The 62,586-nt window shown below is 39.8% G+C and overlaps 4 protein-coding genes across 8 annotated transcripts; 1 reads left to right on the forward strand and 3 right to left on the reverse strand.

The window, feature by feature from the left end:
- Positions 1–14,587: 14,587 nt before the first annotated feature.
- hmx2 (H6 family homeobox 2) lies at positions 14,588–16,875 on the reverse strand. The gene is made up of 2 exons (XM_044214521.1): positions 16,338–16,875; positions 14,588–15,640 (listed from the first exon to the last, which is right to left on the reverse strand). Exons 1-2 carry the CDS (start codon positions 16,609–16,611, stop codon positions 15,093–15,095), a joined length of 822 nt encoding a protein of 273 aa, XP_044070456.1. The 5' UTR covers positions 16,612–16,875; the 3' UTR covers positions 14,588–15,092.
- Positions 16,876–22,715: 5,840 nt separating this feature from the next.
- Positions 22,716–45,400, reverse strand: hmx3a (H6 family homeobox 3a). The gene is made up of 3 exons (XM_044214520.1): positions 45,192–45,400; positions 25,263–25,566; positions 22,716–24,289 (listed from the first exon to the last, which is right to left on the reverse strand). The coding sequence occupies exons 2-3, from the start codon at positions 25,549–25,551 to the stop codon at positions 23,670–23,672; spliced, it is 909 nt and encodes a 302-aa protein (XP_044070455.1). The 5' UTR covers positions 25,552–25,566; positions 45,192–45,400; the 3' UTR covers positions 22,716–23,669.
- A 53-nt stretch (positions 45,401–45,453) lies between these two features.
- ikzf5 (IKAROS family zinc finger 5) lies at positions 45,454–49,649 on the forward strand. Of its 2 annotated transcripts, none has more exons than XM_044214518.1 (4): positions 45,454–45,900; positions 46,073–46,244; positions 46,754–46,927; positions 47,006–49,649. In XM_044214518.1, exons 2-4 carry the CDS (start codon positions 46,112–46,114, stop codon positions 47,968–47,970), a joined length of 1,272 nt encoding a protein of 423 aa, XP_044070453.1. In that variant the 5' UTR covers positions 45,454–45,900; positions 46,073–46,111; the 3' UTR covers positions 47,971–49,649. The 2 variants fall into 2 exon arrangements, with proteins under 2 accessions (XP_044070453.1, XP_044070454.1); XM_044214519.1 differs by having other exon boundaries at positions 47,048–49,649.
- Positions 49,650–49,800: 151 nt separating this feature from the next.
- On the reverse strand, positions 49,801–58,804 carry cuzd1.2 (CUB and zona pellucida-like domains 1, tandem duplicate 2). Of its 4 annotated transcripts, none has more exons than XM_044214513.1 (22): positions 58,703–58,804; positions 58,411–58,467; positions 58,048–58,098; positions 57,358–57,502; positions 57,061–57,257; positions 56,799–56,897; positions 56,050–56,082; positions 55,858–55,956; positions 55,672–55,713; positions 55,446–55,544; positions 55,185–55,220; positions 54,997–55,095; positions 53,808–53,843; positions 53,620–53,718; positions 53,485–53,520; positions 53,258–53,402; positions 52,794–52,999; positions 52,069–52,244; positions 51,687–51,917; positions 51,437–51,597; positions 50,137–50,381; positions 49,801–49,986 (listed from the first exon to the last, which is right to left on the reverse strand). In XM_044214513.1, exons 1-22 carry the CDS (start codon positions 58,752–58,754, stop codon positions 49,940–49,942), a joined length of 2,391 nt encoding a protein of 796 aa, XP_044070448.1. In that variant the 5' UTR covers positions 58,755–58,804; the 3' UTR covers positions 49,801–49,939. The 4 variants fall into 4 exon arrangements, with proteins under 4 accessions (XP_044070448.1, XP_044070449.1, XP_044070452.1 ...); XM_044214514.1 differs by having other exon boundaries at positions 58,048–58,095; positions 58,703–58,799; XM_044214517.1 differs by lacking the exons at positions 53,808–53,843; positions 54,997–55,095.
- Between the last annotated feature and the right edge of the window lie 3,782 nt (positions 58,805–62,586).

A 62,586-nucleotide genomic window follows, 5' to 3' on the forward strand; every position in this document is an offset into this window, starting at 1 on the left:
GACAGTAGGGGCAGATCTGAAAGAGACGCCCTCAACCTCTCCACTCAAACATTTATCTCTCCCTTTTTCCCTTGCTACAGCAGAGATGATTAGCGAAGGGAGCCATTTACTGATCCACAGCGCCTTTCCGTACAGCGTGTTAAAAAATAAAAAGGGAGCACATTCAGCTTGTCTGATTAACACACACCTACACAGTTGCGCACATTCAAACACGTACTCTCAAACAAACATGAAGCATACATGGGCACAGTCTAGCACTCAAATAGACACAAATCTGTATCATTCAAATTGTGTAGCAGCTCTTTCTGTAGTTATGGGTGACACAGTATTTTTTTAAATAAAGCCTCTTTTATTTTGTCAATAATTGATACGAGTGTGAGCCTTTAGTGGAGGATCTGTCAGGTCATTGAGTTTGGATAGATGGGCTCTGTTGTGCCCTCTCACCCCAGCCATGACTCTTGGGACCCATAAACACCTTGCAGACTGGCTCTTCATCCCACCTATTGACCAAGTCAGTTAATTACTTCCCAGTTAAAACAATACCAAATAGCTAATGTAGTCAGTAGAGACAATTTAATGCCTGTGGTTGTGTTGGTTTGTAGCCTGTTCATGTGTGTAACAGCACAGCAGCACTCCAATATGAGTCCACAGGAGCCATCTTAATGTGGTTTCACATTATGGGTTTTGTGAGGATTGTTGCTGTGGATGCGGTTATGGTGATAGCCACTGGTAATGGTGTCGTTAAAGAAGATATAGCTGCCAAATTAGAGGTTCACAGAGCATATTTGCCAGGGCAATAGCTGCCTTCAGGATCCATAACGTTGTTAGTGAGTTTTCATAGACCATGCTGACGGATGCTGTCGGCTTGTTCGGGATTTGCTCTTATCAAGACACATGAGGATATTATTATGTAAGATTACTCATTTTCAAGAGATTTAACTCAGGGTCTGTTCCTTTGCAGCCGCTCCCAACACCCAAACCCCACCCTGCTCCACACCAATCCCTTTACATCGTCCTCACCTCATCTGTCATCCCCACTAGCAGACAGCAGGGGACACTTTTCAAATCACCCAGTGTTTTGCCCACGAGCACTGTTGTGATGCTAATAAGATTTTCATTTATTTGAAAATATATTACTTCATTTTAGCTCCCTGCATGAGTACAGGTATTTTTAATGGTTTCAGATTTTTAGCTTGGTGTTAATGTCAACCATCAGGAAGTTGCCAGAGTTGACAGCAAGGGTGTGTGTGTGTGTGTGTGTGTGTGTGTGTGTGTGTGTGTGGTGTGTGAGGCATTGCTGCTCTCTGGCAGCCATTTGCAAGGTTAATGTTGTAGAAAACAACATCCATCTCTCCGCTCCCCCCTCTCAAAACAGTTTCATTAGTCCTAGCGCTCTGACCCCTCTTCTTATAGTGTTGTCAAATGTGACATGCATCATATTATCGGCGAGTGATGCAATCAATAAAGTTTTTAAGTCCGTGCTGCTGCCAAGTTGCCCGGCCTGGTGTTCACAGCGTGCATATTTTAAAACACAGGGTCAAATTGGCATTGTATATGCCGCCTGACCGTCTCGCATTCATCCCCAGTTGGCTAATAAATAAGACAGGCTGAAGGCACTGACTATCAATAATAATAACAGAGTGAGTTTAGTTTGGGACCCTATGATGAATGAAGCCTGTGTGCTTTTGTACAGCTTTGTTTGGTGCTGAAATAGATTTCTGTTCTGAGCAAGTGAGTCACAGACAAACACTTTGATTCAGGGGATTACATTAGTTAAACAAATATCCAACTGAATCAAGGCTATGGTGCTTTCTCTCTCTTAGACCATCTGCACTGTTCAGTTTGCTCTTTATATTTAAACTATGTTGAAATGAAATGATGTACAGCCAAGTATAGTCATATTCGCCAACCCTTTGTGAAAGAAAAATCTTCTTTGTTTCTCATTATAACTATAAAATGTTACAATGAGGTAATAACATGATGTGACAACATTTTGTTTATTTTGTTATAATAAGAAGCTTTTCTCATTATAACAAGCCATGGTGGTACGTTGTTTTAAAAAAAATGCTTTCAAATATTTGATGTTATAATTAGGAAAAAGATCCATTGAAGTCCAAAGACACTGTAGCCAATAGTTAATTGGTGAAACATTTTAAAATGTATGGGGCTGTACAGTAAAACAGGTAGTATTATTTGTCACTGATCTGTTAGAGGGACACAAAAGGCTACAACCATAGAGTCCTAACCTAGTCCTGGATTAAAGTACACCATCATTGGGTTTCCTACACTGAGGATTATTAGAATAGGGTGATCAGTGATCAGGAAACCCGATGGTTTAAATTCAAACACAAAAATACTCAATCACTGTAATCTGCTTCCCATCACAATTTATTCTCTGATCAGTAAAACCTATTAATAGAAATAAAAAACACCAATAGAAGAACAAATACATATTAGAGAACCCTCCCAAACACACACAAACAGGCTTTGACTGAATGTTTTTCTCATTAAAACTCAACTGTTCCTTGTATTAACAACATACCTTGAAAGTTATTATGTCATTGTACAAGAAAAAAAAAGTTAGATAAAATAAGTATCTTGTTAAAAGAAAATGATATCATTAAAACATAGAATAGAATAGAATAATAATAGAATCTTGTTATCAAAAGAAACCGAGCAAATTGTGTGTAGTGGTAGCGATAACCTGCCGTAAATTCAAGTAGACTATAGTAAGTAAGTAAGTAAGTAGAAATAAATTATTTTTTTAAAAACAATGAGAAGATTTTTAAAAATGCAGAAATATGCACAAAGAAGAGCATAAATGTACTGTAACTAGGGCCTTTATAATAACATCCATCTCTTTAAATATTTAAGTGAGAGCTGACGGGCTACAGTATACTGCCAGCTGGTCATTGTTATTTCCAGCCTAGATGCTGTCAAAATATTGATGCCGCTGTTTTCTGTGTGTGTGTCAAATGTATTTTTAAAATGGACAAAACAATGTAGTGAAGGTCTCATGTTCAAACAAAGTTAGAGTCTGACACATTTATAAAATGGCCTGTGGGTAATCACTAAGTAAAATATGCTTAAGCCTGAGCCAACAGAAATGGACAAAAAAGCACTGATAAATTGCTGTGCTCATTGTGGATTCCATGCTCAATTGTGGCATTTTCCAGGGTAAATGGAATTGTACATTAAAGTCTGAATATGCCTGACTTTGGGGGAGTGATACATTTTATTTTCCCTCTTTCTCCCACAGATGTGGCCTGCGGAAGCCACAGTATTGCGGTGCTTTCAGGAAAAAGGCCATCTTTAGGACCTCTTGATCAATCTGTGACCTTTAAGTACATAGCCATCTCATAAATAGGAGGGTGCGCTTACAGAGACTTCAAAAGCAAGGGGACCCGATAATTTCAAAATGGAGCGGTGTGGAGTGGCGCTGGTGGGGAGTCCATAAAAGCCTGCCTTGTTCTCTACACACCTCCTCTTTGCTCCACAACAGCCAGTTAGGGTTAATAGCTCAAGGGAGAAAGGGGAAGAGAGAGAGAGAGAGAGAGAGAGAGAGAGAGAGAGGAGGAGGAGGGGTGGATGGAGGGAGAGAAAAACAGGTAATTACTGGTAATCATTGGTCGAGGAAGAGCTGATGATCACTACAGTATAACAGATTGTACTCTTCCCTGTTGAAAAACACTGAGGAGACCGGATGTGGCGCTGTCAGCAGGTAACAACTGGGAAATTAGTCGGTAACCTTAAACCCCACTCGCAATCATAGAGAAACTCTCTTCCCTCTTTCTCTCCTTTTCTCTCTTTTTCTCTCATTGAGAGGAGTTATATAAATCTCAATGTTCCACTCAATAAGTACTGTATAAGTAGGGACTATGGGTCCTTTATTATATTACAATCTTTTTTATTTAGATTGGACATCAAGTAGAGGCAAGTAGCTGTGGTTCAACAAGGAGACAGGGTGATACAAACAGAAATTTTAGAGTGAGACACACCAGCACTTGGAGTTGTACCTCAGTCTTGATTTAAATATATTCATGAAATACTTCTGTTGATTTAAACTAAAGTACTAAGTCAAATTCACTAAGCAATAAAAGCCCTGCAGTGAAATGTGATTTTTTTTTTTGTTGTTTACCCATACGGTGCAATAAGATTCTTCAGTAATTCCCCTGCAAATAGCTTCATTTTTCTGAGTCTGGCTGTCCAGTAACATTATCAGTTTTCTGCTAAAACCACGTACGTTAAACACAGACATACAACATTAATTAAGTGTCTCTAACCATTTGGTAGAATGCGCCTCAACCTTTTCCAGAAATTACTGGGCATTGATTGCAACCACTACTACTTTTTTTTTTTTTTTTTTTACCCAAACAGCAAATTTTAGTCTCTTATGATAATAGATGGGAGAATTGCGATGCAGTGTAGATAAGCCAAGCAGCAGACATATTTGTGAAAAAGTGTGACCTTTGTTTAGTCACAAAAAAATAAATGTTTCATGCAAAGGAGTGAAAAATCAAGTAAATATCCTGATCATTTCCACAAGGTCAGAATTAAATTATATTTGGCAGTTAGGTTTCAAATTTCTTGAAAACAATGTATGCAATTAAAATCATCAATGCAGCTGTGTTGTGGCACAGTACTTCAATGATTTCTTACACTGCCTCTCACATTCAAAGTGATGAGCTATTAGAAGTGCAGACTTTAGCAGAGCCAGTGTCACAGGAAGACTTATTGATTTTGAGCAGTGTCTTCCTTGGGCTCTGTGTGACTAGACAGTGGCCTCATCACATTGGGAGTCTTTAGTGGATCAATTGGGACCACTTGCGCTGCTTGTACCTGTTTGTAACTGATAAGACAACACTTCAGAGAACTGATAATGATTAGCTGAGGATAAACACAGCAAATCAACATACCGGGGAGGAGAAAAGAAAAATATGGAAGAGAATTAGCCTGGGACATTGATTGTCCATTGTTTTTACAACATAAAATAAAACTGCGGTGCTATTTTGTCTCACTCACCTATTCACAATTATTAATCCAATTAGACATTGGTGTATTTAACAGACAAAGAATCACAATCATCAACAAGAATCTAAATCCTGGAGCTAAAAATTGCATTGCAATGTTTTCTTGGAACTGTGTGACAAGATCTACTAAGTGGCCATGTTGTGATACTTAAGACTCATGAGATCATTACAGTTTTATCCACATCCCATAATGGTGACACGGTGAGCCCATATCCTGATCCTTCCCCAGTTGAAAAGGGAGTCGTGAGATCATTCAGTCTTGACCTAGATGCTAAAGAACATACCGGAGATGACCCTGCCAGAAACAAAAGTTATATTTAATATGTAGGCACAGAACATTTCAATGAAGACAACCTTTTATTGGTTGTAATTAAAAAAAAGATGTGTGTGAAATGAAAGAAGGGCCCAAAAAATATGACTGAAGTCAAGGACAGAACGATGTTTGAGGGCAGATGTCTCTTGTGTTGACATGTGACAGCGCTAACTGTTGTCTTGGGAAGCCTATCACTTAAAACAGGTCAAATCAAAATGTGCCGCTGGGAGTTATGCCTTCCATCAGTGCTGCCAAACAATGCCACACCAATGGAGGTGTAATTCTCACTCTCAGTTTGTTTTCAAAATTACAGTATCACTAGCACATTACCCACACCCATGCGGTATCCTGTTTTTTGAAGTCCACCTTAGCCAATGCAGAGTTTTTGTCATGGCCATTCAAAAGGAATTACCAATAACACTGCTAATAATAAAAGGCTTGTAACGGATACATAGGGGGTTTGTCATCTCGCTATAGTTTAATCTGGCCTGCAGGTACTCCGGCAGTGGAGGACAAGTAACGTGAGACTCAAAGATTCGCTGCATTAGTTCTGCTTAGCTAACCGTGAATGCTAATTGCAGGAAGAACAAACTACTACTCTCCCCTCCTTTTCCTCTCTCCTCCCCCTTGGCCAACGGTAGAGCCTGCTGAGAAGCACAGAGAGTGTCATACAGCTTTGCTTGGAGTGGGAACAAAGAAGGTTGTTCTGCAAGCGAGATTCAATATGTAGAGGGAAAACACAGTTGAACATACAGCCGTTGATTTCCCCATAGCCATCATTTTGTCCTCTCATGGGCACTATACAAGTGTGCGGGGGTCAGGGTTCACTCAACAGTCTGACATGTACATTAACTCTTACCCAAATCAGTGGAAATCTTCATCTTTCCCCTTCCCCTAAGCTAAGGCATGAGTTTCATCTTTACCATGTCAGGTTAAATACTGTATTTTTATTGGTTTCCTTTTAAGCACCAGCCTTTGAAAGCCATTTTCCCCCAAAGTACTAGTGGTATGCCCTCTCAAAGGAACAGAATATCTACATGTTTAGGATTTCAGGTGTAATTAGACCAAATATCTGCCAAGCATTTGACACCCAGAAATTATTATTGTGGAAATGAGATAGTCAGGAACACAGATTTAAAAGTTATGTTAGCAGAAATTCCAAAACCATCATCCAGCGCTAGCATTGTCTGACCAAACAGCCTCTAATGCAAACATCTCTTTGAAAAAACTAAAGTATTACAGTATGACTAAAGAGATCAGAATTATACTAATCACAATAGCATAGCAGAAGGCTAAAATCTCAATTAAAAGAGGAACCCAACCGTGACACGTTCTTTGTGAGAAAACAAGACAATGTAAGAAAGAAGAATGGAAGAGTTAAATCCAGTACTAATACTGATACTGATACTAATCTGTGGGCAAGGTCAAAGACCCAGTTACACACCGGAGGCTATAAAGGCTCAGAGGTGCTGGTCAGCCTGAGCCGTCAAAGCTGTGATCACTCTCTGAGGTTCTGACCTGGGCAAATGAGAGGCTACTACCCTAGTGGCAACCACTATCTCCCATCAGTCTTCTATCCAGACATCTATAGGCTACCTGCAGGCCCTTGGGCGAGAGCTATCATATAGCCACTGTACCAAGCACTCCTGTCTTTACCTTGCAGTGGAGATTTATTGTAATTAGAAGATTCTTTTACAAAAGCTTGGGATCAGCGTTTCTTCAAGGATATCTGTGCGGTCCCATGGGGGACACCCTTTGATCCTGACCTTCGAACCCTAAGGGTTAAGCCTTCCCTTTGCAAATGAGTTTGACATGATGGACCACTTCCTAATTGGCCAATTGCTCAGTGCCATTTCTGGATCCTGCTGGTTTAACAAGTGTATGTTTTCCTTCCCACTCTCCGATGTCTTACCACATCAGTACTGATGGCTTTGAAGTGAGTCTTTTCCCCCCACAATATAAATTCATACACTTTGCTAAAAAAAGTCTACAGAGTCATCATGCATGGAAAATGTTCATATGGCAGAGCCCTTACAAGTTGGAAAATACAATCTTAAATAAAAACAGAATTAAATTCCAATCACACCACTCCATTAGAACTTTAAAATCTGTTGAAATCAGTGTTGTTGTGTATCCCACATGTTTTCTCTTTCGCTCTACCTCCCACTGTGTGTTAGCCTGATAATGCTGAAGGCTATGGTAGCTCTTAAACCATCAGAGGCATTGGAAGAGAGGACTGGCGGTGTCGAGTCCCGCCCTGCAGCATGTGGTTTGTAAGTTTCTGCCCCTCCCCACCTCCATCTTTTTCCCAATCAGATTAGTTTGCCTAATAGTGAGAGGAAAGGTTGTTGCCAGTAGGCCCTGCAGGCTTGGAAGAACAGGTGGCCAAGCGCTGAAATGGTTTCTCAGCATTGACATCGATCTGCAAAAATTATGTGCCAGTCTGCATCTGTGTTATACTCCTAGATCACAAACATCTGAAAGTTAGTACAGCTATATAAGATCAGCGTATCCACAGCTTTAGAGCAAATCTGTTGTTTTTTAATACTTAAAATTCTTAATTGCAACAGTATAATGTATTTGGTAAACCTCATTCTGCAACAGTATGAATACTTCGTCCTGTTCACTTACATCTTGACTACAGTTAGGTTCAACAATTATTACCTGTACCTGTATTGTGAGACATCTTTCCAATCTACCTACAGACCGTTACTCAGATGGATTACCCAGTAACCTTTACCGATGACCTCTGTAGGGTTTGTTCACCTGCAGGACCATGGGAATCTCCCCTGCCAAAATACCTCCTCCCCAGTACACCGAGAACGTGCCTCACCAGCCGCCTAGCACCAAGATGGATTGTTTAGGGGTGCAGAATTAGTCAGGTCAGGGAATCCTTGGCCTCAGGCCTGGCTAATTACTTTCTAACGTGACGACGATTCTTTTGAAGAGCTGTTTTCTCGCTGACCCAATCCCTTTAAAAGCATCTTGGGGGTCCAAAGGGGGCCGAGAGGGATTGCACTGTGACAGGCCACACCAAGGCCAGAGGGGGGGCTCAGGTTACACTCTGCCTGTCATGATGCATTGTTGGTGGGACGCCTGGGCTCCAGTGCTCCCCCTCCTCCTCCTCCTCAACCACCTCCATCCTCCTCCTCTCAGCACTGTCCCTCCAAGAGAGACTGCTGCAGAGCCTCGCAGAAACTCTGACACCAGTCCAGAGGATGCACTCTGCACATGAAACCTTACACTCAACTAATGGTTACAAATGTGTTTTCAAAGAAATCCCAGGTCTCCTGTATAAACCATAGACTCACACTGCTGGATGGGCATATATGTACACACACACACACACACACACACAGTCATTGCACACGCATGTGGGCACATTGGGACACACAATTGGGGACAATTGGTGTTGCTGAACTGGGAGATTTAAAAAGGACTGCATGAATGTTGAGATATGAGGTTCTTATTTTAGTTCACTCCTGTGGGAGACAAGACAGAAAAACCAAACACTTTATATTTGAACTGGTGTCAAGTCATTTGATTTTTACCACCATAATGATAGCACATTAACAATTTACTACAATGACAACCAAACATATCATATCTTCAAGGAATTGCCTGTAGAAACTGCAGGTGGATTGTGGCTTTGACTGACACATCACACGAATTTCAGCGACCTCTTGCTTTCTTTCTCTCATTCCCTCAAAGAGAATGTATTCCCTTCCAGGGGAGTAATCCCTAATTAGCTGTCAGGTGATAGTGTGCTGCTTTCATTGTACTCCCTGCAGCTATGTGGTCAGCAGTCAGTCTCAGACTGAAGTGACAGATCATCTCTCTATACACCAGACCCCTGCAGCTGAAAGAGACCACTTGGTCCTTACAAAAACATCCCAACTCTCCATATTAAGAAGAACTCAATATCAAATCTCATAACAAACAGATCACTGACCCAGCAAAGACAAGAGGATCACTTGAGAATCTGTCTGTGCTCTCACAAATAAAAACAATAGCCAGTGATATGTTTGTCTCCCACCAATAGACGACTGATGACTGGATTTGGATCTGAATTATTTAGTGGCCCTTTGTGTTTGTCAGTTTGTTCAATGTAGGTGATTTTTATGGAGAAAAAGATACTTCTTATATTATGTTCCAACATTCAGTGAAACTGACAAAAGCTTTTGGAAAATCACAATCACATTTTGCCATATAAGTGTGAAAAATAACTATCCTTTCCTGTATTTCCCAATAAAAGCCATATCTTCTAACTTCACAGGATATGGTAGACAGGTAATTCCTGATAAGAAGATATGATTTCTTCCTGTCTGTCTGTTAGTTTCACTGCAGGTCTCCTCCAGACAGTTCCAGTATCCATCAAGACAGCAGAGGGACCTTGTTTGAAGGTCATGTCAGCACCAGAGCGTAAACGTTAGACCTTTTTGTGGTCAGGGTAAATGTACAAGGCTGCCCTGCGGGAGCACTCCTTCCCTCTCTTTAATCGGCGTATAACAGGCCCTTGTAGAGCCAAACTGTCTGCGACACATCAGCACTTAGAAATAAAAACCCCTTAGCCAACCCTGCGACGGCTGCGGTTGGAGTACGGCAGCTGGATCATTTAAGAGGGACAACACAGACAGTTTCTGCCAGCAAAAGGGAAACAGGAAAGGCAAAATCCATTCTCAGACTGCATTTTAAAATATTCCAATTCAAACTTTAAATCTAAAAATATTTATTTATTATCCCTAAGATAAAAAAAGACTTGAACTGCTCCACTGACTTTGTTGACACAGTAGCAGTGCAGGTGTATTTTATGGCACTATTGGTGTCTGTTAGCTCTACAATAAATCAATCTAATTAGTATGTATGATTCCAGTGTTCAGTTCTTTGCAAATTAATTGTGAGGTTTGTCCCTAAATGACATTAGATTACAGTTTAAGATCTCTGGTTTTAAGCCTTTGTCTTTAAAATGAACCACATAAGATCACAAGAATATATAATTTCATTTTAATTATCTGTATATGTTTTTGTTGCTCTGTGATCTGGGACACATGTCCTCATCATTTCAAAACTATTCCCATAACAAATTTTTCCAACATTCAGCTCCCCTAACATTTGTTGTATACTCTGTAAATAAACAGTCTATAAAGTTAATAAGACAAAACACAGAATATAAAGCCATCTCTCTGTCATTGAAGCCAATAATTTGAAGGAGCCGAGAAAGCAAACTTAACAGTTCTAATGCTCCAGCCGAGAAACTTAATTTACCAATTTGCAGGAAGACAAGATGGCAGGAAACAAGCCAATTTGCCACGTGTGCAGCACACAACAAACCCCAGCCTTGCTCCCCGGCCTCATGAGAGGTAATTATCCCTAAAAAAGAATGCCATGCTGTATTAAGATGTAGCCGCATCAAAACGAGGGAGACAGCCTCATTACAAGTAATTATGAGGGAATTAGAAACATCATTTAACTAAACGAGCAAATAATGTCCAGGATATTGAAGAAGCTGCCTGCACTTCTGCCGACCGCTGCAAGTCCCATTACAAAAATTGTAGGTCTTTAATAGAATAATGACATGCTTTATCTTCCCTGCCTCTCTGTGAGAGGGTCTTAGAGCAGAGGGAAGGGCTGAGGGAGAGAGGGGAGGATGTGAAAACAACTGTTGCAGAGCTCTCTGCCTCAGTGTGGTCTCACTCTTGAGCGTGTAGCATAAGGCCTTAAAGATAATCCCCCTATTATCCTTACAAATACAAAATGGAGAGCAGAGAATTGTATCTCACATCCATTATTGTGTTGAAGGTAATGCTAATGGACTTATCCCTAGAGTACTAGCTGAGTTCTTTACATGTTCTGTAGCCTATAATAGTTTGATGCATTTTGGACAGTGAATGGCACTTCAAAACAGGCAGGTCAAGAAATGGTTGATAATTTAACAATCAAGCATAATACATTTTGCCATTAAAGCCCTAATCCAGATTTTTGGTTAAATATTGTTCATGGAGAGTTTAACTTGGAGATGGAAAGGCTTTCATTGTAGTTCAAATAACAGAGCTGCTTGAATTTGACCTTGAGTTATAAAAATCTCAAAATATTTCGCGTTAATACTGCCAGTCACAGTATCATGAGTTTAAGCAAAGTGATTTTAAGACTGAAAGCCATTCTTTGGTTTCGATTTAATCAAATGACAAAACCTATTTTTATTTAAAGCTTGGTATATCCAAGTGTTTTTATGCCTGTTTAAGTAACCATTTGCATTAGGATTCTGGGTGTCTTTAAAGTCCCCCACATAATTTCCAAAGCTATGACTTTACCATAATTTACTTAATACAGTTTATCCATATGTTGCATTTCCCATTTCCCTTTGCCTGGTACAGTAGCATATTCCTGGCCTGTTAAGGAGAAGGGATGGGGGCTGGGAAGGGGGGACAAACACAATTTCCCTTCAGCTCCTTCATTTCCAGTTGATATAAAACAGAATCATGAAAAATCACTTCTGGTCCAAGCTCTCCTTTTTAACCATTAACCCATAAATACAGAAGCTGGTTAAAGCCAGCGGATGACAGGGCCTGCCTCAAAAACCTTGTTATGCTCCCCTCAAATTCATTTAGGGAGCAAACAGGTCTTGAGAGTTGTCTGGCTTAATGCATTGCGATCGCTTTTAAAACTCTTGTCTTGAGGCAGACCCGAGGCTCTGCATCTGCTCATGGTGTTATACTTCATAACCTTCCACTCTAATATAAAGCCACACATACCCTTTTTAAATCAAATGGCTGTAAATATGTTGGGAGGTAGTTGAAAAAGCCCTCATCCAAATAAATGATGAAGGGATGGAATATGTAAAAAAAAAAAAAAAAAAGGGGGGGTTCTTCAAATATTAGAAGAGAACATTATAAGTAAAAAAGTAATGCTGTTGCAGCGTGTTTAAATTTAATGGGGTCTCTATTAAGTTAGTTTTGATCTACATCGTTTTATCTCAAGACGTAAAAGAGGTGATATCCGGAGGTTTTAGTATAATTCATTATGATCCTGTAAATATGGTCTAAAAACTATCCAGAGAGTCAATTTGCCCAGTGCTCTCTGTCTTTGCCTCTCCCTCTCCACACTGTGTGTAGCCCACAGTTTCCATTACTCCCATCATAAATTATACCACAGAGTGAATTACACTTGCTTTTCACCTTACCAGGCAGGTTTGATGAATCCTAAGGCACAACACATCATCTCAACAAATCTTCATCACCATGCCAGTCGCTGTCTCTTTGCAGTTTAAACCACTTCAAATCATTTTCATTGCCCTGCTATTAAAATTTGTAATTCACACCTGCCATTGCAGTGATACATAGTTACATCGAACCCCCTCCTCTACCCCACCTATTCCTTTCTTTCACTTTCTCTCTCTAGCTCTCTTTCTCTGCTTTGCTCGTCACTGCATCTCCACACATCTCTCTCTCTCTCCCTGTCTTGTAAATCAAACAACCTCAGGTGACAGGTCATGCAGATTCCCCACAAGTCAGTGGGGTACAAACATCCATCCAAAAGAGCGCCGCATTGCCGTCACACCTGATGACATAATGACCACTTGGAAACTAATAAACAGCTTCATTCAACCAAAGCTATTGCTCCTTTTCATAAGCGTTACGGTCCCCCATCACTCTCTCTATCCTTCTTTTCTCTCCCTCTCCTATCTGTCACAAATTCATCCTCCTGCACCTCACCTCTTCGCTGCTGCTGGAGTTACCCATAAATCACTGCTGTTGTCTAACGCTATCCATTTTCCCAGAAACACAGGGCGGCTGTTGCAGAAATTGGGTCAGGCATAATCTGCAGGGCAGCAGAGCCTGGCTAGTCATGATTCTGCTAGGTAATGTAGCCATTAGCACACAGGGAGAGATTGGTGGGATGGGTAGAAGAGGTTGGGTGGGTGGTGGTGGTGGTGGTGGTGGGTGGTGAAGGGTCCCTTGTACATGATGTGACACCCAAGAAAAGCTGGCAAATGACACAGTTTTATTGCTCCCCATCGACCACGGGATATTTTTGTGTGTGTGTGTGTGTGTGTGTGTGCATGTGTTTGGGAGTGAGTAGGTGTGATTCTGTTCAGGCTTGTGTTTAGTATTTGCATGTATTGTATTGTTATGAAATAGTGCATTCAATTTTGACAATGTGAGCTGACTTGAAAATCCAAACTAGCTTCTGAATGAACAAGACATACTGTATATGGTGTCCAGAATTCAAAGTGTAACTGATAGTGACTCATTACGCAGATGGAGAAAAGAGAAGAGCTTTGATTAATAAGAGTCTTGAACTTTGACAATATGCCTCTTTATTATGTTTCCCCTTACTAGGCCTAATGCTAGGAGGCAGACTTCAAATGAGAGAAGATCCGGCCCAGAGGAATGATAAGCTTGTGATAGCGTGCATCTCTTTTCCACCCTGCAATGTGTTATATCTACTTCTTAGTTACCTCTGTATGCATTACCTTTATAAGGCAGCTTGCTCAGTGCTTAGGTCATCCACCTCTTGATTTATAGCAGAGTGCTGCAGTTACTAGCAGTGTTCATAAATTCTAAATTAATCTGAAAGCATGACTTTAAAGTCATTGCCTAATGAAAACATCTGCAGTTCTGCTTGTAGGCTAATGTGCTTAGGAATCAAACATATATGGAAGCTACAGTATGAGCCTTTCAGAAGGATAAATGCATGACAGTTCACAATGCATCCCTACAAATGCTTTGTCCCTCCACAGATACAAGCTGAAATTAAAATGCACCTGTCAAGAAGCTCACAACCCAATATGTGATGTAATAATAGGAGGTGTATGGTAAGATGTGTGAGCCAACAGCAATGTAAACTACAGTATGAACAGTAATGTTATATATGTTAATTAACGCCAGTATCTTCCAGGTTTTTTCGTCGCTTTAGTCGTGGTTAAAGCCCTCCAGGTGAGAATTACTGCAACTCTGCAACACAAATTCACGATTCATTTCTGATGATATGATCAGCCTTTAACATATATAGATTATCACACTGGATCATTACAATTAATGCCTTGTAAAAAAAAAAAGTGCATTGTTTGTATGTTCTTCAGGGCACAAGAAGTGTCAACACAACTAAGTAGAATTTAACATTAGGTTTGTTTGCAATTGCTTTAAGTCTTTGCCTTCTGTGTTAAAAATTAAACTGTCAGTAGTTAAGTTTACAAATATAAGTGAACAAAAACAGCACATAAAATAAAACCAAGCAAGCCCAATTTTCACTGAAATAGAAAATTTATTGAATGAGGTTATTATTGAAGGTCTAAATTACAATAGAAACAATGATATTTTTCCTTAAATGGAATAATTATTCCATTAATTAATTAAGTAAAATGACTGATGCTTTGCAATATATTTGGCAAACAAATTATGAATAAAAACAGTGTAAAAGCATTTCTTGTGGAATCCATTTTTCTTGAATGTGATATGAATGCCAAACTCCATTATTTTTATCACTTAAGGGAGGAGATGGAAAATCAAATAAAAGTAAAGAAATTATTATAATTAATTATACACACGGTGTATTTTTTTACACGCAGGGAAGCTTGATTGCTTTCTTGTGAGACGTACAGTTGCTGCATAATTTCCTCAACAAATAAAGTGATACAATTAATATACAGCGGTTATGTGGCGACACTTATGAGAATGTTGTATTGTTTTGTAATGCGTTTTTTTTTTCTTTTTACGTGGAGAGCAGTGTTGAACATACAGAAGAGTCAATCAGTACTCAATCTTGTTATACAGGTTGTATAAAGGTAAAGCTGGCAGGTTGCTTCCCGGGTAATACAGGGGCGTCGGAAAGGCGATAGACCGGGGAACTGGAACACGCAGTAAGGAATTATCTCTGAAAACCAGCGGCATCCCCACTAGTGTCTGTGCGGAGGCGTGGGCCATGTTGGCCGCCTCCAGTTCAGCTGATAGCTGCCGTTTCCATTTGTTCCTCCTGTTCTGAAACCACGTCTTGACCTGAGTCTCCGTCAGCTGCAGGCTGGAGGCTAAGCAGGCCCGCTCCGAGCTGCTCAGGTACCGCTTCATGTCGAAGGTGGACTCCAGCTGGTACACCTGACTCCGGGAGAAAACCGTGCGCGTCTTCTTCTTGGCTGAGTTGCCCTGCTTGTCCGCACCGTCTGTCTGTCTCTCCTCCGACAGAGGTGACATTTGATGGCACGGTCTCTCCCGCTCCTCCTTATAATCCTGCAGCAGAGGCTGTGGCAGGTGCGGCCGCCGTGCGAGCCCGTCATTTCCAGACAGAAGTCCTTTAGCGGGACCTTAACGCGAGCAGGAGGAGAAGGAGGTGATGAATATCATAACCGACAAACACATCTGTGTTTTTCAACAGGCGAGTGAGAAAAAAATCATTTTACATTTTTTCGACATACTCAGTTTGAGAGTTCGTCAAGTGTGAACTCTGACTTACTAAATCGACTGCTGAAAGCCGGTCACTTTTTAAATAAACAATTCAGCATGAGTATGCTCGGTGTACAGTAAGCTATTAATTAAATCCCGCTCTATTTAACGCTCAGTTGACGACGTGTAGTGAAGCCATTTTAGAAACATGTTTCATCAATTAGCAGGCTCAATTAAATTTGAAATGAGAGGAAAGACAGAGGGCTAATTATTCGACCTTCCACTCCCCCGCTGCTGCTGCGATGATAGTGTGCACATAACAAACAAGTGGAAGTGGATGAGCTGCATGTGAGTGTTACAGTCACAAAAACAAGCTAATGAAATGTGAGCTGAAGTGAAAACAAAAACATAAAACAGGCCTGGTTATTTTTCTTTTTTTTAAAGGACCTAATTAGGCCTGCTTTCGTGCGATTTTATATAGTAGGCTACCTAAATGAAAAATATGAAATAAATATATGTAATAACAGTTTAATTCTTCTTTTGTACCACTTCAACAATTGGTTTCGTTCCCTTTTCTGTAATAGGCTAATAATGATAATAATAATAAATATCCCTCACCTAAACATGAGAAGTTATGGGCTTGGTGCTGGGTGCATGGCTCGCTGTGACCCGTGTCGGAGCAGAAGCAGTCTGCTGAGTCCTCCCCGCCGCTGCACTCCTCCTCGGAGGACACCGACAGTGAGCGCCTCCGCGGCGGAGGCGGCGGCCCCTTGGAGAGCTCTTTGGTCCCGGAGCGCGGCGCATCGGACGGCGTCCCTAAAATTGACTGGATGGTAAAGCTGGAAATCGGGCCCGACGAGCACTTGCTCCCGCTGTCTTCTGCGCTACTCATTCTCGCTTCATAACAGTAGTGAAGTATTGACTGAATCTGTCTGCCCCGTTGTATTCCGTTATTGGTCTCTACACGATTGGTGCGTAAAAATTACGAAAGCGGCTTTTGTCTAGCCTGTTTAATTGTGAAGTTTAAACATTGAAGGAGTTCACGGTGTTTTTTCTAGAGCTCGGGGAACATGAGTGTATTCCTGGTCCTCCTCCTCCCGCTCTGGATCAGAGGCAGCAAGGTTGCGTTGCTTCATTTGCATGTAGGTAAGCTCCTCCTGGGCCAATCGCAGCCTCCAACATAAGCCCGGAAATTTCAAACTCCTGTCAAGGTTTTGAGATGGGATGAGGAGAGCGACAGAGTCGAAGAAGATCAACAGTGCTCATTTCTGCTTTCAGCTGCACTTAGAACACTTAAAGTAATGTTTATACTATGTTTAACTCGGGAGCTGCAACCTCTTTTAGTTTGTTATTAAAACAAATGCAATATGGGTTGTCACGGGCTAATATGATTTTGAGTAAATTCAAACTTGGTTATGAATTTTACAATTTTATATTGCCATGTCATATCTTGAGAAAATATGTCGAGATTAATGAAAAATATAATTTTGAAAATCAAAGTTTTTTCGCAATATCTCGACTTTAGAGTGTGTTATGTGGCTTAGGCCTATGCCTCATTTATAAATACAATTCTATCTTGTGTGATTCATGAAAAATAGGAAATATGTCTATTCTCCTATGCAACCTGTACATCCAGGGAAAGGCTCAGTGAAGTGAGTATGACCTCATGCAAGAACTGTCATGTCCGCTTTTTTTTTTTTCTATTATCCTATGCATGCTAAATTGGCTGGGGTGACGTTAACACGCATACAGTCTTGGAACTAATACAGAGGCCTAACTCATTTTTTCTGAAAATAATAAACTCATTCCGCGTCCATTATCTGCGATTAAGAATTAATTTGATCATTACTGGGCTAATCTGCCTCGTGATGACCGCGCTTGGAGTGGAGGCCGGCTAATTGATTGACTAATTGATTGGAGGCGGTGGGGGCTGAGTGCGCGCCTGCCTGTGTGTGTGCAGTGTGAGAGGGGCGCACTTCCCACCACCGCCCTCCTCCCACCTTCATCACCCATGCTCTATCTGTGTGTGTGTGTGTGTGTGTGTGCGTGTGTGTTCCATGTTCTTATATCCCGGTGGGGACTTTAACCTGATTGCACATTAACCCATGGGGGCTTGTGTCACCGTGGGGACAAAAATTTAGGTCCCCATGGGTAGAGACTGCTTTTTGAGGGTTAAGACTTGGTTTTAGGGTACAGATTACAGTTTCGTTAAGGTTAGGATTAGGGTTAAGGTTAGGCATTTAGCTGTGATGGTTAAGGTTAGGGTAATGGGCTAGTGTGTGTGTGTGTGTGTGTGTGTGTGTGTGTGTGTGTGTGTGTGTGTGTGTGTGTGTGTGTGTGTGTGTGGCTGCGGGACAGCTGCGGGGCTCGAGCTGGCGGTTCGGGCACATTATCCCTCTTTTACTGCTTTGTAAGGGAGCCCCAGACACATTACAAATGGTCAGCTTTAATCATCATGTCAGAGCTCTTCCCGGTAGCCACACAACCGGCATTCGGTGTTAAGACAGGCTGGTAAAGGGAGAAGACGGCTACTATGGACATTGATGATGATGATGATGATGATGATGCTGAAAGCAGCTTCTGTCGTCATCATCATCATCATCATCATAGCAGCCAGACAGAAGCATCTGGATCCGCGCGTAAATATCGTCAACTGGCAGCGGGGCCGGCAGCTGCTTAACGATCTTAACAAAACGCTTACGCAGGGGAGGCTTTACTGAAGGGGGGCAAATATATGAGGGCAGTCAGGGCGGATGCTGGATTTATGGTGGTTACACATAAGGCGTGAAATCTGCAATGACAGTTAAATGGGTTTATTTTATATGCCGCTCTTTTCAAACAAAGACCTTTGTCAGTGTAGCCGCCTTCATCACTTTCAGACGACTTTTGCAAAGTGCGATTACTTCATCATAGAGATAGTGGACATAACAGGCTGCTATTGTGCTGCAGAGAATGAGTTACACACGCTGTTTTTATGTCAGAGGTGGCGTTTATAGGCCTTCGTGCAGGCCGAGCAGTGTAGTTCTCTCTATTAGTATGGAAATGTTCATCCCTTACCCATGTTTCTGCGTTTCACCGAGGTCTGGCGAGGCCCAAACAGCAAGGAGCGGGCCTAAGTTCGTGCTCTATCACAATGATAGGTGGTGGTATGGCCGCCCTACCGCAATAACAGAACAAGATCTTTAGTAGGAGAGAAAGGTCTGAGAAAGACAGATGAAGCTATGAGGCGCTTTGATCTGGGAATCAAGCTTCGATAAATATTAAACAAAGACCCTTTACACGTGTGTATTATGATGTATGGCGTGTCCAACTCTAGAATAAGGAAATTACCAGAGAAAATGATATCAATAAATTTTCTAAGTATAAACGTTGATTATGTTTCGATTTTCATTCAAGAAAGCGGGGCCTGCTCTTTTTTCAGGAGGTGTGTGTGTGTGTGTGTATAAGAGAGAGAGAGAGAGAGAGAGAGAGAGAGAGAGAGAGAGAGAGAGAGAGAGTTGTAAACGCAAGCAGAGCGCCCGAGCCCTGGAGGTGTACAATTTATGTAATCTGAGTGTGGAAATGAACTGGGTAATTTATTGGAAAACACAAAGTCAGGAAGATTGGATCAGTACAGCCTATCCACAGGCTCCTATCCATCAAGTTCCAATTAACAACCTAACCATTGAGTTTTAATGGCTTTCCAATCTACTGCCCTGATAGACTCATCAATTCCTCGGGGAGAAATTAAGAAAATCGACCGCCCCTCGGCGTTTCAGTGTCATTCTTCACAGCAACTATATGTCAAATTAAAAACACAATTAAAATTTAAACTGTTCCAATCAGACGGTGCCCCGCAACCTATGTTTCACTTAATAGAACTTTGATGAAAATCTGATGCTCGCATTCAATCAGCAAAGCAAATGGGATGGGATTAAAAGAAGATTTCCTCTTCAAGAAGTGTCAAAAGAGTTGTTCAAACACAAGAGTTTTGACATGTCACACCAGGGACTGTTTAATTTTGGAAATTCGCCAGTGGTGTGTATCTATAACAGGATGCGTTTTTTGACGCACAGGACCAATGTGAAAGGTGCTTTTTACACGCATTAACTTTTGGCCCATTTTGCCCGAGGAGGATGTTTATTGTTTGATATGATTTGTTAAAGACATGGAAAACTTTATAGGTGAGGATTAAGTTTATATATTCTACATCATTCTCGTACAGCTTCAATTGAAGTATCACTGATTCACATGGATAGGGAACCCTCTGCCAACCCCTCAAGGACCCCAGAGAACCTAATTTCATGAACCACCTGCCAGAAATTATTCTTTAGGCTTCTGCCATTACAGAACCTATTTTGGTTTTCTAAATAAATGCTTTAATCTCTGCATGCCACCTTTAAGTCCCGCTATACACTTTAATAGTACACTACACATGTGTGGTGTACTATTAAAGTACACTATATAGAGGCTAGCGTTAGGCAAGGTGATCGGGCCACTTGTGTGTTTCCAAACTGTAACTAAAACCTATGATAGGGCTTAAAATTACCCATTCAGCTCTCCATTTTAATGTAGCTAATACACTGAGCGCATTTCCCGGTCACGTCCGTTTGCCCCCGTTCCTGCAAATGTACTTTATCTGATTTGGCCCCGCTCCCTTCTCTCCTTTACATAAAGATGTTGCACAAATGGAAATTATCGAGTGGTCATTTTTTCAATTTATGCGCGCAAATCAAGGTCATACGCTGAGTCGAAGCGGCGCGTGAACGTTGCTCTTACTTGACGCAATATGATGCAGACGTTTATGGATCGATATGTGCCAGAGGAATAATGCTATATTAATCTATTAATTTGCAGTAATGGGGCCGTGTTGAGTGTGCATGGTAGGTACGCGTCAATACTTGGGTGATCTGACGATATTTGAATGAACCCTTTGTCTCATGATGAGGTCATCATAGAGTTTATTGCTGACTGATGCATTTCAAATAATTAGCCTACAGATGAAAACAGAAAATTACCTTTGAGGCAAAGGCTGTTCTAACTATATGTGAGTAATTTTTACTCATAGTCCCATCTGTTAAAATTTGAATTTCAGCAATTTCCTTTATGGCTATATGTCCATATATATGTTTGGGCAATCCAAGTGCAGTCATATTGTGCAGTCTGTTCTTAGATGTATTTCTGCAGTATACTGCAGGCAGATGTTCCTAAAACTGCCTCAAACTATGAAGCTATCAAACACTCTGGGAATTAAGTTTTGTTGAGTGTTTTAATTAAAGGGACCACGCAGACGCAGGTTGTTGCCTCTCCTGCAGATGTCAATAAGTGTCCAACTGGACTCTGTCACCTGATTACAGTCTGGAGGTGGATTCTCCTCAGATTCGTAAAGAAATGTTAAAACCTTTATTTAAATAAAAACATTACATCTTGGTGATTATTTATTACTGGTATTTATTAGGCTACTGATTACTGATAATTGCTATTTATTGTCCTTGCGCCCAACTCAACAGAGGCTCCCCTCATAGCCTTCTCCCCTAGGATCTGCATTGCTCCCTTGTAACTTTAGCATAAAACATCCAGTTTTGTGAAAAATAAAAATAATATAAAAATACTATATGCAGTTATATATACAGTATAGCCTATGTAGCCTAACTGTAAATACGAATTTCAGGCTTAGGTTCAGTCTCGGCATGATATCTAACCTGGATCGTGTTAAAAATACCTATATTGAAATGTTATTCTGAAACTTTTTTTTCCTTAAGATTAAAAAGCAATATCACCACCATGGGGTGGGGCAACCTGTGTCGTATTTTTTATTACACTTTTATTCATTTCCATTGATTTTCTCAAATCACGCAATATCTCGAATCAAGTTGGAATTCAAATCTATCCACATTCGCTCCCAAGTTCTGCTTTTCTTATTCAAGAAAAACGTTTATTTGCATGAAATTATCTCGTCATATTTCTTTTAGCTTTTTTATACCTTTAACTGTAGGCCTATTTATTTATTTTGTCTTCGCTGAGATACTCGCATCAAGTGTCTAGTGACACCATAGGGTGGCATGTGTTACAAAATACCTTTTTTTCAAACTTTTTTTTAAAAGATGAAACATTCATTTAGGCTACTATGTGCAATATAGGCTATAACTGTGGAGACATTGTGAGATGTTATTGTACAGATTTAAAAAAAAACAACATAATAGTAAGAATATAATTTTTCTGTTTTTTATAACCTGAAACAAGTGTCCTACCTCACCACTTAAATATAGCCTGAATGGCATCACAAATGTTCCTTGTAAAGAGAGATGTATCCTCATATCAAAAAATAAAATTACGTTCAGAAATAAAAAAGTGTTTGAAATACAAAAAGAAAAGAAAAATAAAATAAGAATGACTTCACAGAAAATTGACGGCTTGCTACAACAACAAAATAGGGAGGTGGAGATACGTGCCATAGATCCTGACATCCTTCCACCTCACACTGAACATACAGTACACACACACACACACACACACACACACACGGCCATGAGAGAGAGGGAGGAAAAAATGTTAAAAGACAGTAGCTCATGCTCAGGGAGTAATGTCCTCTTCTGAATACATTACCCATAATTTTGGCAAGATAGTGGCAATTACGCATGTAATTGACCGAGCCACTTTTTATGTAAAATAACGTTTTTAAAGTGCATAACACTAAGATGATTACAGAAACCCACCTGCCCAAGCGTCACGTGTGTGTGTGTGTATGTGTGTGTGTGTGTGTGTTGATGGAGGGTTCCGCGTGCATCTATTATCAGAAGATTAATTTGGCTCATCATCTCGGCTACTTTTAATATTTTTTTTCTTTTGGTGTCTCTTGGTGCACACCATTTTTTGTGAAAACTGTTTTATACTAGTGATTAAAAAAATAAAATATATGTTAATTATGAAATGGCTCCATTTAACCTCCTCTAGTCATTAGTGAGATTTTCTAATCCATCATTGGATATATAAGTCATACAAAAATATCCTAAAATGTAAGGAATATTCTCCATTTATTTCACAACATGGTTCAGCAATACAATATCAAAACGTTATTTTACTGTACAAAGGAGAAGCCGCAAGTGGCAGGCCCTCTCCCCGGACCTCATTAAATATATACATTTACATATTTGTTTACAGCAGTGTCGTCGATATTTTTGCTGCTCCTGTTCAAAAACACAAGTAGATAAAGAGACATTGGAGCTCACACTTGTGCTTGAAGGACGTGTCCATGTGGAGGGAACAAGAGTGAGAATCACGAAAACTAAACATAAAGCTACATGGGTATTTTACAGTTGAGAGTGTCTTGATTGTCCCCTGTCAAGCGCTTTAAAAAGCAACAAAGAAATTACAACAAAAGCCTCATCAATATTCCACCGAGAATAGATGCCAAAACATGTATATTTCCCATTCACAGCACACCGTCAGTGTATTGCACATCATCGTGTAATCAGTTCTGGAAATGTAAATAAAATCAAATAATTATGTTAGATGATAAGCAGGCCCGCGCCTTTAGGCCGCCATTTTTTGTAAACAAGGTAAAGTTTTTTTTTTTTACACATCACACAGAGTTGGCCTGCCCAGCAACAGTCATGGTGTAAAAACTAGTGGAAAAATAAAAGACACTCATCAGACAGTGTAAGCAGGTGGACTCCTGAGGTGATAATTACATATAATAATAATAATAATAATAATAATAATAATAATAATAATAATAATATAAAACATGGGCTTTGAATTGTCGGATCACGTGTAAACGGCACCCTCATGGAAAATGACACAATATATTTGTAAAAGTAGGTCCATGTCGGCCCGACAGTGTGTCTCTTTTCTTTCTTTTTTTTCTTCATTCAGTCAGTTGTACAAAAATATTAAGTCTTTTTTTTTTACTTTTCGGATGAGCTGATTTTGAAAATAGACACCAACTTGTGCCGCAAGACTCAGCTCTTTTCAAACCGGTCTGAGCAGCGGCACGGATGTGACGATGGGGTGGGAGTAGTAGACGCCCGGGTGCGGGAAGGTGAGCAGCGGTTGGCTTGCGGGCACGTTGGCAGCGGCGCCTCCGCTCTCCGAGGCCGAGTTCTCGTGGTAGAGAATGGGCACCCGGACTATCCTCTGCGCCGCGGCGTGGCTCAGGTTGGCGGCCTCCAGCTCCGCGGCCAGCTGCCTTTTCCACTTGTTCCTCCTGTTCTGGAACCAGATCTTCACCTGAGTCTCCGTCAAGTGGAGGGACGCGGCCAGACCGGCCCGCTCCGAGCTGCTTAGGTACCGCTTCATGTCGAAGGTGGACTCCAGCTGGAACACTTGGCTCCGGGAAAACACCGTGCGCGTCTTCTTCTTGCGGCACGGTTTCTTGTCGTCGTCCCTCTTCTTCCACTCTTCCAACTCGTCTTTTTTGGCTTCTTCAGTATCGCTCTCTTCCAGGATTATCTCGTCGCCGCTTTTGTTGTTGTGCTCATCGTCATCGTCGTCGTCTTTGGCGTCTGGCTCGGATTTGAGAACCAGGTCCGGCGAGTCTCTGTCTGTGCCCGAGGTTGGAGAGCAGTCTCTGGCTCCTGGTTTCTCGGTGACTGAAATGGGGACACAGGGAGATGTGGTCATAAACACTGGGGCCTGAAGCTGTGTTTGGGATTTTATTACAGCCTGTTGATACTGGGCAGCCTGTGGGAAAACTAAAATGGTTATAAATAGTGCCAGAAAAATACGGCTTGCGACATAAACATAAACCATTTAGAGCTAGACGCGACTGACAAAACCGTGTTCAAATGTATTCAAGTAATTGTTTTTATCCAACTAAAGAGAACACTTTTAATAGACTAAACAAATAAAATATTCAAAATATGTTGGTCTTTATTTATAAGTTTTATTTGAACAAACCAGGGTTGTACATTCACTCTCCTAACTGAACAGGCTTTCAAAAATCCCATGAACGCATGATAGTGCCATTCATATCAGCGTGTTTTAAATCCCACGTGAATAAATCACCGAAACAGGCAGGTAGAAAAGCTGCCAGGGACCGAGCCTCTGGGGTAAGATGTTCTTAGTGAGGCCAATAGACAAATCAAAAGCACGCTGCGCATCGTCGCCCTCATCCGATGATTTGATGATGTCTACTTCATTTTATGCTCAGTGTGTCACTTTATTGATCTATTATCCCGCGTCGTGGCATAACAATATAGGCCTTCATAGAGGACAAGGCGTCAAATCACTATGTACTCTGTGGTGTGGTAACACAAGGTATGTAATAATATTTCCTATCACCAAAACGCACAAAATCCACATTTATCGAGTAGGCTACATATCTGAGTAGGCAGTGCAGTGACTGGTTTCTGACAAGTTATTATTGTGTCACAAAACGCACATAGGACATGCTCCTGAAAAAGTTTCCCCTCTATTTCACAGATTAAGAGGAAAAACTCCAACATCAAAATGGAATTCAACGGCTAAAAGTGTGACAATTGCTTGCTCATAAGAGATACACTATATTTGCGCCCATAACAGGCTACATAATAAATATTGTTGTTTTCTGTCTGTCAGTCTTACCTTCGGTTCTGTGTAGGTGGACGGATGAGCTGAGGGCGTAGGGGTACCACCACGCCGAGGTGCGCTCCAAGTAGTGAGCCGGTAGACTGAACCTCTGTGCGGGCAGGTCAAAGCGCGGAAAGTTGAAGTCCCCGACTTGGGAGAGGGAAAATCCCCCCTCCAGGGCCGCCTTGGCGGCAGCCAGAACGGGCTTGGGTTTGGACGGTTTGCTATCACAGTTCAGCAGGTTCTTAATGAAGAAAGGAGAGTCCTTGGCCGAAGCGCACGTCTCTTGCGTTGTCTCTGGCATCGTTGTGGCTGTGGTCTGAACGCAGAGGACCACGGAAGCAGGAATTAAAAGAGAAAAAAGCAAGGCTGACTTACAGACTGTCGATATCCTGGCTGTAAAGGTCCCTGTTTTATTCTTCTCAGTAATTTAACGCGGAGACTCGATTTCACAGCCGGAGAGCACGTCAAAACACACGTCCTTCTAGTCTAGCAAAATAATAAAATAAAATGTTTGAGAGGTAAAAAAAACAAAACATGTATAAACACAGAGATGGCTCATTCCGGGCTCTGTCGTCAAAACGCAAACTGTGTCCACCGTGTCAGTCAGTCTGGCGTCTGATGCTAATGATGAAATAAAAATGTCATCCAAGTTAAATGCGGAAAGTATAGGCGATTGGGCATGTACAATGGCAAATGGGATTAAGGGAGAGACGGTGAGGAGAGAGGGAGAGAGAGAGAGGGAGGGAGAGAGAGAGAGAGAGAGAGAGAGACCATCCTCCCCTCTCTGTGCGCTCTGGCTGCAGGCTGTGTGTGCTCGCCTGTTATTGGTCTCATATAGTCCAATTAGGCAGCAAATGAACACGAGGCTGTTAGTGCCAAAAAGGAAGGTTTGGGATAAGCGCCGTCAGAACAAGCGCCACATCACACAACTAACATTACAGTCAGACACAGACCGACTGCACGAGGTTACTCATTATCCAGTGTTTTGTTTTTGTTTTTTGTTTTTTGGGGTTTTTTTTTGTATATTTAATGAGACATTTTTGAACCACTTTCACACTTTTTTAAATTCGGCTATTTATGAATATATTTTAGGAGATCTTAGACTCTATTTAACTTCTAAAACTATCAGAAAAAGCTATGTATTTTAAAGAAATATTTTGTAATATATAGCCTCCAAGAATACTTAAAGCTTGCAATGATTATCCAAGGTCTAAAGGTGATTCTTTTAGTGAGTCAGTTCAAACAGATTACATTAAAAGGCAAATTATTCTAACGACAAATTCCCGTCCTGCGTGTGTGTGAGATGAACAAGCCAGCTATCTAACAGCTATCCAACTGCACATAATACTCCCACAACCATGCAAACTCATAAAATAACAGTAACACCAACTTAAATAGTGCAAAAGTCTCGGAATCACGCGTTATTTTTTTTTTTTTTTGAATCAGTAAAACGCCTCCTTTCTTGTGGAGAATTGTTGCAATTATCATTCTAACTTGACAACACAAAATTAAAAAACTAAGAGTGTGGTCACCATGCCAGCACTCAAATAGTCCCCAAATGTTTGCTTCTCAGACTCTCAGACACAATATGAGAAAGGCCTGAGATCAGGCGGCAGCTACTCAACGTGTCACCAAAGGGCGATTAGATTCATATTTCTAATTCATTGATTTTCAGCTAGGGCCACTTCCACAATGTCTGCGGGTCGCATAGTCATTTATTCCTCCCTAATCGATTTGGTTAATTCATCCCTCAGATTGCACTCTTTGTAAATGTGCTATGTATATTCACTCATTGATATTAATTGACTTGTTAAAAAGCAGTCCATTGGTTGGAAGCTGGTGTAGAAAAAGAACGGGGAGACAGCGTCCTCTGTGGGTCACGAGGAGGAAAAGCAAGTGTGTGGAGAGACTGTGTGTGTGTGTGTGTGTGTGTGTGTGTGTGTGTGTGTGTGTGTGTGTGTGTGTGTGTGTGTGACGAAAGCCTTATCACACTATCACACTGTGGGGACTCACCTCCAATACGGGGGCAAAAAGCAGGTCCCCACAAGGCAAACCACCACATTTTAGGGTAAAGATTAGGGTTGGGGGTAGGCGTGTAGCAGTTATGGTTAGTGTTAGAATAAGTCTCCAACGAATGAATGCAAGTCAATGTGTGAGACCAGGACAGATAGCGACAAGACTGTTTTGTTCTAAGTTCAGCATATTTGTCCTATATATGTTTGATCACATGTGTGACCTAACTGAGATGTACTTATTTCATTATCATGATCATCATCTGTTCCCTAAAGACACTCGTTAGCCATGTGATATGCAGCCATAATAAAGGGTGTCACTGACAAGGTAAAGGTTGCACCGGGTGCCATGCTGCTTCTATTCCCATCATCTGTAGAGTTCTTACATGCACCAGCATGTCCGTGTAATTAACACGTGTTATTCATTTAGTGAGCTGCTCATGTGGGGATATCCTGTTACTGTGATGTAATTACCACCTTTCCTTATCATCACAGGTATTTAATGGCACTCTCAGACTGAGGTGCAAAATGTGTATATTTGGTTGGGATCTGCTATTAGTACAAAATCAAAATAATTCACATTATTCCAATTCCAATATATACTTTCATACTTTGTACTTTGTTTTGACTTTTACATCCAGATCATGCAGTGATTTTATTTTATATTATTTTATTGCAGCAGTACTACCACTACTATCAGGTGGGTACCAGTTATATTTATATTCCTAAAAACAATTTGGATACTATCACTGGGTCCACCAAAGCTCTATTCACACAGGGACAGCATTAAAGAAACAGAGTAACTCAAGCTCTTGGAAACTCTTACTTGTTGCAGTTTCACCCATGTTTTTGAAGTGTTTATATTGTTTATATGCTCCACAACATTACTGAACACAGAGAAGAAACTGCTATAAAAAATTAAATACAGAGTTGTTCAAGATTATTGTAAATGATTTTAAACATTTAAGTCACAGTATTTCAAAAAGGATAGAAGGTGGAAGGATCTAGGAAACACAAAGAGAAGCTGATGCCTAATGAAGGTCTATGTGACCAAAATAGTGCATGAAATAAATAAATATATATTTTGGGAGCTGTTCAGTGTGCAGCTATTACTCTCCTCTCTGTATTATTATTTTAACCCCTGGGTAAAGGTGACTCGTGTAGGCATTTATCATATTGGCCTGATTCCCAGGTTGTGTTTTTGAGTAGTCCAAATGAGATTGTTGAAGGGCCCGGTAATATTTACGCTACAAATAATACTTTACTACAATGCTTTACTACTATAATGGCAGTCCAACATGCTAACTGGGGATAAAAATAACACAACAGATGTTAACCCTGAAAATAAACTGTACAAACTAAGATCATGTAGTCTGTACTTAAAAAATACAGTTCATATTATGCATTGATTAGAAACATTCAGTAGACATTGCCCAGAGGCCATATAGGCCTTCTGAATGCTCCATAAGTCTATTTTTGCTGCTCCTCGGGTAGGTTACTATGACTTTTATATTATTTATTTCAAAGCGCCTAGATATTGATTATTTCACAAGGAAAAATGACAAATGGCAGGAGGGAATGACACGGTCAGCAGGTTCTATTAGAGAAATGATAGTGTTGCTCGTGGTTTGTTAAAAGGTCCCGTTTAGATACTTTATAGGTTTACATCCATCATCGTCTAATGACCTATTTGATGAAAAACACGCGCTCTGGTGACAACGGCCCTGTGCAGCCAACTTCGCTTTGTAATTGCTCCCATATTAAATATAGATTTTTGTTTTGATATCTTGTGAGAATTCCTTTCTGTGGGTCAAAATTGTGATAAAAGACATGGATGCAACAGCAAAAGCTCAGAGGGAGAAAAGTGGAAGGAAAATGGGAAAAATAGGCGAGTATGAGATGTTGACGGTGGAGTGCTGAGCAGTGGTGGAGGAAGTATTCAGATCCTTTACTTAAGTAAAAGAAGCAATACTGCAATATGAAAATATTATTGGAAGTATTATTGGTAAAATGTACTTAAAGTGAAGTACACATAATGTAAAAAAAAAATCTGATTATTATTTCCGATGCATTAATGTGAAAGTAGCATTTTACTGTTGTCGTTGGTCGAGATGGAGCTAATTTTAACATTCAACTATTTTGTAGTTTAATCTACAGAAATGCATCATATATTATTAACTGATGATAGTTTTAAGTAAAATCTTAATCTTCAAAGTAACTAGTAGCTGAAGCTGTCAGACAAATGTGCACAGTGGTGGAGGAATCAGATAATTTATCAATACCACAGACAGAAATACTCCATTACAAGTAAAGGCCCTGCATTCAAAATGATACTTAAAAGTATGCAAGTATTATTAGAAAAAATTACTTTAAGTATCAAAAGTAAAAGTACTCAATGCCTAAAAATGGTCCCTGAGTGTTATACCATTATATATGATATTGATAGATTATTATTGCTGATGCATTAATGAGAAAGAAGCATTTTACTGTTGTATGTAAAAGCTTAATCTTAAAAGTAACTAATAGCTAAAGCTGCCAAATGTAGCAGGAGTAAAAAGTACGTTTGCCTCTGAAATGTATTGGAGAAGAAGTATAAAGTGGCACAAAATGGAAATACTCAAGATTGTACTTAAGTACAGTACTTGAGTAAATGTACTTAGTTACTTTCCACCACTGGTTCTGAGGTTCTGAGTGTTTGTACTTGTTTAGGAATCAGTTAAAATAAAGAAAAAACTATTTTAGCCTAATTGAATAATAATATGGATCACATTCTGCTATATTACTAGCCTCTGTTATGACACAATGTAATAGTACAAACTGACTCTGGCTTAGGTAAACATGGATGTTAGCTGATGAAACACTATCCCTGCATGTCACCTTTCAGAACATATTGTTTTCATTGGGTATGAGGAACTGAAACAGATAGTTTGCACAGAATCCTGTTGGACAACAAGATCTTGGTGTCAAACTGCATCCACACAGACAGCAGCATTTATCACTTTAACCTGTCCACCCTGTGTCCTTCTTGCACTTTTAACTGGACACTCCTGTTGGGATGAGCCATTAAACCATTGAAGGCCACACTGAGATTGCTTAGTTTTAAGTATTGCTTTTAACTTGTAAGGGAATTGGTGGCCCACCACTGACCCGGCAAGCTTTAATTGGGATTGTGCAAGTATTGATTGTAAGTGGCCAGGCGAATCTTGAATTACAGCCTGATTAGCTTTTACTCGGCCCCTTGCACCAGCCAGTCGAAGGAGCTCAATGTCACCCAAGTTGGAACACGGCCACTTGACTAGAGGGAGTTTTGTTACTTCTGTGTAAACAGGAAACAACATATATGTAAGGAGGGGAATGACAGTTCTTCTGGCAAATGTACAGTAATAGTCCCTTAGTGTATGATCACTCGCTTTTAGAAATAATTTGAAAACATGTCGCTTAGCATGTACCCTTATGAGGAGATATGGGCGCATAGAAGGTGTATTCTGCATTTTATCTCCCCTGCTTTCATTTTATTCACATTTTATCACTCCTTCTCTTCCTTTATTGTTTCTCAGCAGAGATGATGGCCTCTATAAGGTTTGGATGGAAACAGTCATAGGAGTGATGTAGCCCTTTTCCTCTATTATGAGCAGCTTCATCTGAGCCCTCCAGACACCCAGCCTCAATATCCACCCTCTGTACCTCCAAAAACTCTGCCCTGGATCGTCAGCTTTTACCCAGCCTGCCTGTATGTGTCATTACAACTCGATAATCTGGAGAGGGCAACAGAAAAGTTCTCATCAGTGTCAGCCTGAGATATAGATATGGGCCGGGTAACAAATGGCCAAATGCACAGGCGGCAGAGCAGACCATCAATAAAGCAATTTCTTGTGTCATAACAGCCGCGCTTTTCCTAAAGCCAACCTTTCAAAACTTTTCCCTCTGCAAATCGCTGCAGCCCCACCATTAGAGTCCTGCCTTGTGAATTTAATGGATTCCGTACAAACAATATTCCACCATAATGGAAAAGGTTGAAGTCACTGAAGACAGATGAAGTCATAAACACATATAATTGAGAATCAAAGACCGATAAATTTTAAACTGCTATCCATTTTCTCTTTTTAGATGATGATCTATGTCAGCACGGCTGCAGGAAAATGGAAGAGATTATGGGGGAAAATTATAACAATAAATTTTCTAAACATACACCTTGATTATGCTTCGATTTTTTGGAGGGGTAGAGGGCGAGGGAGGGGTTAGAAAGAAAGCTGGGATCGCTGAAAGCTTGCTGGCTAAATGGCACCATAAAATAGGTTCCCTGCTCTTTTGCCTGCAGAGCGTAGGCATGCCTGGAGGTGTGATTTCACCCCCTCTAAATGGGGGAAATGAATTGTGTAATTTATTGCAAACGCGCACACAGTGAGATTAGATCAGCATATCCCATCAAAGGAACAACAATCAATCAGCCTCTAGTTAACAGCTTGAAACACATAAACCAGGGCACCTAATGGCTTTCCAATTTAACAGATTGATAGACTTATCCGGTCCTAAGGGATGAATTAAGAAAACCGGGTACTTTCACACAGGCACTGGCACTTTTGACAAGACCTTTCCCCCCTCTAGCTTACTTACCATCTTTACTCCCAAATACAGAGATAAGGTTAACCTGAAAATAAAGAGAAAGTCGGTTTTCCCTCTTTTCTTTTTTTTTTTCCACTCCAGAGCTGATTTGTTATTCAGATGAGGCGGAAGTGGAAGTGTGTCAGATGTGGAGAATGGGCTCATTTTAATGACCTGATTATCGCAGGTCATTTGGAACTGTGAAATCAAGGGAGCTATTCAAAGCCACTTGACAATATCTAAATGTGACCCGGGCAACCCATTCAACCAAGAATGTATTTTTAAAAAAGGAACTTGTTTGTTTCAAATCTTATTACTCACATCATTGATTCATGTAAACTCATCAGTGAAAAAAATATTAAAAGGTATAGTTTGACATTTTGGTAAATACACTTATTCTCATTCTGAGAGTTAGATGAGAAGATTGATACCTCTCTAGCATCTGTATGGAAAACATGCAGCTGGAGCAAGCAGTCGGTTAGCTTATCTTAGTTTAGCATAGCATAAAGACTGGAAATGGGGGGATATAGCTAGCCTGGCTCTATCCAAAGATAAAAAACCTGCACCTTTGCAAAATGTCACAAATAACCATGTTATATCTTGTACGTTTATCCGTACAAGAACCAACATGTAAAAATTCAATGTCTTATGTGGAGTTATGTACCAGACTATTTGTTGGCTACCAGCAGAGACTCCAGGAAGTAACTGGTCCCAGACAAACAATACTCCGGCACATAACCCCCCGTAAAACAGCAAATACTAATTTTTACACATTCAATTCAGTTTTATTTATATAGTGCCAATTCATAACAAAAGTTATCTCATTGCACTTTTCCTATAGAGCAGGTCTAGACCGTACTCTTTATATTATCTTTATCTTCATATTATTTACAGAGACCCAACAAATCCCACCATGAGCAAGCACTTGGCGACAGTAGCAAGAAAAAACTTCATTTTAACAGGCAGAAACCTCGGGCAGAACCCAACTCAATGGTGGGCGGCCATCCTCCGCTGCCATGTTAGGTTTTGAGAGAGAGAGAGAGATTGGTTGGTACCGATTAAACAAACATGGTCCACTTGGAGTATGTAAATTATGTGCTCAACGTAACTCACATTCAGAGCTACACACTTATGAGAGGCCACTGCCTACTATTTTGTATCTGTATGTGTGAATGCTGCGTAAGAAACAGTTCTTGCACAGGCTTAGTTTTGTACTGAACAAAACGTAACATCTTGAACAGGCAAAATACTGAAGACTGAAGTGCATCTGAACAGTGATGCAGTCGCTTAGCTTAGAAAACAAGTGAAAGAACTACATAGTCAGTGACTACAAATCTTTGAACTGAACAAAACAATTTGAATCAGCAAAGTGATTAGAAATTTCTACACCAAATACCAGCCACAAAGAAAAACATTCAAATAAGGTTAACTGGCTGTACTGTCTTCTAAAAAGCTTGGCTACAAACCCAGAGCCTTGACCTGGAGAACTAGCGTAATGCACACTCTGTGTCACCATATTATCTTGTCCACATCAACAAAGACAGCTGATCTCTCTGTGTCACTGCATAATTGAGGAGCTGTTGCTATCAAGGATGTGACCCAGAGAGGGATGAGAAAGTGTTACCCTAGACCCCCGCAAGCAGACCAGAGGAACAGACTCAAGTGAGACCAGAACCACAGATGGGGTGCATCCACAGGCCAGAGACAGCAGACAGTCTCCCCTCAGCTTCAATCTCTCAGACAGCCTCTGAAGCCAGTGGCCCATAACATATACATGTGAATGATGTGTGCACTCCACTGACAGAACTCTACACTAAAGAGGAACCAGATCTTCTCAGCAGAATCAAGTATGTGAAGGGCTGGGGTCAATTTTGTCTCGTCTCTAGACACTTCAGGAAATGGATTAAGATTCAGCTCGTGGGTTGGAAATGAGCCATAATTGATTACTGATGAATCAATAGATTGACTAATGAATAAAAACCCCTTACTAACCAATCAAAAAACAAAGAGGCAACTGACTAAAGCAGTTGCCTCTTTGTTTCTGCATTTCCAGTCAGGTTAGCAGAAAACCTGCAGCTATCTGACACAAAGGGGGATGAATGCTCCAAAACTGAAGAGGACAACACAGGAAATGCCTAAACACAAAACAGGAACATTAGACTCGACAAGAGTCTCACCTTCCAGGTCAGAGAACAAAAATTGGGTTTTCCTACTTGACACTAATACTCGTATCCTCCCTGTGGACACAACTCTGCTGACCCTCTTGTACGGCCTGTGAGTATAGCAAGGAGCACATGATCACAAAGAACATGATTGCCCCCCTCATGATGGACAGTAATTGGTGTTTGTTTGCTCTCTTTTCTCCCTCTCTTGTGTCATGGGGTGGTAAAGAGTAATATTACTGTCAGCTGATTAGTATGGCTCCTCTGCCTCTTCCAGCAGCTGTCAGGATTACCTAATGAGAGGAAATTTGAGCAGTGACGAGAGGCCTATGCACACATACACAGACACACATATACATGAATTTACAAGACAAGGAGAGTTTGGTGTGGTAGAACTTGACTGTCATGCACAGAGCCCTGACCTCAACCCCATCCAACACCTTTGGGATGAACTGGAAGTACTTCTGCAATGAAGTTGATTTTGTACCAAAAGATAGGGGTGTCCACATACATGTTATTCTGCAAAAACATATGTAAATTTTATTTATTTCATTTATTTGGGTGAAATCCCTAATATTTCCAGTAGCAATTAAGACTTGAAATAAACAACAATCTAAAAGCCTACCTTTATGATGTATAATTAGAGATAACATAACAGAAAATCAGCTAAAATGGAAACAAAAAGAAAACTAAACTCAAGCAGGAAAGACATTATGCAGCTGGTAGGTGAGTTACATCAGAGAAAACAAAGTTATAATAAATAATAGGTTAAAACTATCCTATTCTGAACTTGATATTTCCCATGATATTTTGTACTCAGTCCACAACATGACTCAGAAGATGTGTGTTCACCTATGTTTCATGAGTGATATCATAATTTTCCTTCTGTTAAAAATGGGATACATATGAGGGACCAGCACCAGTTCCTAATGGATCTTTCAGAATTGTTCTCCTAATACATCAAGCATTCACACCAGCCTCTGACAACTCTATCTTCACATCTATCCTCACATCTTAACGCACCCCAAAGTCCTCAGGGCACCCCAGAAAATTAACCATTTAATAGCAATAAATAACAGATTCTGACTCAAGGGGACTTCAAATCAGTCTCTCTCTCTCTCTCTCTCTCTCTCTCTCTCTCTCTCTCTCTCTCTCTCTCTCTCTCTCTCTCTCTCTCTCTCTCTCTCTCTCTCTCTCTCTCTCTCTCTCTCTCTCACACACACACACACACACACACACACACACACACACACACACACACAAAAGAGTACCCTCATATAGCTGGATTAACACCGAATAGCCCAATCAAATGTTTTATGACTGAGATAGCACACCATATGTAACACCCATTTTTTCCACATTAACTACACACCAGCCTTACAGGATGTGACAGTCTTATAGAAACGCAGATACAGCAATGTTACCTTCAGTGGTGGAATATCACTAAGTACATTTACTCAAGCACTGTACTTAAGTACAAATCTGAGGTACTTGTACTCTACTTGAGTGTTCCCATTTCATGTTACTTCTACACCACTACATTTCAGAGAAATATTTACTTACTTTATAGATTTATAAGATTTTACATACAACAATTATGATGAGCTATGGATTAAACTACATAGAGTAGTACTAATTTACGACATACAGTATATATCGTAAAATAGTTCAAATTAGCTCCACCTCGACCAGCTACAACGATAAAATGCTACTTACATATTGATGCATCAGTAATGAGGTGTTATAATATATACTAGCTCAACACCCACAGGAGCGATATATTTTACAGGAATACTTTTTCTTTTTTATACATAGTACATGTTGCTAATAATTCTTACATACTTTTACTTAAGTGACATTTTGAAGCCAGGACTCAGCTTGTGACAGAGTATTTCTATATTTCAGTATTTTAATGTCTGATCTGAATACTTCCTCCCCCGGTTGCCATGACGGATTTGTAGTACACCTAAGATGATTCTGTGTTTAGACTTTTTAAAACCACTCTGCACTGTTACATCCTGGCATTTATCTTTTCTGTCAATAGCATTCCAATTAATGGCTCTTACATCTTTCCATATTTCTCCCCTTTTCCCTCTCTGACGATGTATACTGTTACAGGCCCTTGTATTAGTCAAAATGGAGCATTGATTATTTGTAAAAACATAAGTGCAAATCAAATCAACATTGTGCAGGGACAGATGAGAGCTGCCTACCTGTGCACATGCAGGAATAGGGGGCAGTTATTGACCAATTGATTTGATGTGAAGGAGGGGCATTCGTTTTCCAGCAGTGGAAAGACCTTCACTGTGAGGCTAGCAATCACCCCGCCACCTTACCTCCAACTACAACTACCTTTAACACCCAACTGTGTCCTCAGTCTCCACTCCAACGGACCCAAGTATGCAACTTTTCCGCCAGCACCGTTGTGTATTTGGCTTTCTATTTCACTTTAATAGAGGAGAAATTGGCAACATATTCTTTTACAGCCCCCTGGCACCATTAGAAAGCCTGCTGTCATTTGGATTATTTATGAAAAACTATTTCATGCTTACTTACATTTGCTGCTTATTTTCCCCCAGTGTGACCTGCAGCAGATTTAGTTCCATTTCGAAAGCCTTAAAGCCAATTCTTTATGTCTGCAGGTCAGCCTTCTCGATTGAGTTGAGATTGAAATACCAGTGTGTAGTGGGAAAGGTATGGCAAGAGGAAACCAATGATCTTTTATTGCGTAGTGGGCTATAGTAAAGAGAAAAGGAAGGGGGATGCTGAAAGAGAAGAAACGAAAGAGGGTTGAAGGCAGGAGAAACGGGGTGATTTTTAGGTCGATGTAGAATTGGAGACACCTTGCAGAAATAAGAGGCAATGCAAAGGCAGCAACAAAAGTTGAGGAATGAATGGGCCACAAACATCCAGCTGCTCGTGAGCAGCAAAGACAACAAAGACCAGCCAAGAACTGAGTCAGCAAATTGGCATAGAAAGTAAATACAGAAAGGACATAAAAAGAAAGTGGTCTTAAATCTGCAAGATTTTATATTTCATCCAAAAACATGTCAAATACCATTGCTTGTGAGGTGTTTTACAGGGACTACAATGATGAACTTTGTTGGGGGTTTTGTTTGTGATTTTTCTCCATTTCTAGAATCTATACTCATATCCTTGTCTGTACAAGAAAATTGGCAATCTTTGTCTTTCAACATATCAAATAAATCAAAATAAACATCCCCACTAAGGAGCTCGACAGGCCAGGACAAAGCAGTCACACTCACGCATCTATACTCATAATCCCATACTGTATGAGATGGGGTCTTTCACTCCCCATTGCACATGCATGTGCGCACACACACACACACACACACACACTTTTGATCTGGGTTTGGCCTGGGTTTTATACAGTGACCCTAATAAACTGCGGCGTGGCTGGGCATGTTTGTCACTGTCACAGGTAAATGATGTAATTAATGACTGTGTAGCGGAGTGGATGGGAGCCAGGGTGTTAGCTTTTAAACACCTCTCCAGCTGACTGGGTTTGGGGAGGCCCAGCTGGACACAGCCAGCAGATCGATACAGGGTGAGGGGTCAGTCAACCCTCCCATTATGACCTAGGTAGCTCCCATCATTGTCTGGCTAACGATGCCTGCAGGAGGGCCAGAGATGGAGCCACTGCAGGGAGAGGAAGCAGCCCCAGGAGCTTCAAACTGCAGTTGGTGTGGTTTCTGCTATCTGTGTTTGTTAATGTTGTTAATGTACAAGTCTGTATGAGTATTATGATGGAGTACCCAACTGGCTTTACTGCAGGTTGATAGTCTCCATATTCTGTTATTGAGAAATGTTGGTCAGCTTGTCAGGTCCCACCTGTTTGATAATGCCAATAAAGTCCACAGTTCCAACACAGTGCACACTTCTGACTGGAAGTGATGTGTTTGTATTTTCACACATCGAAATCAGCATAATCCCAGCAGTACTGGCAGGATGGAATAATGTCTCTTGCTCCAAGTGCAGTTTCCTTGGATGCTTGAGAATGTTTTTGAAATAAATTGATTTGGATTGGAAACATCAAATCTCACCCTAGTGACAGATTATTTAACCTATATTAAGAAAATGTTACTTTAGAAATAAAGAGCCAGTTGAAATGAAGATTGCTTGCAGTGCAGACTGCGCAGGGCTGTTGGTTGTCCAGATCACCAGCTGACAGACCAACAGTGCAGAGCTGAACAATACTGCGTAGCGTGACAGTGTGTTGCTGTGTGTTATCATTTGTAAACTGCATCTTTCAAAACATTTCTGTCATCAAACTAAAATAACCTGTATAATAAAATAACCCAACATGATCAGAATCAGAAATACTTTATTGATCCCCCGAGGGGAAACTCAACCCAACTGTATCTGCAATGATGGCCTCTGGCTAATGTCAGTACTGTCACTGACTAGAAAAGGACAAAGAGAACAGCGCTTCGCATGGGAAAATTGTTCCCGGTCAGAGTGGTTTAATCAATAATTGTGAGTCTATTGATAGAGAGCTTTTTGTTTGGAAAAACAAAACTCATTATGTCACAAATTTTGCAATGACAAACACTATCAGATCTTGTGGCCTTTTAGATTTCACTTCCCTGAATTACAACTTTAAAATAAACTGGATAAAAAATATCTTACCCTCTTACCCAGAGTTTTTCACTTTTTGTTGATGTCCAGATACAGTATGGCAAAATTACCCTTAAACTGGCCAACTTTCACAAACATTATGCTAATGTTGATGCTTACTTTATTCTGAGATGTTCTATTGTTTTTTTTTGTCAATGTAATGCCCCTGTCACCCCAAAATAATTTGATACTGTAATGGATATAATTCCCAAGGATACTATATGTTATTTGAGCACATCACTGAATCACCCCTTCAATATTGTTTCCTTTTTCTTTTAAATAACACCTCAGCAGTAACATATGTTTGTTTGTTTTTTACCAAATACTATATTTGGAAGGATTTGTCTAAAATATTCAGTCAATATAAAAATGGTTTGGACTGCCATTAGATAATTATAGGCACATGTTTTGCGAATGTTTCAAACTTAGATTCTATCCAGCAAAACATTATTCACAGAAAATAAGACAAGACACTTGTCAAGATTGTTAACTGTTGGTAAGATTTCCTCCTATAAGATTTATGGATCATATCATTAAATGTGTTATTTTTCATTACTGCAGAAATGAGCTGTTGAGTTGCAGCTACAGCTAAAAACCTGTTTCTTCTTTTTGAATTAATTTAAAGTGAAATTTCCATTCAGTAACTCCAAAATTACGTGAGCTGTTTTTCTTTTCTCCTTTATGAAGCCCAGCCATTTTGTTTTTATTCCTCTGTATTGATGGTGTAACAGTATAATTCATGGTTTCTTTGTTTACACTAAAAGAAATTAAAATTTTAAAGAATTTTAGGAGTCTGTCCTCAAAAGGGCAGAAGCTCATTAATCTAAATTCCCTCACATTAGCAACACTATGCATTTCAGACTGCTCTTTACTCAGACTCAATAGCCATTCCAGCAGATCCATACATAGATCAAAACTCAACAGCTAATTCTAAGTGTGCCTCACATTTCTTGGAGCTTTGAGTTTTTTATCCTGTAGGTGCCCTGAGGAATACTGTGACCAGTTTTGTTCATGATGTTGATACATTATTAATATCACAGCAGGGGAGCAAATCGTTCCTGGCCAGATTGGGTTTGATCAATATCCTCAAAGGGCAGAAGCCTCATTAATCTAAAACTTCCCTCACATTAGCAGGACTGTCCAATTCAGACCACTCTTTGCTCCAGCGGATCCATACAGAGATCAAAACTCAACAGCTAATTTAGGAGTCTTGCTGTGAGCTCCCCAAGGAATACTGGGACATGTTTTGTTCATGATATTGATGCATTATGATTATTATTATGGGGATCTTAATTTGTAAAGAAAACAATATGTTTTATAAAACATCCCGATGAACATGTTTTACTTCTGTCAGGTAACAGCATTATTAGGTTTATTCAGTGCTTTCTGAAAGATTTTCATGAGCATAAAAGAGCTGGAGAATGTTTTATTACCTGTAGAGGTCTATTATTCTACAATTAAAAATCACAAAAAACACCCATTTTCACAAGACTTGGTTTCTTTTCCTGAATTACACTGGAAATTTTGTGTCCTAATTAGGGTATAGATATAAGGTAAGTTTATTTGTAAACTGAAGCACCTTTCAACAACAGGGCAATTCAAACTGTTTTACATAAAAAAGGCATTAAGACAAAATATAAAAGAAAGGCAAGTCAATAAAAAGGCCATAAATAGTTCTTTAAAAGAATAATATAAAAAGATAAAAAATAAGCTAAAATGTGTTACTCTGTATCATTTATCTGATTCAGGAATTTGCTTTATATTGATCATATTTTAGGTGACTACCAGCAAAATTAAAAGAGATAAGTACATTAAAAGAGTAGAGCTGAAACGATTAGTCGATTAATCAATCAGCCGATCGACAGACAATTCGAATCTAAATCATTTTTTAAGCAAAAATTCCAAACATGCAGGATTTGCTGCAAGTCTTATGTGATAGTACACTAAATATCTATAAATTCTGGACTGTTAGTCGGACAAAACAAGCAATTTGAAAATATCACCTTGGCCTTGCCATGTATATTTTTCACTATTTTCAGACATTTCATAGACCAAATTATTAATCAATTAACCAAAAAAAATTATCGGCAGACTAATCGATAAAAGTAATCGTTAATTGCAGCGTTAATTTTGTTTTCAGCCAGAACTACAAAGATGATGGCTAAGGTCAATACTAAATGTGAGCACTGTGGCAGACATGCTGAGAGGTGATATTCTACCTGAGACCCATTGCTGTTTAAAGATGTGCACGCACTATGTTATCTTCCTATGGACAGGCTAATCCATTACCAGCCTTCTTGCGGTGTGAGTGAAATACTCGTATTAGGGCAACTGTGCGTTCAGAGGCATCATTCAGGACAATGAGCTATAGCCAGAGAGTGACAAGCTAGAAAAATGCCCCCACTTTTCAGGCTGTACAAATGACGTTTGGCCACGATAACTCACAACTGGACACTTCATTTCAAGTCGGGAGCTAGCTGGCCAGTCAAAAGCTATTATACCATCTTCTTTATTTGTGACCCATGGTTTTGGTAGTGGGGCCATCAAATAAATACTGCTAAAATGCCACTTCAGTCAAAAATATTGGCCAATTCTTTCTCTGTCGTGACTGGGTCCGGATGGCAACCTGTTTCTGATGGTATAAACCTTTTAAGAGTCAGGTGGTCGGGCAGCCGGCATCCATCAGGCCCAACAGCAACCCGAGTTAAGTGTTGGATATATATGCAAGTGAATAAGAGTGACCAATGCTGCTGATCCTTAGAGCTACTCTGAAAGCATAATAGTCAAATGAATTGATTACCAATTTATCATGGGGGAATTGCTTGCTTAGAGGAATAATCACTCACCGATAAAGAAGAAATGGCTATGAATACATTTCAAGGATGACAATCTTTGAGGAGTAATAGTATAATTTGTCACTTGTGACAGTCTATTTGATTGTTCTCGATATTTCAGCCTCCTGGAATATTGGACAGAATCACGCCGGATTGCCAGAGCCAGGCTGAGGTGTGTGAATTTGTCGAGTGGTGCTTTAATACGGTAATAAGGCAGTCAGAAGAACACTTAGACTTCCTAAGGTGACAGCAGCTTTATCGTGCATCGCCTCATAAAGTCCCATCATATCTGTTTGCCACTATTATCAAATGGCTGTTTAGCGTGCTCCTGTGTGTCCGTGTGTGGGTGTTTGAAAGAGAGAGAAAGAGAATGAGTGAACAACCTGTGTGTGTGTGTGTGTGTGTGTGTGTGTGTGTGTGTGTGTGTGTGTGTGTGTGTGTGTGTGTGTGTGTGTGTGTGTGTGTGTGTGAGCAGAGTGTGATGATGAGAGCACAAAAAGATCAGCATGAAAAGTGAGTTGATCCTGGCTGGGGGCAGAAATACTGTAAGGGCCACAAAGATTTTTAGCTTTTATAAGAAAAATAAGCCCATCCTCCCACACTTAAGTGAAACATTTCTTTTTTTGCTCCTATTCCCTCCTGAAGCCCAGGCAGTTGTGGTCAAACTTAGGTCAATAAAATGTCTGTCTGTCCATTGAGTTGCCACATCTATCAAAAGATGAAAGTTTGTCTTTAAAGGAGAGATAGAATTCAGTGGGGAGAGAGTGGGCCCTTTCTGTGAGGCATGCAGGAAATTAATCAAGGAAATGGGGTTTTTGGTGTGCCTATATCACATCTAATCTATCCTTTGTCCACATGTAGCCGACTCCAAGCCTCACCAATCAAGAGCGACACGCTGGCTTTATGAAAAGCCACTTGTTCCCTGCATAATTGGGGGGTCTCATTGCTGAGTTAAATGGGAGGTGGAGGTGGAGGGAGGGGCAGTCTTGTTTGCCCATGTAAAGTGTGATCCAGATAATAGCATTCTCATCAAAGGCAGCAATTACATTCATTACAACAGCGCAAGGCGCGCCTGCAAGGAAATTAAGTGGTGAAAGGAAAGAAAAGCTTAATATATACCTCCTTTATCCTATCCCCCACCTCTCAGTTCTTTTTCAAATGCTCCTCGTGGAGCGGGAGACCTCAAGAAAGAAACAGTCTCAGTAAGAGAAGAATAAATCTTGTCAAAGTCCCCCTTCACCTTTCTGCCTCCAAGAGGCTCCCGTCTACCGTTACTATGGCTGCACTTGTCTAGGATTAAAAAGCTTTTCCTGGAGGGTAATCTCTAATGCAGTTTTTACACAAGCCCAACAAATGACACCAAGTCTTTAAAAACTGCTTAAGACCTTCTCTAAATTAAATTCCAATTTCTTTCAGGAAAGGAGGAGCAAATGAATTGTCTTGTGTGGCGTTAAACTACAAACAGCCTGTAAATCAAGCAGTTAAGAGGAGAAGGGAACCTTTTCATTCAGCCTTTTAAATGTGAATCAGAGCAAGTGGATAACACTGCAACCTTCTCAAAGACAGGTGTTGTCCCAGAGCCCTTTCTACACGTGGCAGTGTGTATATTCAAACTCGCTCATATAATTTAGTTGAGTCTTGTAAAGGCTCTGAGTTCAAGTCAGACCTTTACAAAACGTTAAGTATATGAGTAATTGTGTAATTGTATCAAAATAGACAAATTTTGGATTAGCGTGTTTGATTTATATTACATTAAATCTTATGTATCCATGGCTGAAGGTAACTCATTCAACATCCAACACGGTTTTTCAACAAATCTGAAGTTTACTGTAGGAAGTAATTTCTATGCAAGCTTCCATCAGTGTGACCACAGCATTATTGGGTGTAAATGCCAGCCCTATTAGAGTATTACCTGCTCTCAGTCTCATTAATACATGCTCACTGCCCTTTAAAAGAACAGCTTAATATATCGTGCAGTGGACATGTCATTAATGCAAAATTAAGTTTGACCAATTATTCCCCTTAAGTATTTTTAGGCTTAATAAATCTGTCCTTCAAACTAAATGCCACATTGGTTATAACTGCAGGAAATGCTTAGTTGGAAATACAACACAAGATTATTGTTTTAATGATTTATGTTATAAGAATTAAAAACAAAACTATTGAAACAAATGAGAGCACGAGAAGTGTGCACTTTGTCTTTTCGTGCCGACAAATCATTGTGGCTGTGTGTAAATTATTCAACAGGATCTGGCCCCGGTGGAAACCTGAGCATAATTCAATTGCAATAAAATAACATTAGTGTGGACAGGCTGTTAGAAGGTGATGTAATTGGCCACTCCGGCGGTCATGGTTCAACTGATAAGGTCGACTGTCCCGTCTTTCACTGGTCCTGTACATGCTGTCCCTGGGGACTGGCAGCTGACACAGGCAGGACTCACTTGCTGACTGTACACTGAGCTTTCCATGTCTGTACAGTGACAGCCATGATCTGTGTAATCTTGATGAGTCAAGCCTTTTTAGTAAGGTTAGGACTGAACAATACCAGCCTATGTGTCTTAGCTTTGTATCTTGTGTCATGTGGAGTACCTGTGTCTCAAAACAGTGTGTGGTAGAATGGGAAGTACCTATTTCACCACTGAGACATGTTCGCCATCTACTGTCCATATGTAGAACTGTACTCACATGTGGATGGGCAACAGCAGGTGTACATGCAGGACCAAATGTACCTCAATCAAAAAATATTAGAATAAAATGGTAAAATACTCAAATAATTATCTAAAGTGACACACAAACACATCATACACAAGCCCAGTTACTATACAGAATATAGTGTAGATAGTTAGATTTCTTAGATTTCTTTCAACACCAAACGAGTGACTCATGTTACAAAGTAAAGAATTCACTGATAGCAGGTTTACATTACTGCTGTAATTACTGCTCTGACAGTTGCAGTTGTAATGTGGTAAAAGGATACAGTGGCGTAACTCAACTTAGTCATTTATCATCTTCTCCTCAGTGGTTTTCCTACAACTTTGACACAAATGGGGCAATGTGATCTTCACCAAGCGCTTACTGGTAAATTATTGATTGTGATAAAACATGAATGAGCCAATAGCTTTTGAAAGTAATGCAATTGTTGTGCCTCATTTGCAACTTGCGCATTTGCGCAATTGCAAGCTGTAAAAAAGTGTGTCATGTCACGGATGTGAGTGGATATGCTATCAGTTAACTTCATTAGCTGGTGGCAAATGATGGGTGTTTCAAATCCACAAATGCTATTTAAAAAGAGATTGTAGAAAACAAGTCCCTTCAAGAATAAGCCTATACTTGAACATTTAAATGCTGATACTAAACACCAACTCAATGGTAGGATCTCACCATGTGCCAATCTAAAGTTGTGCACTAATCAGAATTTAAGAGAAAAGTTTGTTGTCTTAGCCTAATGTTAATGCTGAAAATTTGCAAGGGGAAAAATAGTTGCATATTTTATTAGAGAGCCAATAACACACTGTAACATCACTTTCAGGGCTGTTCAAATGTGAATCCCCTGTCAAAGGTGCATTTTAGCTAGTTGCATCAAGTTTGTTTGTAGATGTATGGAAAGCACTGCTTTACACATTTATTTTCAAAACATTCTAAATGAGTACGCCTATGCATTTCTAAATAATACATTATTTATGATAAACTTACCCAATCCTCTGAAGCACGTTCCTAGGCCTTGTTCACTATCAGAATTGATAACTGCGGTCTTCAGGCACAAAAATATGTCAAGTAGGTGCGTTGTCGATTCATATTGCACTTCAAATGTTGAATAACAATCTTTCTGTTGATTTTCATACTATGTGAGAAACTGTATTACTTTGTATTTTGAACAAAGTTACAGCTTCTGTGTTGGGAACCTCTTCGCGGTTACATTGCGCTTGTGGCGGGACGGTTTTTACCGGTGCACACACAGAGTGAACTTTCACCCCTCAAACTGGTTTATTGTTTTGATTTAACAGGTTGTCTTTTCGTGTGAATTGTAGCAAGTGGGTCGACGGGAAGAAAATTTTAAAACTAGCAGTAGTGTTGAGGATTTACTCAAACGCGTACAGACGATGTAAATAATGAACATGTCGACCAGATACCGACGTTTTTGTTGACAAAGATGCTTCATCCAAGATAAGCTAACGTTAGCTGTCTGGCTAATGTAGCGTACGTAGCTTTGGTAACAACATGACGGTGATGAGAAGCGGTGTGTAGGAGCGACCGACCAGTCATCGGATCGCGTCGATTTCCTGCTTGTCAATCACAGATTTCCAGGATTTTCCTGTTTTTGTGTCTGGATAGCCACAAAACGGCGTTTCCAACCAAACAAACAAAACTGATTATATTTAATCGACAAGTTATCTTGGAAGAGGTAGGTGTAAGTTAACGTTACATCTCTGAAAATCAGCTAGCTAACGTTGGCGATAGTGCTACTTTGACTTTTTTTTTTTTTTAATCCGGTTGGTTGCATGTGTGTGTTTCTATAATATTTTAGTCATGTAGTTTATTTCCTGACTTCATGTTGATTCATCTTTGCTCTTCAGTAATTGTGGTCGGGTGGACATTTGCATCACTTTCTTTCAATGGGTGAAGAAAAGCCGGACACGCTTGACTTTGTGAAGGATTTTCAGGAGTATCTGAGCCAGCAGACTCAACATGTCAACATGATATCAGGCTCTGTCAGCGGCGTCAAGGAGGCGGACGAGCTGCCTCCAGGTAACTAGCTATGTATCATTTAGTGTTTACAACCCTTAAACGTAAATTCACCAGTTTTCAAGAGCAGTTAGGAGGCTGAGTTTGGTGCTGTTTGACAGTTTATTTTTAGGCAAACTGCTGACATATTCACCTATAAGCATTATCTGATATCTGATACTTAACACCATTTGCAGTTTCATGAATGTTATCATAGGGGTAACTGCTGAGTAATAAGGTATAGTTATCCATATGATTCTTCAATAAGTCTGTGATAAATATTACTGTATGCAGTTCAACACAAATGTAACTGAAGTGTTGGACTACATGTTATTTTGTAATCAACTGGAATGCCAGCTGTAGAAATGCACTAAAAGCAGCTACAGTGTTCATGAAAAGTATATATCACTGCTGAATAATTTGTTTCCCTAGATAGTAAAGTATAATCTGAGTTTGCATGGTATGTCATTTTTCATTTTTTCTGTGTATAAATTAAATAAATAAATAAGTCCTGCTAATGTTCCTGTATGCAGACTGCAGTCAGAATGGACTGGATCACCCCTCAGTGGACATGTCACTGGAGGACAGCTCAGGGATCCTGGTGGATGGATTTGAGAGGACCTATGACGGCAAGCTCAAGTGCCGCTACTGCAACTATGCCACCAGAGGCACAGCAAGACTCATTGAGCACATCCGAATTCACACAGGTAAGTGTTAATAGTTAATTTTCAGTGGATAACATTGACACAGTTTTGTTACTTAGCCTGCTTTCCTCAATTAAACAGGAGAGAAACCTCACCGCTGCCACCTCTGCCCATTTGCTTCAGCCTACGAGCGTCACCTGGAGGCCCACATGCGATCACACACAGGCGAGAAGCCTTATAAGTGTGAACTGTGCTCCTTCCGCTGCAGTGATCGTAGCAACTTGTCGCACCATCGGCGTCGTCGGCACAAACTCCTACCAATGAAAGGTGCTCGCTCACTTTCCCATAAGAAGATGCTGAGTGTTTTACAGAAGAAGGCGAGCTCACTGGGCTACGGCCGCCGACTCCTCATCAACTTCAGCCCCCCTTCTATGGTGGTGCACAAGGCTGACAATGTGAACGACTTCTCCCATGAGCTGCCCCACTTACGTCAGGAGACCTATGATAATCAGAGTCGAGCAGTCGAGAACGGGCACTCCACAAATCAAAATCACCATCACCATGATATGGTTATGGATAACCCCCTGAACCAGCTGTCCACTCTGGCAGGCCAGTTGGCCAGCCTCCCTTCAGAGTCCCAGGCCCAGACTCAACCTCCCATGTCTCCAGGAGCAGAATCTATCGTCGATGAGAAGCCCTTCCTCATCCAGCAGCCCCACCCTGCCACAGCTCCCGTGGCTGTCACAGCCAGCATGGTCCATGCCTCCTCCTCTTCCCCAATCACCCCAGAGCCCCGGGCTCCTCCCCACAGCAATTGCAGCCCTGGAGGGGGACCCTGTAGCGAGCACAGTGGCCGCACCAGTACCCCCAGTATCTCCAATAGCCAACCCAGTACGCCGGCCCCAGGCCTGTCCGCTCCACTCCAGGACCCCCACATGCTGCATCACTGCCAGCACTGTGACATCTACTTTCCCGACAACATCCTCTACACCATTCACATGGGCTGCCACGGCTACGAGAACCCATTCCAGTGCAACATCTGTGGCCACAAGTGCAAGAGCAAATATGACTTTGCCTGCCACTTTGCCCGCGGGCAGCACAAGTAATGGATGTGCAGTGAGGAAAAATTTGAAAGAACTTTTAATGGACAACTTTGTTTTATTAATTCCATAGTAATTTTATTTATTGGTCTTTTACTTGGCCCTGATGTAGCCTAGCCTTTGAAAGTTCTACTTATACCAGAAAATGTCAACATTCATATGGTTTCATTTTGTATGGTGCCCATTCAAGTGTATTATAAAGGGATGATCAGTGTTTTCAACAGGTTGAGAATTTGTTTGTGGTGGCGGAAGGAGTTACATACATGTGCTGTTATAAATCAGAAAAAACAACTTCTCTACTTAGCCAAACTAATTAACCTGGTTTAATGCATTAGGTTAACAAATTCACAATATCCTCCCCATAAACATAACATCACCTCATGGAGTGGGAAAAAATGACTAGTTCACCTGTGCCTGCCAAGACAGATAAGGGGGAGGGCCTATTCACACAGAAAATAGTCTCTCACTCTCAACAGCATGTCCCTTTAGAAAAATACAAAATGGAAAAAAAAGAAGGAATAAATGTTTTTTGCAGGGCGACTCTGAGTGGGCTACCCAAATAAGTTCTCAGCACTCCTGGAGCTATATCTAAAGATTGCTCTGATGATACTAACACAGGAGTGAAACCGTTGGCCTAGAGTGATCTTACTTAAGCCTTGTTGAAATTATTTCAGTGCTTGGTGCATTACTACTATTTCTTTGCAGTGCCTGACATAGTCACTTTTTTGTGTGTCCAATATAGAGAGGACTGTTATTTTGAAGATTAATAGATATTATTAATAAGATAATATCCTCTTCTTACTGTAATGGATAGGCCTAGAACCTTAGAAAAAGGTTGGCCATTGTAGTTTTCTATTGTAGCCATGATTTTTTTTGCCAAAATTCTGCTCCATGAATGCTGCTAAGAAACCTTGGGATCAAAACTATATGGATGGCACCCACAGTAAAAACTGGCCACACTTTGTATCAGTGGTTTTTGGTCAACCAGCTAAGTGATTAAATTAGATTTTGTAGAAGTTGTGTTGTTTTGAAGTCCCTCCAGTGCCCTTCTTTGACCAGCATCATGGTAACTTCACTCATTTAGTTAAAAGGGTTTTGCATATCCTTTTAATTACGTCATGTCACATTCTGATCTTTGGATATTGTATGAAGACTTTGATATCCAGTGTCTTCGTGTTTAGGACAGAATCACAAAGTCTCATCTGATGTGAACACTTTTTCAGAATTGCCACGTAGTACTGGGGATGCCACATTTTAGCCTATGTGATAAACACCGAGATTCCCCATTTATCATATGGATCCCAGTGCTTTTCTGAATATTTACTGAGTATTGTATTCTGAGTGGTTGGATAGATGTTCAGTGTCAAAAAAGCAAAATCGTGTTGTAGTAAGACTGCTATTTTAGCAAGATTGTTCTTTGTCTTGGGTACTGTTGTCTGTTGCTTAGCAACATGCGTGGAAAACATAGTTACTGTTTTTAGGGCCACCTCCTTGTCACCATGCTTACCAGTAATAGGGGCATCCAGTAATGACTGCCTTATGTTCTCTCAGTGTGTCGTAGGTTCATAGGTAAAGGTGAATGTTGAAGCCTTTTGGCGATCTCTCTCTCCCTCTGGGATGGCAAATCATTTTATTGTAACATGGATTAATCAAACTAATTTATAAGTAAAGTGTTTTCTAACTGAGTTGCACTTTGTCTTTTGTTTTCTTTTTCTTCATCTTCTTTGTATTCAAGAACAAAAATCAATACCAGTGATATTATTATTATTATTATTATTATTATGTTTATATTCAATGTTCATTTAACAGTATGACATAATGAAATACACAAACAGATTGTCTTTTGATGATGATTTTAATCAGGTAATGTGATAAAGAGAAAAATGGTGAGTATAATTCAGTATCACAATTAACAGCATGGCAAGAGCTGTAATGATTGATAAAGATGATTGAAGTAGCTCATTGCATCATCAAGTTAAGCCTTGTCCTGCTTATCACTCCCTTCTTCCTTTTCCTCAGGGTCTGGTAAAGAGAAATAGGAAAATGTCTTTTATTGTAATGCTTTCTTGAGATCATGATATCAAAATGAGGTTTCTTACTGCTAACCTAATTATAATAATTCTTCAATTGATCCACTCTGGGTATCAAAACCAAGTACAAATGGCTACAGACCTTTGAGTTGGATGGGACCCAGGACCAAAGTTTGGCTGTCATGTTCTGACCCCAGGTCTCTGGCCTTACGTTTTTGGCAGCCACGGCGGCAGCGGGAATTGTAGTCCGAGGCTTGACATATCAGGACCTTGCACTGGATGTACACCGACTCTGTGGCTCGCAGGAACTGGAAGGCCTTAAATGTGAAACGGGCATAGGCTCGGGTGCCAGTGATGTAGACCTGGTAGGTGTTGTCCACAGAACATCTAAAGGTGAAACAGACTGTTACTGGACAATACTAGTACTATGAATATATAAGGTTAACAGAAGAGCAAGGTCCTGTATCCACCAAGTACTTTTTTTTGCAGTGGTAAAAAAAAGAAGTATTCGGTTCCCCTACTTAAGTAAAAGTACCAATACCACAATGTAAAAATACAGGTAGAAGCCCCACATTCAAAATCCTACTTAAGTAAGTATCATCAGCTAAATGTACTTAATTATCAAAAGTAAAAGTACTTCTGTAGAAAAATGGCCCTTGACTTACATATTATTAAATATTACATTATCAGATTGTTAATACTAATGCATAAGCAGCATTTTAATGTTGTAGCTGGTCATGGTGCAGCTACTTTTAACTAGTTGGGTAGTTTAGTCTAGTGCAACATGAGGATCCGGCCTGTTCCAAAGAGTCACCAGATAAATCTGGGGGTCGTGAGATGATTATTGGGATAGGGGGGAAAAAACAAGTTCTTCAACACAAATTTATATTGTATTTTTTTTTTTTACTTTCTGTAATCTTTGCTTTTTTGATGTAATATTCGATCCTTTTGTATTGTTATTTAAATGAAGCCATCAGAGATGTTTACAAGGGAAATGTCTCTGGTGGAACTGCTAAAAAGTCAGAGTGAAAGAGTCACAAGTCAAAAAGTATTCTTTAATCTTTAATAATGCAATATATAAGCCTATCATATGTGTTTTAATGTAAAATCTTAATCTGAAAAGTAACTAGTAAATAGCTGTAAAATAAATGTACTAAAGGGAGTAAAAAGTATAATATTGCCATCTGAAATGTAGTGGAGTATTAGTATGAGGTAGCAGAAAATGGAAATACTCAAGTACCTCTAAATTGTTCAAAAGTACAGTACTTCAGTAAATGCACTTTCTGCCACTGATATTTGGTGGTATTTACTAGATGTTTCAGCATTAATCACACAAATCTGTTCTTACTTTTAAAAAACAGGCACAGGAACCCAGCGTAGGTTAGTTACTTAATCTACACTGCTTGCAGGGAGCAATGAAGCAAGGTACAGTCTCATCTTACCCGTTACGGACCAGGTAGTAAGATCTGGACTGGAAATCATGGGGTGATGGTGAGGCCACACAGGTGTCAAGATAGAGGACCAGGGTGTTGTCACCCCTCCTCAGGTCCACTTGGACATACAAGTTCTGGTTGAGTGTCACTTTGTATGGAACTTGAGTCACCTGAGAGTGTAAAAGCAAAATGTCAGCATGGTGTAAGTATTTACAAGAGGAATTTTCTGTACAGTCACCCCTTTACTACCTGAACACACCTTGTAGTAGAAGCTGCTGGATGTATAGAAGTCCATGCTGGTATTGAACCTGCCTGTGCCTGTAATGCTGCTGTTATCACGATGATGGACAAGGTACATAATCTGGGCCACTGAGTCCTGCTCCATTCGACAGCTCACGTTCAGCTTCAAGTGAGACTGGCGTGTGATCTCTCCGGAGTTAGAGGTGTAGGCACGGAGAGCGTTGGTGTACACAACTCTGCCATTCTCAAACTGGTCATGGTAGAAGATATTGAAAAATAATCACACTCAAGATTCCACTGACATCTGCATCAATGTCCTTAACATCACAGTAATTTGTGGGAGAATTATTAGGAAGTATTGTATATTGTTAATGTTTTCAAGAAGGTGATGAGTTGTCTACCTTTCGAATGTTGCCACAAGTGTTTATGGGGAAACTGAAGACCACCTGATATCTGGAAACCTGGGGTCTGCAGTGTGGGTCATTCAGGTACAGACTGTGGTCGTCGTAGCCGAGAGAATTCAGATAAGTCTTCTCAATCACAATGTTCATGTTGTCTGAGGAGCAGTCCACTCGACCTGACAAAGGACCGTGTTCACAAGATATTTACAACAGCTTAAATTACTTTTAGGATGAAGGTGTAAGATTACATAATGTTTTAAGCCATGCTAGCTGTGTGGTTCTATGGTTGGTTGGTCGGTTTGTTGGTTGGGCTTTCCACCACTTTGGTTAAAAAGAGAATAACCTAAATTGAAGCAGCAGAGGCCGAAATATCCTGACTTTTAGTCCCTGGAATGCGAGTAAAAATGCTGGATCCTACATTACCCACAATACAACAATATCTTTTTGGTAGACCCTCCCTGCCTAATAAATTCCCATGTCTTTCAAACTACATATTCCCCAGTTTGTAATTCATGATTTCTGTGGTAACTGTAGTCTACTGCCCAAATTGATGTAGCCCTCATGACATCATCATTTCCTCTGACTTTAAAAAAGCTTTACAAGCCACACTAGACATTATTCATTTACACAGGAGCTAAGTAAGTCCACAAGAAACATTTAACACACATATAATAAAATCAAAATTAGACATATTTTACCCACTATTAAATCTACCATAATGGTACCTGAGTTTGGTGGCAGAGAGCTTATGAAGTCAGCGCTGAACCCCCGGCCAACCACAGAACTATCAGTCCGGAAGAGCACAGTCATGTAGTTGGAGGAGGAGTAGAAAGAATTCAGACTGTTGTTGCACACTTTCCCCAGATATCGTGAGCCAACAGACGGCCCATCGTAGACTGAAATGTAGTCACAGGAGCAGCAGTTCTCCAGTCTTTTTTATAAAAAGACAATAAAGGCCATAAATTATTGACTTATTGAAGCAAAACTCAAAAAATAGTTCCAGTGTGTCCACGATGATTTTTAATTTACAGCCTAATTCAATTGGTAGGTATGTTGTACACAAGTTAATAATATTCTTGAGATCTGTATGTAATTTCTGTCATCACATAATTTCTCCATTTGTAATTTGCATAATAATTCTGCTAATTCATACTTATGATCTCCAAAAAGCAGTCTATTCTTCACTCACTGTAGGTACGTGAATGCCAGGAAGATTCTTTGGTCAAACGCAGCTCTGAGCTGCCAGACACAGTAGGCGTTGTCGTGGTAGTAGTTGGGGTGGTTCGGGCTGGAAAAGGTGCCAGAGCCAAACAGAGAGCCTCCACATGGGCTTGCTGAAAGTGGACAAAATAACACAAATTTCATTGCAATGAAGTATATTTGCAGCAGGTTCATTTTGCACACTGAGGATCCTACCTGTGGTTGGCATGTCACTTGTGACTTGGCAGTAGGCTGTTAAAAAACAGTGAACAAAAACATGGATTTCAGTATTGCTTTTTTTGTGGAAACTGTGATCAAAGTGTGCTGAGCTTTGAGGGACATGATACTTACAATAGTAGTCATAACAACAGTTTCCGTTGTATCGACAAGAGCTTGAGCAGGAGCAGCTTCCCATGTGCCGGCCACAGTTGTATCGACATGAGGGCTGACCTGAGAGACACAGGGGAGTAGTAAGACAGTTCAGTAATTGATGATGTGTTTTATTCTTTCACATATATGTTGTTGAGAGGTTCTCATACCTGTGGTGGGTCTGACAGTGGTTGACTGGCAGTAAGCTACAAGACAAAGAGAGGAGAATAATATGATTACAATCGTTAACACCTCTTCTTACTGTGTAAAACACACATTCTGATACACCCGCTGTTTATTCTGCAACTGGGAACAAACAAATATTATCCCGCCATGTCAGTATTGTTATCCAGTCGGCCAGCAGTTATTTTAAGTACACCAGTAAGGAGGACATTGCAACGGTCTAACTTACTAAAAAATGAATATCTGAACAGGTTTTTTTTCTACATCTGGCTGTGACAGGAAGCCTCTTACTTTAGATACATTTTGTAAGTGGAGAGTATGGTCAGCATCAGCAACTACAGGTTTCTGGCTTGTGTGGTACTTTCTAGAGACAGACAGGCTAAATGAGGACATGTTTCCTGCTCCTGAGGCTTATAGCACCAATAACAAGAATCTGTGTTTCGTTGTTGCTGAGTTGCAGGAAATTGTTGGACATTTTAGGGTAGTCAGGGCTATATTGGCGGGGAGGTAAAGGTGCCAGTATACGCCATCAGAACTGCTTGTCAGATGATCGAATAGCTTCAGAAACCCCCTTTCCCACATCAGAATTGGGGGGGACTGTGTCCTACCATATCTATACTGTAACTTTCCGAAACTGGCTCTGTTTGGACAAAATTTGGCATCAAAGAATATACAGAAGTGACCTGCCAAAACAGAATCAAACACAGAAACTGAAATGCCATTAAAGACCTCATGACACGCACACTTTAAATGTCTGGAGAACTGTGAATCTTTAATGAATTCCTCATCCTGTACAAGTAAACAAAAGCTTCAACCAATAAAGTTGCTGCATTTTTCAATAAATTCTGCCAGTCTGTCCTTCATATCAAATCATACAGTTTTTCTTTTCCTTGACTAATATCCCTTTGGTTCAGAGTTTAGAACGATCTCCCACAGTGTGTCGTGCCCCACCATCCTGTTTCAACAGGAAATACATCATATTAAGAGGAAAAGATGCCAATGCCAATGTCTATGGAAACTTTGGATAATAATTCAGTAAAATCCTTTATGAAGGTCTTGGTTAAGGAATGATATTGGAGTAGTGCATTTCTGTGTGATGCAGGATGCTATCGGTAGAAATTGTGATCATGGTGTGCAGCGGCTTCTCTGCTGAGCTTTGAGGGACATGATACTTACAATAGTAGTCATAACAACAGTTTCCGTTGTATCGACAAGAGCTTGAGCAGGAGCAGCTTCCCATGTGCCAGCCACAGTTGTATCGACATGAGGGCTGACCTGAGAGACACAGGGGAGTAGTAAGACAGTTCAGTAATTGATGATGTGTTTTATTCTTTCACATATATGTTGTTGAGAGGTTCTCATACCTGTGGTGGGTCTGACAGTGGTTGACTGGCAGTAAGCTACAAGACAAAGAGAGGAGAATAATATGATTACAATCGTTAACACCTCTTCTTACTGTGTAAAACACACATTCTGATACACCCGCTGTTTATTCTGCAACTGGGAACAAACAAATATTATCCCGCCATGTCAGTATAAGCACTGAGGAATTTGAGTGTATTCCTTCAGCAAGAGAGGGATTCAGAACCTGTTAATACTGTTGATTTGTTAGACTCGGCACTTACAGTTGTAGTCATAGCAACAGTTGCCATAGTATTGACAAGAGCTTGAGCAGGAGCAGCTTCCCATATGCATGCCGCAGTTGGAACGACATGAGGGCTGAGCTGGGAAACACAGAAGAACAGAGTCTTTCCTAAGTATTTACAATTCTCTGTAAGGATAAATGAATGTTTTGGAGCTATTTCTTTCAAAAATGTTTGGTCTGGTTTGATTTTTAATATTTTTAAATACCTGTTGTTATTAGTGGTTCAAAAGTCGAGGTTGGGCAGTAATCTGAAAGAAAGATGAGAACAACAGAAGTGAATTTTACAGTTTTCACTCCTGTTCGGCTTCTCTTCACCTCTTCTAGTAAACATGAGGTTTTAATAATGGTGAGATAGTGAGGCTGTTGAAGCTTGAGATCTGCTGGACACTCACATTGGTAGTCATGGCAGCAGTTGCCATAGTATTGACAAGAGCTTGAGCAGGAACAGCTTCCCAGGTGCACACCACAGTTGTAAAGACACGAGGGCTGAGCTGGGAGATAACATTTACTTTATAGCAAGATTACTTGGAAAAATGGAAAACTTTTTTCTTTAATGGAACTTTGATTTAGAGAGATTAAATTACCTGTTACTGGTGCAGAAGTGGATAAGCAGTAATCTGTATGACAAAGAGATTAGATTGGTTGATATATGAACCCAACTCACTATTTTGACCAACCACCATTTTACTGCTACAGCCTATTCTTACCCCCCGTGGTGGAAGAAGTATTCAGATCTTTAACTTAATTAAAGATAACAATACAACAATGTAAAAATACTCAAAGTCAAAGTCCTATATTGTCATAAATCATATTGTTGTTAATACTGATGCATCAGTACATCAGCAGAATTTTATAGTTGTAGCTAGTTAAGGCAGAGCTAGTTTTAACTACTTAATTTACAGTCACATAGTTTAGTCCAGTGGTTCCCAACCTAGGGGTTGGGCCCCATCCAGTGGGTCACAGTATAAATCAGAGGGGTCGTGAGATAATTAATGGGGCGGGAAAGAAGAACAAACTAAATTCTGCTACACAAATTTGTTTTCACATTTTTGACATTTCTCTAATCTTTGCTTTTTTGTGAATTATTTAATATTTTATTCTATACCTTTGTATAAACAGTTATTTAAATTAAAACCTGTGAATGGATGGTGTTACTGCTGACAACTCATAGACATCTGAAACATAAGAAGAGGCACCAACCACACACTGCTTTTTTGAGTATAAGTATGAAGTATCATAGAATGGAAATACTAAAGTAAAGTATAAGTCCCTCAAAATTGTACTTAAGTGCAGTAATTATTAATGTACTTAGTTACTTTCCACCACTGCTTACCTTCATAGTCTGGACAACAGTTCCTTTTGTATCCACAGCTTGAAGAGCAAGAGCAGTATCCAACCTGGTAGCCACAGTTGTATCTGCAGGAACCTCCAGCTGCAGAAAGAACAGACAAAACAATTCCCATCACTGAAATCAAACAGTTAAGGTCGATCTCTACATGGTTGTAATGAGATTTGTTTGTGTTTTAATGCTATTGAAATCATAGATAGCATTAAAATGACAACTAAACATCTTGGTCATAATCATTGTGACTTACCCCCAACTTGATAGTCAGCACGAAATCCTGAGTAGCTAACAGTACCATCACTCCTGAAGCGCACAGTCAAATAAGCACCAGTGGAGTGGAAGGTGGTACTGTTGGTGCCACACACTTTCCCCAGAAGCCTGCTACTGGTACTGGAGCCATCATAGACATAAATGGCATCATAAGCACAAGTTGGGTGATTCTCAATGCTGTGATAAGGGCAAAAGAAGAACAGAGGTTTGAATTTGTGGCTAGAGATGATACACCAACAGCAGTTAGTGATCACAGGAGCCTCTTGCACATGCTTACTTTACATCAAGGAACGCCAGCTGTATGATTCGATTGCTTGTTCTGATGTACCATGTACAATCTGCGTTTTCCGGGTACTTGTTTGGATAGTTGGTGCTGTAAAAAGTGCCATTGTTGCCATACAGGTTGCCACCACAGCGTACACCTGAAGAAACACAGGATCATGAAAACTAAAAAAGAAATAACTCATAAACAATGGAAAAATAACAAATGAATGGCCAGATAAAAACAAAAAGAATGCAATCATACAAGTGAGAAATATAGTGATCAATACATAAATAAATAAATAATAACTATATTATACTATTTTTGTGTGATACAGAGAATTTGTCTACGCCAATTGCATCTGTGTGAGTATCTCTACTGACAAAAACTAAGCCAGTTACAATGATTCTGTGACCGTGATACTTACAGTTTGTAGTTCATTGCAAAAATGTGTTGATATGGATTAGTTATTAAAGATATGGTTTTGGAGCACAACCATCAGAGAATAGTTCAGCTTCTCTGTAACATGTAACCAGTGAAAGTATTGTATTGCGATTGCTGGGCTATGCCTGCAAGTTGTCCAGAACTATACATTTATTTGCAAAAAATACAAAATAAATACGTGTTTTAGATATGTTTAGATATGAAGAAACCCAGGACCATGATGTGACATTATGCTTCTTGTTTTGGTGGTACTTATTTTACCTGCAACAGCAGAACCTGTTACACCATCTGCATATGTTGGATCTGGAACTGCTGGATTTTAAACAACAAAAGAGTAGAAAGACAGAGAGATATAACACTTAAAGGCAAGTATAAACACATCTCGTGACTCCGATCCAAGACACTTGATAATTATCCTGATAATCAGATCTGTCCACTTTTAATACAGTAAATGGCTGTGATTTAACTGACACTGTTGGCTAAAACCATCTGAAAGCAACAACACATCAATCAAGCCATTCTGATAGAGACAGGGTAAGGCAAACAACATTTTGGATGTATGCAGGACACTTAAAACTAAACCAGTTACATTATTCTTTTTATTTTAGTGGTAGTGTTTTTTACCTGGAGAATCTGGTGTTGCTGTATTAACTTCCCCAGTTGTTTGGAAGCGATCAGCACCTGATGGATTATGAGAAAAACAAACAAACAAACATGACAAAATGTCAGAGTGCATAAGCCACTTAAAGACCAGTGACAGCACGGTAACAACATCCAAAGATCCTGTCATGAAGACTAAATGTAAAAACACATAGATACAGGAGCTTTTCAGCAAATGCAAGACTGATGTTGTCAATGAAAAAACATTATCCAAAACCAGAGACAAACATAACAATATGAAAATAGTGAACAATACCTTGCACTCCATAAGAGCTGATCACGCTGCAAAGAATCAAGAGAGTCCACATAATGAATTCGTTCACCTTCCAATCTGCTTTAGATGCTGATCATGGCAGCTTATATAGCCATTAGACACTTTGATGGGTTAGGGTTAGGGTCACCGACAAAGTTTCTGATGCCACCAATAGTGACAGTGATAGATTAATCAGTAATAATTGTGCCTGAGAAACACTATCATAAAGTGTATAACTATCATAAAGTGTAAACAAAGATTGTTCAGTTCAGTCCTCTAGTTTCAGGATGTGTTTTAAGGTATTTGCTTAAGACATACAGTAGAACTTCATGAGAGTTTTGGGAAACTTGCCAATGAGCAGATAATAAAATATCCACTATAATAATCTTACTTGTGTAACTGGCATCTGCTACAGTAATTGTGACTGACTATTGTCACCACATGAATCCTGCTGCATCAGTTGCATCCTTGTAAAGTTACATTTTATTTTCAAACTAATGGAAAAACTATAATACTGATGCAGTTTCATGTATGTTAAAGCCTGGAAAATGTCACCATACAATAGGTTATAAGTGTCCTGTAAACATTCCATATATGGCAAATGACAAAATTATATATATATATATATATATATTAGCCACACTAATAGTTAGCAGTGGCTCTATAGATGAGCAGATTAGTGATTCGTTCGGTCCACAACTTTGTACCAGACTGAAATACTTCAACAACTGGATTACCATGTCATTTTTCACAGACATTCATGGTTCCCAGAGGATGAATCCTACTGACTTTGGTAACTTTGATCTCCTGACTTTTCATCTAGCACCATCATCAGGTCAAACTTTGTATTCATCCAATATTTTGGTGACCAAATACAAGCACTAATGACAATACCATCAGCCTCAGCTGTACTTTGTGTTTAGTGGAAGTTAGCATGCTAACTTGCTAAATGAAGATGGTGTAGATGGTAAACATTATACCTGCTAAACATTAACATGTTATCATTGTCATTGTGAGCATGTTAGCTGACAATAGTATTTAGCTCAAAGCACTGTCTTGCCTAAGCACAGCTTCACAGAGCTGCTAGCATGGCTGTAGACTTTTATTTACTCAAAGTCGAGATTTTTAAATATTGGCATATGTTGGCAAATAAACATTGTAGTTTAGTGTAAATGTTTTATAGGTTGGATTGTTACATATTAATACAACTTTAAAATATATAAAATATAAATTAAATTTTGTAATATCTTATTTATATTTGTATATTTGTGTATTTGTTTTATATATTCTTCAATTATTATTAATGAAGTTTCCTGTTCATCTTATACTATTACTGTCACCTAGGATAGTACATTTTATTATTTAAGTATATGACGTGAAAACCAAAAAAAAAAAAAACAAATCTGATCATTGTCAAAAATGTTTATTTCTTCTGTAAAGTAGGAATATTGGACTATATCAATATCAAAAATGTGTTTACTCTTACACATTGATATCAGTATCAACATAAATAATGCTGTATATGATTACAGTAAAAGTGTAAAAAATACTGGTGTGTTAAGAATGAGTGAGACCCAATAAGTCAGAGATTTTCCAGTTTCATATTCATCAAGTATTTCTTAAAGATCTAACTTTTTTACCTTGTATTAGTTCTAAATAATCTATAAATTAAGATAGAATTTTGCCCACTTAGGGGTTGACGGGCATAAGTTTCCAAAATACATGTTAGAAACCCACCAAGCATCCATTAACAAACTAAAACCCAAATCACAATAAGTTGATAAGAGACCAGAAAAGACACATGAATGTTGTTTTTAGATGAGTGATCTAAAGGTCAAAATTGTCAGCAATGCATAAGGGGATTTTCATTTTTGCGTTATAGACTCTTAACTTTTCATTTATTATTACCATAACAATGTTTGTAAAAGATAAAAGCAGGGCTGTAAAACACTTAACGTGACACGATGTTTCTCTTTCTGGTGAGAAAATCTAGTGTACCCTGCCCTATTGAATCAGGTGTGTGTGAAGGGTTTTCTTCATTATGTTCACGGATGTCGCCTTTTAATAGTTTATACGAACTACTATTGCTTAATAAACTTGTTTGCCTGTCTATAAAGAACATTTGGAAGGTGTTTACTCTTTTCCCTAGCACACATTGGGTTTGGCCCTCTAAATCCACTCATAATATCCTTTAAACAGTTTGATATTGACCTGAAAGAAAGATGAAGTGAGGATAAGAGACAGTATTGGTTTATTTTATATAATTCCATTTATCAGACATTTTGTTAGTTCTCACTTTTGAAGTGGCTCATTAAGTGAAAAATGCAAGTCAGTGGGATGTCTGTAGAATTTCTCATATCAGTAAATGTGATTTCATGAGTATTAGTGTAAATGTATAGTAAACAGTAAATTTGACTAATGAATAAGGTGAATAATGATTCACACGGATTATATCAGAAAGTGAAACTCAAGAGAAAGTGAACAAGTTAATAGAGATGAAGACAGGAAACATGAGTAACATAATAATATGATACAACATGAAAATCTGTTTCATTTCTTGACTTGCCATCCCTCTCTCCCCTCTTTCTCTCTTCTTATTTTTGCTTATATAGATGTAAATGATTCAGGTTTAGACTTGTTTACTTGATACTTGTTTGACCCAGAGGTTGAGCAAAATTTCAAAGAACATGCGTAATTAATCAGGAGCACTATTCCTCATTTACAAATAAACATCTCCACAATATGGTGACATTTCTGTTAGTCACTCTCAAAATATGGCCAACACAAACAAGTCTGGCTGTCCCTCTGCTTCCCACTCCTCCTTTATGGAAGCTGAGCTCTCCTTTCACCCCTTCCAGGATGCACTTGCATCATCCTCCCAAAGTCAACATGTAAAGGGACATTGGGTGGTCTCTTTCTTCTCTCTGTCAGATGTATTTATCTATAGCAGTAGCGTGTCAGTACAAAGCGGGCTGTGTGTCAGGGCAGCAAAGCCCCTGACTCAGTGCTGCTTTGGTTAATCAGTAACCAGAGTGGGAGAACCTTGGCTGGCTGGGTTAAAGTAAGGGAGCAGAGGAGCCAGGACCTCACTCAGCACCTCACTCAGCAGCAGCAGACACACACGGTAAGAGCAAACTTTGACTTTATCTCAGTAATTGCTATTTGATCATGCAGTACAGGGAATGTACAAAGTCCGTCAGAGATGAGGGGAAATGTTTGAGTTTACAGTCCTATAATTTATGGGATTAATCCATTATATTCTTCAAAACCAAAAAATAATGCACAAAAATAAATGTCTAAAACTGGTGTACAAGAAAGCACCTCTATCAAACTTTGACCTACTTTAATTTGAGGGTTATCCACTTAATAGTAGTAAATAGTACCACTAATGTCTGTAAAGTTAGGAAACGGGGTGATAATGAATTGGATCATATAAAGAATGTAGTCAAAATTCTGGATCTTGACAGAAAACATCAGCCATGTTTTTTGACCTCATCGAGTCATCGGGTACACAGTTAGTTAGTTGTGTATAAGAACATTTGAGTGCACCGATTTTATTGATATTGACCAAGGCCGTGTCCTGTGGTACATGTCCAAACAGAGGAAAATCCAGTGTTTGCTCACCTCTTCCAAAAGTCCATCAGTCCACATTTCTGCACATTCAACTCGAGGGATAAAGTCTTATTTTTGCATAAGAGCACTCACCCAAATTATTCTCCTTCACAGACATCTAGGTTAATGCATAAAACGTGTTCGTGGAGAAGAGAAAGTTGTCTGTTCAACTTAGATGGCCAACTGCAGCACTTTAAACAGTGTTTACTCTGCATTCATTAGGAGCTCCAGCAACAGAATTAAAATGGCCAGTTGAGAAAATGTGAAATGAACTT

This window comes from Siniperca chuatsi, linkage group LG11, assembly GCF_020085105.1.
Source record: "Siniperca chuatsi isolate FFG_IHB_CAS linkage group LG11, ASM2008510v1, whole genome shotgun sequence".
NCBI lineage: Eukaryota > Metazoa > Chordata > Actinopteri > Centrarchiformes > Sinipercidae > Siniperca > Siniperca chuatsi.

What these genes read in the sequence shown, in the direction of transcription:
- cuzd1.2 (XM_044214513.1), bottom strand. Translation starts at nt 58,754, where the DNA reads ATGTGGACTCTCTTGATTCTTTGCAGCGTGATCAGCTCTTATGGAGTG. An exon ending in CACTGTCAGACCCACCACAG is followed by an intron (nt 53,719 to 53,807) that starts GTATGAGAACCT and finishes TGTGTCTCTCAG; the next exon opens with GTCAGCCCTCATGTCGATAC. An exon ending in CTCTCTGCCACCAAACTCAG is followed by an intron (nt 52,245 to 52,793) that starts GTACCATTATGG and finishes GTCCTTTGTCAG; the next exon opens with GTCGAGTGGACTGCTCCTCA.
- hmx2 (XM_044214521.1), bottom strand. Translation starts at nt 16,611, where the DNA reads ATGAGTAGCGCAGAAGACAGCGGGAGCAAGTGCTCGTCGGGCCCGATT. An exon ending in CCATAACTTCTCATGTTTAG is followed by an intron (nt 15,641 to 16,337) that starts GTGAGGGATATT and finishes GCTCGCGTTAAG; the next exon opens with GTCCCGCTAAAGGACTTCTG.
- hmx3a (XM_044214520.1), bottom strand. Translation starts at nt 25,551, where the DNA reads ATGCCAGAGACAACGCAAGAGACGTGCGCTTCGGCCAAGGACTCTCCT. An exon ending in CCACCTACACAGAACCGAAG is followed by an intron (nt 24,290 to 25,262) that starts GTAAGACTGACA and finishes TCCCCATTTCAG; the next exon opens with TCACCGAGAAACCAGGAGCC.
- ikzf5 (XM_044214518.1), top strand. Translation starts at nt 46,112, where the DNA reads ATGGGTGAAGAAAAGCCGGACACGCTTGACTTTGTGAAGGATTTTCAG. An exon ending in GGCGGACGAGCTGCCTCCAG is followed by an intron (nt 46,245 to 46,753) that starts GTAACTAGCTAT and finishes TCCTGTATGCAG; the next exon opens with ACTGCAGTCAGAATGGACTG. An exon ending in GCACATCCGAATTCACACAG is followed by an intron (nt 46,928 to 47,005) that starts GTAAGTGTTAAT and finishes TCAATTAAACAG; the next exon opens with GAGAGAAACCTCACCGCTGC.